The sequence below is a fragment of the Pongo pygmaeus genome, chromosome 18 (assembly GCF_028885625.2).
Source record: "Pongo pygmaeus isolate AG05252 chromosome 18, NHGRI_mPonPyg2-v2.0_pri, whole genome shotgun sequence".
In the NCBI taxonomy this organism is placed as follows: domain Eukaryota; kingdom Metazoa; phylum Chordata; class Mammalia; order Primates; family Hominidae; genus Pongo; species Pongo pygmaeus.
In genome coordinates this window covers 6,692,484-6,762,375 of record NC_072391.2, presented here as the reverse complement: position 1 = coordinate 6,762,375, position 69,892 = coordinate 6,692,484, and the positions used below count along the sequence as shown (strand labels likewise).

At 58.9% G+C, this 69,892-nt stretch overlaps 2 protein-coding genes and 2 pseudogenes across 2 annotated transcripts; 2 read left to right on the top strand and 2 right to left on the bottom strand.

Annotated features, from left to right (window-relative positions):
* Window positions 1-15,007: 15,007 nt before the first annotated feature.
* LOC134738603 (putative uncharacterized protein FLJ45355) lies at window positions 15,008-17,575 on the bottom strand (the record flags this gene model as incomplete). Its single annotated transcript, XM_063655131.1, has 4 exons — window positions 15,008-15,070; window positions 15,334-15,425; window positions 16,454-16,484; window positions 17,522-17,575. Coding segments are annotated over 4 exons (240 nt in total), but the record flags the coding sequence as incomplete, so codon positions are not given.
* A 2,961-nt stretch (window positions 17,576-20,536) lies between these two features.
* Window positions 20,537-24,085, bottom strand: LOC134738602 (putative uncharacterized protein FLJ45355; the record flags this gene model as incomplete). Its single annotated transcript, XM_063655130.1, has 4 exons — window positions 20,537-20,653; window positions 23,259-23,344; window positions 23,832-23,915; window positions 23,998-24,085. Coding segments are annotated over 4 exons (375 nt in total), but the record flags the coding sequence as incomplete, so codon positions are not given.
* A 9,720-nt stretch (window positions 24,086-33,805) lies between these two features.
* LOC129016073 (olfactory receptor 7E24-like) lies at window positions 33,806-37,627 on the top strand (annotated as a pseudogene).
* A 9,076-nt stretch (window positions 37,628-46,703) lies between these two features.
* On the top strand, window positions 46,704-47,570 carry LOC129016072 (olfactory receptor 7E24-like; annotated as a pseudogene).
* Window positions 47,571-69,892: the final 22,322 nt, after the last annotated feature.

Here is a 69,892-nt window from a genome sequence, read left to right as displayed (position 1 = left end):
CCCCCACCAGGGAGGACCCCTGGAAATCAGCACCGCCTTGTCACCGAGATGTGGATTCAGATGTGTTCCCACGGTCTCCAATCTCCAGTTCCATGACAGAAGGTTTCTGTCACACCCCTAAGTGCTGTCAGACCAGCGCTTGGTACGCTTTGTGCTTTCTTCTGGACAACCCTCGGGCCCTGACTGCTGCCTTGATCCTCTCAACAGCAATAGGGCCCCGACAGGGGGAACCCTCTCCATGGCCTCTGGGTGTCTTATCTGGACATGAACGAGCTGCAGTGTGTGTTTGCCCCAAGTCAGGATCTAAGAGTGGAAAGGAGCCTTAAAGCCCATAGGACCCCCTTCGGAGGCTCCCAAGGGCAGACAACAGCTGATCAAATTAAAGTCATTCACTCCAGCTGGGAATGAACCAAGGCTAAATTTAGAACAATGCCGGCATTAACACAGTGTGAAGATTCTGTTCAATCACAAGGAAAACTTTGTTTTTCCAGAATACAGAATAGGAAAAGGAGACCCAAAAGTATAAAGTAGTCCAAGAGATTCTAGAGAACAGTTGACATTCCCTTAGTGTAAAGCCTGGGACCACGGAGAGAGCCCTGGCCTGAGCTTGGTGTCCCAGCCAAGTGGCGGCTTTGCACAAGTGACTTGACTACAACAAGAGGGGTTGGACCAGCTCATCACTAAGATTCCAGCTGACCAACATCTGGTGAGTTTGCAACTTCAAACTAGTTGATTCAGATGACTAGGAAGCCTCGTTCCCAGGGACTTGCCAAGCATTACCCATGTTATCCATCTCTGGTGGCTGCATCTCAGCAGAGTTGATGCAGACTTGCCCTAAAGAGTGCTCACTTAGCAGGAGGCAGGCCTAGGCCAAGAAGCACCTGGAGTCTTATGAGAGAGAAGCTCTCCTGGCAGGAGAACTCAGACACCCACCTCCCAGGAGAAGAGGAGAGAGAAAAAATGGGAACTGATTTTATGGAGCCCCATCCCCAGGGCGCCAAGCCGAGTGCTTAAATCCACGATTCCCTCCCTTTATGCACTCAGCAAATATTTTCATAATGCCCACTCTGTGCCAGAGACGGCACTGGGGATTTGTCAAAGAACAAGACGGTTCCAGCTCCTGCCCTCAGGGAGCTTGCATTCTAGGTGGAGAGAAAGGATGGCACCCACTCAGCGAGTGAGTTAGGATTGTAACTTGGGCTGTGAAGAAGACAATCAAGATACTCTGAGACTAAATGACAGGGGACCTGGCTAGGCTAAGGCAGGGGGACGTATGTAGTAGTGCTGGATAAAGAAGGAGGAAAGAATTTTCCAGGCTAACAGAAGAGCACATGCAGAAACACCAGGGTGCGCAGGCATCTGATGCAACACGAGTGAGGAATGGGAGGCCGGAGCGGGAAGCAGAGAAGAAACGGAAGGTCTCGGGAGTTGAACTTGGGGAGGGTGAAAAGGGCCAAGTCATAGCCAGCCTTCTAGGCTGTGGTCAGGACTTGACTTTTATTAGGTTGGTGCAAAAGTAATTGTGATTTACGCCATTACTTTTTTTTTTTTTGTCAGAGTCTGCCTCGGTCACCCAGGTTGGAGTGCAGTGGTGTGATCTTGGATCACTGCAACCTCCACCTCCCAGGTTCAAGCCATTTTCCTATCTCATCCTCCCAAGTAGCTGGGACTACAGGCGCACGCCACCACCCCCAGCTAATTTTAATTTTTGTATTTTCAGAAGAGATGGGGTTTCACCATGTTGCCCAGGCTGATCTCAAACTGCTGACCTGAAGTGATCCACCCGCCTCGGTCTCCCAAACTTCTGGAATTACAGGTGTGAGCCAACATGCCCAGCCAATTTCCGCCATTACTTTTAATGGTGGAAACAGCAATTACTTTTATGCCAACCTAATAGCTTCGGAGACGGAAGAGGTCATCTATACGTTTTAAGTCAGGCAGTGATGTGACCCAACGTGTATTTCTAAAAGGTTATAGAGGCCATGCAGGAAAGATGGTTTACATATGGTCTGTGGTTCCTTTTGCACTACAAAAGCAGAGTTGTTATTTTGACAACAGAGACCATATGGCCCATAAAACCTGCAATAGTTCCTGTCTGGCCATTCACTAGAAAAGGGGGGCAAGAGAGGAGGATGGGGACCAAGTGCCTGCAGGGAAGATGCAGCAGAACAGTGCTTCATCCCTGTTTTTCAGATAATTTCACGAGGTCGAAAGACATCCTAATGAAAGTGAAAGTACAAGGTACTTACCAGGAGATATTCACACCAGACGCCATGTCTCACACCTGCAATCCCAGCTTCACACCAGATGCAATGGCTCACACCTGTAATCCCAGCACTTCGGGAGGCCAAGGCAGTAGGAAGACTTTCAGACAGGAGTTTAAGACCAGCCCGGGCAACAAAGTCAGACCTCATCTCTACAAAAAAATATAATAAAAAGTTAGCCGGACATGGTAGTACATGCCTGTAGTCCCAGATACTCAGGAGGCTGAGGTGAGAGGATTGTTTGAGCCCAGAAATTCAAGGCCACAGCACGCTATGATTGTGCCACTGCACTCCAGCCTGGGTGACAAAGGGAGACTCTCTCTCTTTCTCTCTCTCTCTCACACGCTCTCTCTCTCTCTCTCTCTCTATATATATATATATATACGTGTATATATATACACGTATATATATATATACGTATATATATATATTCACAAAATATTTGCTGTCAAAGGATTATCATCAAAAGTCTATAGAAAATATACACGTCCTTGGGCTGGGCACAGTGGCTCACGCCTGTAATCCTACCACTTTGGGAAGTTGAGGCGGGTGGATCACCTGAGGTCAGGAGTTCAAGACCAGCTTGGCCAACATGGCAAACCCCATCTCTACTAAAAACACCAAAATTAGCAGGTATGGGGGCATGCACCTGTAATCTCAGCTGCTCAGGAGGCTGAGGCACAAGAATCGCTCGAACCCGGGAGGCGGAGTTTGCAGTGAGCCCAGATTGTGCCACTGCACTCCAGCCTGTGAGACAGAGTGAGACTCCATGGAAACGCAAAACAAAACAAAATAAAACCAAACCAAAAAAAAAAAAACCAAAAACAAACAGGCACTTCTGGCGCAGGCTGCAACATGGATGAACCCTGAGGACATTATCATCAGTGAAATAAATAAATCCAAAAACATAAACACGCCCAGGAGCAGAGGCTCGCACCTCTACCCCAGCAATTTGGGAGGCTGAGGCAGGTGGATCGCTTAAGCTCAGGAGTTCGAGACCAGCCTGGCCAATATAGTGAAAGCTCATCTCTATTAAAAATACAAAAATTAGCTGGGCGTAGTGGCGCACGCCTGTAATCCCAGCTACTCGGGAGACTGAGACACAAGAATCGCTCGAACCCACGATGTACAGGTTGCAGTGAGCCGAGATCACACCACCGCACTCCAGCCTGAACGACAGAGAAAGACTCTGTCTCCAACCCAAAAAAATTAAACACGGTATGATTCCACTTATCTATCAAGTGTCTAGAGTAGTTAAACTCATAGAGTTGCAAACTAGAAAGGTGGCCCCCAGGGGTGGGCGAGAGAGAGGAGTGGAGAGCTTGCTAAATGGGTGCAATTTCCATTTTGAAAGATAAAACTGTTCCGGAGACGGTGGCGGTGATGGCTGCTGAACAATGTGAACGTACTTAATGTCATTAAACTGTAAACTGAAAAAGAGTGGAAATTGTAAATGTTTATACTGGCCATTCTATATGAACTAATATATATTCACAATTTTTAATATTTATACGTGGTATATTTGCCCATAATTAAAGATGAAAATTAAAGCAGTTGGATCTTTCAAAAGAAAAGAAAGAAGCGAAGAATACACACCAGCTTTCTCCTGATGAGAGGAAGAGCCCCAAAGCGTCTATGGACACTCACTGTTCTCCTATCCTTCTTGAATTATTATGAGGAAATCCTTAGAGGCTGGGGAACTTGGGTGACTCTGGCTAATGTGGAGCTCTGTGCCTTGAGCTCCCCAGACCACAGAATAGTAAATAGTCTGTGCCTCCAGCCCTGCAGTGTGAGGTTCCAGTCCTGTGGGTTCTACACCTGTCACCTGTATCAGGAGGCTCATGTCTCACACTGTCTTCTTGCCAGCCTCGAGGACGGAGTATGAGCCTCCACCGTGCTACACACAGGGAGGACACTGGACCTGTTCTCCGCGGTCATGGCCCAGCAGAGGGGAAGGGCAGTTCAGTGAGTGTAGGCAAAAGAAAGAGAGATCAGACTGTTCCTGTGTCTATGTAGAAAGGAAAGACATAAGAGACTTCATTTTGAAAAAGACCTGTATTTTCAACAATTGCTTTCCTGAGATGTTTTTAATGTGTAGCTTTGCCCCAGCCACTTTGACCCAACCTGAAGCTCACAAAAACATGTGTTGTATGAAATCAAGGTTTAAGGGATCTAGGGCTGTGCAGGACGTGCCTTGTTAACAAGATGTTTCCATGAAGTATACTTGGTAGAAATCATCGCCATTCTCTAGTCTCAATAAACCAGGGGCACAATACACTGTGGAAGGCCGCAGGGAGCCCTGCCCTTGAAAGCGGCGTGTTGTCCAAGGATTCTCCCCATGTGATAGTCTGAAATGTGGCCTTGTGGGATGAGAAAGACCTGACCGTCCCCGAGCCCTACACCCGTAAAGGGTCTGTGCTGAGGTGGATTAGTCAAAGAGGAAAGCCTCTTGCAGTTGAGAGAGAGGAAGGCCACTGTCTCCTGCCTGCCCCTGGGAACTGAATGTCTCGGTATAAAACCCGATTGTACATTTGTTCAATTCTGAGATGGGGGAAAAACCGCCCTATGGTGGGAGACGAGACATGTATGCAGCAATGCTGCCTTGTTATTCTTTACTCCACTGAGATGTTTGGGTGGAGAGAAACATAAATCTGGCTTGCGTGCATCTCCAGTCACAGTAGCTTCCCTGGAACTTCCTTATGACATAGATTCTATTGCTCACATGTTCGTTGCTGACCTTCTCCTTCTTATCACCCTGCCCTCCTACTACATTTTTTTTTTTGCTAAAATAATAAAACTAATAATAAAAACTGAGGGAACTCAGAGGCCGGTGCCTCTGCAGATCCTTGGTATGCTGAGCGCCGCTCCCCTGGGCTCACTGTTGTTTCTCTCTACTTTGTCCCTGTGTCTTATTTCTTTCCCCAGTCTCTCATCCCACACGACTAGAAATACCCACAGGTGTGGAGGGGCAGGCCACCCCTTCATGTGAGTGCTGAGGGACGGTCCGGAGCCTTTGTTTCCTTCCTCCTCCTCAGCACAAACAGAAGAGTGCGGTGGGCAGATGGGAGGAGACCAATATGCAAACTGTCCGCTCAGCAGACTGTGGAGTTTCTGTTCTTGGTTGTGATGGGGGTCTCAGACATCTTATTAAAAATTTTGCTTTCCTCCCCCACTGGTTGTCCTTTTCATAGACATCTCACCCATGATAGCAGGGAATCAGTCCCTCTAAGCTATTCCCTAAGAACAACAAAAAGATTATGAAGGTGATGATGAGGATAAAGAGGATGACGACAGACACCATGGCATCATGAACCGTTATTGAGGGCTTCCTGAAGGCCAGGCTCTGAGCTCTATGCTCTATGCAGTTTGTTTCATCTCATCTGCGTAGTCTCCACTTTATTAGTGCACATTTCATGATGATTTTACAGACTAGAAAAGGATCAACGCCTTTTCATAGAACTCGTACTAGATCATGAAGTCAAAAAGGGTGAAGTCCAATTTGAACCGGGCAGTCTAAGTCCAGACACATGGCATTTGGCCAGTCCTCTCCCTGCAACCAACCTGCCCTCTCAAATCCTTGTCACTCAGGTGGGTGCCCCTGCTCACTGTGCCATTCCCTTTGGGGGCTCCTTGTAAGACCACAGCTAGACCAGTGGGTGCCACAATCACTGTGTCAAGTATAGAAAGGGCAGCTGAGATCACATCAAGGATTCCAGAAAGAATGGGCACAGGATCATTCGGGACGCATCTCTCCCTTTCCCCTGTTCCTGGCTTTCCTTACAGCTCTCGACTTCCTCAAAGGAGTCATCAATTCGGAGTTTGGCTTCCATTCCTATTGAGGAAGCTGGAAAGCGTTTCAAAAATGCTCCTCCGATGTGCCTGTGGTTAAGAACTCTGAGCTCTGCTGAAAACTTTTGGAAGCTGGGTGCGGTGGCTCACGCCTGTAATCCCAACCCTTTGGGAGGCTGAGGCAGGTGAATCACAAGGTCAGGAGTTCAAGACCAGCCTGGCCAACATGGTGAAACCCCGTCTCTATTCAAAATAGAAAAAAATTAGCCGGGTGTAGTGGCGGGCGCCTGTCATCTCAGCTACTCGGCAGGTTGAGACAGGAGAATAGCTTGAACCCGGGATGCAGAGGTTGCAGTGAGCCGAGATCCCTCCACCGCACTCCAGCCTGGGCAACAGAATGAGACTCTGTCTCAAAACAACCAAAACAAAACCAAAACCCAAAAAACCCACAATTTTTGGGAGTTAGAAGACCAGAAAGTATAGTACCCGGGACTTAGAGTCTGGCCATGAATTTTGAATACCGCCCTTTCTACTTCTCTGTGTGGCAAGGGGTGAGATGTCCGTCCTCTGAGACTCAGCACTCTCATCTGACTTGATTTCCAGTTGATCCAATGGAAGTGAGCGATGATTAAGCCGATCGTGGGTGCCCGCTGCGTGATCTCTAGCTGACGGATGCATAAAGTAAAGGCAAAGTGGATTTTAGATACATTCCTTAAGATTTTCAGCTTCAACTCCACACAATTCAACGTAAATATCCCCTGACCTGAAGTTCTGGTCTCCCTGCATTCCAGACAGGACATTTTGTTTCGTCCTTCTCTCAGTAAGTACTGAGTACTGTGAGAGGAACAAGTGAGTCTCTTTGGTTTCTGATTCCCCAGAGCCGATATCTTGCTTGGCACATAGGAGGCAGCAAAAGCAAACATCTATGTTGATGATTGAACTGACACTTCCTTGCTTCACCAAAATTGGCTGTCATCAGCGTGACTTTGACTTACTTCTTTTTGTTTTTTGTTTTTTGAGACGGAGTTTTGCTCTCATTGCCCAGGCTGGCGTGCAGGGGTGTGATCTCGGCTCACTGTAGTCTCTGCCTCCCAGGTTCAAGCCATTCTCCTGCCTCAGCCTCCCGAGTAGCTGGGACTACAGGCGCGTGCCGCCATACCGGGAGAAGTTTTTGTACTTTTAGCAGAGGCGGGGTTTCACCATGTTGGCCAGGATGGTCTTGATCTCCTGACCCCGTGATCCGCCCTCCTCGGCCTCCCAAAGTGCTGGGATTACAGGCGTGAGCCACCGCATCCAGCCAAACTTTCTGATGAATACTCTAAGTCCACCTAAGCTAAGGACAGGAGTTAGAGCTTCCATGAATTTTAAAACAAGACCCACCGATTTGAGGAAGCAATTACTCTCTTGAAGGAGAAAAGTCAGAAAACACAATGATGAAATCACTAGGACCTAACTGGCCTGTGGAACTATTTCCTGCTTATGAACTCTCAACTATCATTTCATTTCCAGATGGCATGGTCTCAGCTGTTATACAGTGTTTACGAATGGTCTACATCAAGGGAATTTATATCAATCTAGAAGAATAAACAAAATATTTGTGTCCCTAATTTCCTTTAATTAGGATAACCTTTTCCTTAAAGTGAAGACAATGGTTTTATTACATCTCTTTCTTCGGAAAACATAGGCTGTATTTTCTAGCAATAACGAATTTGTTATATATGATGATCTGGTTCCTGGAATGTTCTTGAAGCTAGTGTCTCTAAGGCAGGTGTGTACAGCAAGACGTGAATAACACAGCAATCGATGTTGAAAGCATTATATGGCAATTGAGTTTGTCAGAACTACCAAATGTTGCTGAGTGTGGATTGCTCTGAAATCTGCAAACATTACTTCTGAATTCCTTGTATCCAAAATGCAGACGCAATGCCGGCTGTTGGTTTACTTGTTTCCGATTTTTCAACCCTCTTTTCTAGGCAAAAGATGTCCAAACGATACAGACCCACAGAATCTAACAGATGTCTCTATATTCCTCCTCCTCGAACTCTCAGAGGATCCAGAACTGCAGCCGGTCGTCGCTGGGCTGTTCCTGTCCGTGTGCCTGGTCATGGTGCTGGGGAACCGGCTCATCATCCTGGCCGTCAGCCCTGACTCCCACCTCCACAACCCCATGTACTTCTTCCTCTCCAACCTGTCCTTGCCTGACATCGGTTTCACCTCCACCACGGTCCCCAAGATGATTGTGGACATCCAATCTCACAGCAGAGTCATCTCCTATGCAGGCTGCCTGACTCAGATGTGTCTCCTGGCCATTTTTGGAGGCATGGAAGAGAGACATGCTCCTGAGTGTGATGGCCTATGAGCGGTTTGTAGCCCTCTGTCACCCTCTATATTGTTCAGCCATTTTGAACCCGTGTTTCTGTGGCTTCCTAGATTTGTGGTCTTTCTTTTCTTTTTCCTCAGTCTTTTAGACTCCCAGCTGCACAACTTGATTGCCTTACGCATGACCTGCTTCAAGGATGTGGAAATTCCTAATTTCTACTGGGAACCTTCTCAACTCCCCCATCTTACATTTTGTGACACCTTCACCAGTAACATCCACATGTATTTCCCTGCTGCCGTATTTGGTTTTCTTCCCATCTCGGGGGCCCTTTTCTCTTACTGTAAAATTGTTTCCTCCATTCTGAGGGTTTCATCATCAGGTGGGAAGTATCAACCTTCTCCACCTGTGGGTCTCACCTGTCAGTTGTTTGCTGATTTTACGGAACAGGCGTTGGAGGGTAGCTGGGTTCAGATGTGTCATCCTCCCCGAGAAAGGGTGCAGTGGCCTCAGTGATGTACACGGTGGTCACCCCCATGCTGAACCCCTTCATCTACAGCCTGAGAAACAGGGATATGAAAGGTGTCCTGCGGCGGCCGCACGGCAGCACAGTCTAATCTCAATATCTTCTTATCTGTTCCATTCCTTTTGTAGGGTGGGTTAAAAAAGACAGCAAGGTCAAATAAGAATGATATCACAGGGTGCACACCCACTGTCACATTACGAGTAATACCTCCCTAGGATAGAAAAAATACTGTCACAGAGTACACACACATGGGGTACACCCGTGGTGATATTAGAAGCAGTATCTCCCTGAAATATGATGAAAAATAGCACAGGGTGTGCACACTGTGTGATACGAGGAGTCATATTTACCCTGAATATTATGACTCATATCACGGGTGTACACACACAGGCTACACGCACTGTGATATCGGGAGTTGCATCTCCCTAGGATATTACAAATAATATCACAGGGTATACACTATGTGTGAACATCCACTGTGATGTTTGATATCATATCTCTCTACGAGATTACAAATAATATGAAAGTGTGTGCACCCATGTGACATATTAGGAGTAACATCCTTCTAGGGTATTACAGATAACATCACAAGGTGTACAACTTCTGTGACCTTTTGCACACAATTTGTGCCATTCAAGGAAACATCCCCCTAGGATATTACGAATAATAACACAGGCGGTTGACACCCATGGTGTACATCTCCTGTGCCATCAGGAGTAATATTCCCCTAGGATATTACGAATACTATCACAGCAGGTGTACACATATGGTGTTCACCCCATGTGATATTAGGAGGAACATGCCCCTAGGATATTAGGAATAGTATCACAGGCGTTGTATACGCATGATATACACCCCCGATGACATGAAAAGTAACATCCCCCTAAGATATTATGAATAATATCGCAGGGAGTACACCCCGTGTGACATTGGGAGTAACATCCCCCGAGGATATAACGAATAATATCAGGGGGCGTACATGCATTGTGACCCTAGCGGTAATATCTCTTTAGGATATTACAAATAATATCACAGGGTGTACACTGACCATGATATTAGGAGTCCCATTTTCCTAGGATATTATGGACAATATCACAGGAGGTGTTCACACACAACGTGTACACCATGTGTGTACACCCAATGTGATATTTGAAGTCATACGTCCCTAGGATCTTACGAATATTATCAAAGGGTGTACACCCCATGTGACATTAAAAGTGACATCCCTTTTAGATATTCCGAATGCTATCACCTCTTCCTAGGATAACCCATGTGATATTAGGAGTAACCCCTTCCTAGGATATTACGAATAACATCACAGGGTTTACACCCCTGTGACATTAAAAGTAACAACCCCTCCTAGGGATATTATGAAAAACATCACAGGGTGTACACCCCTGTGACTTTAAAAGTAACACCCCCCTAGAATATTACAATAATATAACAGGGTGTACACCCCCTGTGACTTTAGGAGAAACACCTCCCTAGGATATTTCAAATGATGTCACTGGGGGCACACCCTCTGTGATATTAGCAGCAACATCTTTCTAGGAGATTACGAATGATATCACAGGGTGTACACTCACTGTGATATTAGAAGGAATACCTCCCTAGGACATAAGCTATCACATCACAGAGTGTACACACATGGTGTACACCCACTGTGTTATTAGAAGCAATATCTCCCTATGATATTAGGAAAAATATCACAGGGTGTACCCTCTGTGGGATACTAGAAGTAATGTTTACCATGGATGTTACAAATAATATCACAGGGTGTACACACATGGGGTACACCCACTGTGACATTAGGAGTTATATCTCCCTAAGATATTGCAAAGAATATCCCAGTGGGTGTACCCCATGTGTGTACACCCACTGTCATCATTAAAGTAGTATCTCTCTATAAGATTACAAATAATATCGGAGGCTATACACCCCCTGTGACATCAGGAGTAACATCCCCTTACAATATTGGGAGCAATATTGCACGAGGTACACCCCTGTAACTTTAGGGGTAACATTCCCTCAGAATATTACTAATAATATCACAAGGTGTACACGCATTGTGACATTAGGAGTAATATTCAGGTAGCATATTTTCCATACTATCACAGAAGGAACACACCTGTGACATTAAGAGTGACATCCCCCTAGAATAGTAAGAATACTGTCACACGGTGTACACCTCCTGTGATATTAGGAGAATCATCTCACCAGAATATTACGAATAATGCCACAAGGTGTTATCTTCTGTGACATGAGGGGTATAGACCCCCGGGAAATTATGACTACTATCAAAGGGCGTACACCCCTGTGACATTAGGAGTAACATCCTTCTAGAATATCATGAATAATATCACAATGTGTACACCCCTTGTGTCATTAAGAGTAAAATTGCCCTAGGATATTAGGAAATAGAACACAGGGAGTACACGCCGTGTGATATTAGAAGTAACATCCCCCAAGGATATAACGAACAATATCAGAGAATGTACATGCCCTGGGACATGACTAGTAACATCTCTTTAGGATAATACGAACAATATCAAACGGTGTACATGCAATGTGAAATTAGGAGTGAACTCCCGCTGGGATATTACGAATTTTATGACAGGGTCTACACGCCCTGTGACAATAGTAGTCACGTTGTCCTAAAATATGACGAAGAATATTAAAGTGTGTACAGGACCTGTGATTTACGAGTAACATTTCTAGAGAAGATTACACGTAATATCACTGTGTGTACACCCCGTGTGAGGATAGGAGTCCCATCCAACAAAACTATAATGAATAATTTCACAAGGTTTGCAACATCTGTGACATTGAAAGTAACATTTCCCTAGAATATGACGATAATATCACACAGTGTACACCCTCGGTGATATGAGGAGTGACGTCTTATAAGGGTAATACGAGTAATTTGACAAGGTGTACAAACCCTGTGACATAAGGAGTGACATCCCTCCAGGATATTCCGAATCATAGAAAAGGGAAAATACCCCGTGTGACAATAAAATCAACGTCCCCTTAGGAGATTAAGAATAATAGCACCAGCTGTACACACATTGTGACATTATTATTAACGTCTCGCTATGGTATTGCGAATAATATCAGAGTGTGTAGAGACTTGTGACATCAGGATTCACATTTCGCTACAATATCACGAATAATATCACAGGGTGTATACCCCCTGGGACTTAAGCAGTGGCATCCTCCTACAATATGGAAAATAATGTCCCAGGGTGTTAACAAAGTGCGGCAGCAGAGAAAACACCCGAGGAGAAAGGGAGAAATATCATGCCGTCTTCCCGCCTGGATATTGCGAGCCACATCGCAGGGAGGTGAGGGCGCCCCCAGCGATGCGGGGAGTAATATCACCACAGACTCCCCCACGGGCTATTACGAGCCACATCGCAAGGGCACGGACGAACCCCCTCGAAGAGAAGAGTAATGTCACCCGCTATTCCCACCCTGGATACGACGACCCACAGGGCAGGGGGGCGGGGGACCCACGCAGGCGGGGAGTAATACCACCCCTCACTCCCCAGCTGCATATGACGATCCAGATCGCAGGGGGGAGAAGCAGGCACACGCCGCGAGGGGGGGAATGAGAGCCAGCCCCTCTTGCCCCCCTGGGCTCTTAGGTCCCCCCTCGCAGGGGGGTGCGGCACCCCCCGCGAGGCGGGGGCTGAGAGCCAGCCCCTCTTGCCCCCCTGGGCTCTTAGGACCCCCCTCGCAGGGGGGTGCGGCACCCCCCGCGAGGCGGGGGCTGAGAGCCAGCCCCTCTTGCCCCCCTGGGCTCTTAGGACCCCCCTCGCAGGGGGGTGCGGCACCCCCCGCGAGGCGGGGGCTGAGAGCCAGCCCCTCTTGCCCCCCTGGGCTCTTAGGACCCCCCTCGCAGGGGGTGCGGCACCCCCCGCGAGGCGGGGGCTGAGAGCCAGCCCCTCTTGCCCCCCTGGGCTCTTAGGACCCCCCTCGCAGGGGGGTGCGGCACCCCCCGCGAGGCGGGGGCTGAGAGCCAGCCCCTCTTGCCCCCCTGGGCTCTTAGGACCCCCCTCGCAGGGGGGTGCGGCACCCCCCGCGAGGCGGGGGCTGAGAGCCAGCCCCTCTTGCCCCCCTGGGCTCTTAGGACCCCCCTCGCAGGGGGGTGCGGCACCCCCCGCGAGGCGGGGGCTGAGAGCCAGCCCCTCTTGCCCCCCTGGGCTCTTAGGACCCCCCTCGCAGGGGGGTGCGGCACCCCCCGCGAGGCGGGGGCTGAGAGCCAGCCCCTCTTGCCCCCCTGGGCTCTTAGGACCCCCCTCGCAGGGGGGTGCGGCACCCCCCGCGAGGCGGGGGCTGAGAGCCAGCCCCTCTTGCCCCCCTGGGCTCTTAGGACCCCCCTCGCAGGGGGGTGCGGCACCCCCCGCGAGGCGGGGGCTGAGAGCCAGCCCCTCTTGCCCCCCTGGGCTCTTAGGACCCCCCTCGCAGGGGGGTGCGGCACCCCCCGCGAGGCGGGGGCTGAGAGCCAGCCCCTCTTGCCCCCCTGGGCTCTTAGGACCCCCCTCGCAGGGGGGTGCGGCACCCCCCGCGAGGCGGGGGCTGAGAGCCAGCCCCTCTTGCCCCCCTGGGCTCTTAGGACCCCCCTCGCAGGGGGGTGCGGCACCCCCCGCGAGGCGGGGGCTGAGAGCCAGCCCCTCTTGCCCCCCTGGGCTCTTAGGACCCCCCTCGCAGGGGGGTGCGGCACCCCCCGCGAGGCGGGGGCTGAGAGCCAGCCCCTCTTGCCCCCCTGGGCTCTTAGGACCCCCTCGCAGGGGGGTGCGGCACCCCCCGCGAGGCGGGGGCTGAGAGCCAGCCCCTCTTGCCCCCCTGGGCTCTTAGGACCCCCCTCGCAGGGGGGTGCGGCACCCCCCGCGAGGCGGGGGCTGAGAGCCAGCCCCTCTTGCCCCCCTGGGCTCTTAGGACCCCCCTCGCAGGGGGGTGCGGCACCCCCGCGAGGCGGGGGCTGAGAGCCAGCCCCTCTTGCCCCCCTGGGCTCTTAGGACCCCCCTCGCAGGGGGGTGCGGCACCCCCCGCGAGGCGGGGGCTGAGAGCCAGCCCCTCTTGCCCCCCTGGGCTCTTAGGACCCCCCTCGCAGGGGGTGCGGCACCCCCCGCGAGGCGGGGGCTGAGAGCCAGCCCCTCTTGCCCCCCTGGGCTCTTAGGACCCCCCTCGCAGGGGGGTGCGGCACCCCCCGCGAGGCGGGGGCTGAGAGCCAGCCCCTCTTGCCCCCCTGGGCTCTTAGGACCCCCCTCGCAGGGGGGTGCGGCACCCCCCGCGAGGCGGGGGCTGAGAGCCAGCCCCTCTTGCCCCCCTGGGCTCTTAGGACCCCCCTCGCAGGGGGGTGCGGCACCCCCCGCGAGGCGGGGGCTGAGAGCCAGCCCCTCTTGCCCCCCTGGGCTCTTAGGACCCCCCTCGCAGGGGGGTGCGGCACCCCCCGCGAGGCGGGGGCTGAGAGCCAGCCCCTCTTGCCCCCCTGGGCTCTTAGGACCCCCTCGCAGGGGGGTGCGGCACCCCCCGCGAGGCGGGGGCTGAGAGCCAGCCCCTCTTGCCCCCCTGGGCTCTTAGGACCCCCCTCGCAGGGGGGTGCGGCACCCCCCGCGAGGCGGGGGCTGAGAGCCAGCCCCTCTTGCCCCCCTGGGCTCTTAGGACCCCCTCGCAGGGGGGTGCGGCACCCCCGCGAGGCGGGGGCTGAGAGCCAGCCCCTCTTGCCCCCGGGCTCTTAGGACCCCCTCGCAGGGGGGTGCGGCACCCCCCGCGAGGCGGGGGCTGAGAGCCAGCCCCTCTTGCCCCCCTGGGCTCTTAGGACCCCCCTCGCAGGGGGTGCGGCACCCCCGCGAGGCGGGGGCTGAGAGCCAGCCCCTCTTGCCCCCCTGGGCTCTTAGGACCCCCTCGCAGGGGTGCGGCACCCCCGCGAGGCGGGGGCTGAGAGCCAGCCCCTCTTGCCCCCCTGGGCTCTTAGGACCCCCCTCGCAGGGGGTGCGGCACCCCCCGCGAGGCGGGGGCTGAGAGCCAGCCCCTCTTGCCCCCTGGGCTCTTAGGACCCCCCTCGCAGGGGGGTGCGGCACCCCCGCGAGGCGGGGGCTGAGAGCCAGCCCCTCTTGCCCCCTGGGCTCTTAGGACCCCCCTCGCAGGGGGGTGCGGCACCCCCCGCGAGGCGGGGGCTGAGAGCCAGCCCCTCTTGCCCCCCTGGGCTCTTAGGACCCCCTCGCAGGGGGTGCGGCACCCCCCGCGAGGCGGGGGCTGAGAGCCAGCCCCTCTTGCCCCCCTGGGCTCTTAGGACCCCCCTCGCAGGGGGTGCGGCACCCCCGCGAGGCGGGGGCTGAGAGCCAGCCCCTCTTGCCCCCTGGGCTCTTAGGACCCCCCTCGCAGGGGGGTGCGGCACCCCCGCGAGGCGGGGGCTGAGAGCCAGCCCCTCTTGCCCCCTGGGCTCTTAGGACCCCCCTCGCAGGGGGGTGCGGCACCCCCCGCGAGGCGGGGGCTGAGAGCCAGCCCCTCTTGCCCCCCTGGGCTCTTAGGACCCCCCTCGCAGGGGGGTGCGGCACCCCCGCGAGGCGGGGGCTGAGAGCCAGCCCCTCTTGCCCCCTGGGCTCTTAGGACCCCCTCGCAGGGGGTGCGGCACCCCCGCGAGGCGGGGGCTGAGAGCCAGCCCCTCTTGCCCCCCCTGGGCTCTTAGGACCCCCCTCGCAGGGGGGTGCGGCACCCCCCGCGAGGCGGGGGCTGAGAGCCAGCCCCTCTTGCCCCCCTGGGCTCTTAGGACCCCCCTCGCAGGGGGGTGCGGCACCCCCCGCGAGGCGGGGGCTGAGAGCCAGCCCCTCTTGCCCCCCTGGGCTCTTAGGACCCCCCTCGCAGGGGGGTGCGGCACCCCCGCGAGGCGGGGGCTGAGAGCCAGCCCCTCTTGCCCCCCTGGGCTCTTGGGACCCCCCTCGCAGGGGGTGCGGCACCCCCCGCGAGGCGGGGGCTGAGAGCCAGCCCCTCTTGCCCCCTGGGCTCTTAGGACCCCCTCGCAGGGGGTGCGGCACCCCCGCGAGGCGGGGGCTGAGAGCCAGCCCCTCTTGCCCCCTGGGCTCTTAGGACCCCCTCGCAGGGGGTGCGGCACCCCCGCGAGGCGGGGGCTGAGAGCCAGCCCCTCTTGCCCCCCTGGGCTCTTAGGGACCCCCCTCGCAGGGGGGTGCGGCACCCCGCGAGGCGGGGGCTGAGAGCCAGCCCCTCTTGCCCCCTGGGCTCTGGGACCCCCTCGCAGGGGGGTGCGGCACCCCCCGCGAGGCGGGGGCTGAGAGCCAGCCCCTCTTGCCCCCCTGGGCTCTTAGGACCCCCCTCGCAGGGGGGTGCGGCACCCCCGCGAGGCGGGGGCTGAGAGCCAGCCCTCTTGCCCCCTGGGCTCTTAGGACCCCCCTCGCAGGGGGTGCGGCACCCCCGCGAGGCGGGGGCTGAGAGCCAGCCCCTCTTGCCCCCCTGGGCTCTTAGGACCCCCTCGCAGGGGGGTGCGGCACCCCCGCGAGGCGGGGGCTGAGAGCCAGCCCCTCTTGCCCCCTGGGCTCTTAGGACCCCCCTCGCAGGGGGGTGCGGCACCCCCCCGCGAGGCGGGGGCTGAGAGCCAGCCCCTCTTGCCCCCTGGGCTCTTAGGACCCCCCTCGCAGGGGGGTGCGGCACCCCCGCGAGGCGGGGGCTGAGAGCCAGCCCCTCTTGCCCCCCTGGGCTCTTAGGACCCCCCTCGCAGGGGGGTGCGGCACCCCCGCGAGGCGGGGCTGAGAGCCAGCCCCTCTTGCCCCCTGGGCTCTTAGGACCCCCCTCGCAGGGGGGTGCGGCACCCCCGCGAGGCGGGGGCTGAGAGCCAGCCCTCTTGCCCCCCTGGGCTCTTAGGACCCCCCCTCGCAGGGGGGTGCGGCACACCCCCGCGAGGCGGGGGCTGAGAGCCAGCCCTCTTGCCCCCTGGGCTCTTAGGACCCCCTCGCAGGGGGGTGCGGCACCCCCCGCGAGGCGGGGGCTGAGAGCCAGCCCCTCTTGCCCCCTGGGCTCTTAGGACCCCCCTCGCAGGGGGGTGCGGCACCCCCGCGAGGCGGGGGCTGAGAGCCAGCCCCTCTTGCCCCCCTGGGCTCTTAGGACCCCCCTCGCAGGGGGGTGCGGCACCCCCCGCGAGGCGGGGGCTGAGAGCCAGCCCCTCTTGCCCCCCTGGGCTCTTAGGACCCCCCCTCGCAGGGGGTGCGGCACCCCCGCGAGGCGGGGGCTGAGAGCCAGCCCCTCTTGCCCCCCTGGGCTCTTAGGACCCCCCTCGCAGGGGGGTGCGGCACCCCCCGCGAGGCGGGGGCTGAGAGCCAGCCCCTCTTGCCCCCCTGGGCTCTTAGGACCCCCTCGCAGGGGGTGCGGCACCCCCCGCGAGGCGGGGGCTGAGAGCCAGCCCCTCTTGCCCCCTGGGCTCTTAGGACCCCCTCGCAGGGGGGTGCGGCACCCCCGCGAGGCGGGGGCTGAGAGCCAGCCCCTCTTGCCCCCCTGGGCTCTTAGGACCCCCCTCGCAGGGGGTGCGGCACCCCCGCGAGGCGGGGGCTGAGAGCCAGCCCCTCTTGCCCCCTGGGCTCTTAGGACCCCCCTCGCAGGGGGGTGCGGCACCCCCCGCGAGGCGGGGGCTGAGAGCCAGCCCCTCTTGCCCCCCTGGGCTCTTAGGACCCCCCTCGCAGGGGGTGCGGCACCCCCGCGAGGCGGGGGCTGAGAGCCAGCCCCTCTTGCCCCCCTGGGCTCTTAGGACCCCCCTCGCAGGGGGTGCGGCACCCCCCGCGAGGCGGGGGCTGAGAGCCAGCCCCTCTTGCCCCCTGGGCTCTTAGGACCCCCCTCGCAGGGGGTGCGGCACCCCCCGCGAGGCGGGGGCTGAGAGCCAGCCCCTCTTGCCCCCCTGGGCTCTTAGGACCCCCCTCGCAGGGGGGTGCGGCACCCCCCGCGAGGCGGGGGCTGAGAGCCAGCCCCTCTTGCCCCCCTGGGCTCTTAGGACCCCCCTCGCAGGGGGTGAGGCACCCCCGCGAGGCGGGGGCTGAGAGCCAGCCCCTCTTGCCCCCTGGGCTCTAGGGACCCCCCTCGCAGGGGGGTGCGGCACCCCCCGCGAGGCGGGGGCTGAGAGCCAGCCCCTCTTGCCCCCCTGGGCTCTTAGGACCCCCTCGCAGGGGGTGCGGCACCCCCCGCGAGGCGGGGGCTGAGAGCCAGCCCCTCTTGCCCCCTGGGCTCTTAGGACCCCCCTCGCAGGGGGGTGAGGCACCCCGCGAGGCGGGGGCTGAGAGCCAGCCCCTCTTGCCCCCCTGGGCTCTTAGGACCCCCCTCGCAGGGGGGTGAGGCACCCCCCGCGAGGCGGGGGCTGAGAGCCAGCCCCTCTTGCCCCCCTGGGCTCTTAGGACCCCCCTCGCAGGGGGGTGAGGCACCCCCCGCGAGGCGGGGGCTGAGAGCCAGCCCCTCTTGCCCCCCTGGGCTCTTAGGACCCCCCTCGCAGGGGGGTGAGGCACCCCCCGCGAGGCGGGGGCTGAGAGCCAGCCCCTCTTGCCCCCTGGGCTCTTAGGACCCCCTCGCAGGGGGGTGAGGCACCCCCCGCGAGGCGGGGCTGAGAGCCAGCCCCTCTTGCCCCCCTGGGCTCTTAGGACCCCCCTCGCAGGGGGGTGAGGCACCCCCCGCGAGGCGGGGGCTGAGAGCCAGCCCCTCTTGCCCCCCTGGGCTCTTAGGACCCCCTCGCAGGGGGGTGAGGCACCCCCCGCGAGGCGGGGGCTGAGAGCCAGCCCCTCTTGCCCCCCTGGGCTCTTAGGACCCCCCTCGCAGGGGGGTGAGGCACCCCCCGCGAGGCGGGGGCTGAGAGCCAGCCCCTCTTGCCCCCCTGGGCTCTTAGGACCCCCCTCGCAGGGGGGTGAGGCACCCCCGCGAGGCGGGGGCTGAGAGCCAGCCCCTCTTGCCCCCCTGGGCTCTTAGGACCCCCCTCGCAGGGGGGTGAGGCACCCCCCGCGAGGCGGGGGCTGAGAGCCAGCCCCTCTTGCCCCCCTGGGCTCTTAGGACCCCCTCGCAGGGGGGTGAGGCACCCCCCGCGAGGCGGGGGCTGAGAGCCAGCCCCTCTTGCCCCCCTGGGCTCTTAGGACCCCCCTCGCAGGGGGGTGAGGCACCCCCCGCGAGGCGGGGGCTGAGAGCCAGCCCCTCTTGCCCCCCTGGGCTCTTAGGACCCCCCTCGCAGGGGGGTGAGGCACCCCCCGCGAGGCGGGGGCTGAGAGCCAGCCCCTCTTGCCCCCCTGGGCTCTTAGGACCCCCCTCGCAGGGGGGTGAGGCACCCCCCGCGAGGCGGGGGCTGAGAGCCAGCCCCTCTTGCCCCCCTGGGCTCTTAGGACCCCCCTCGCAGGGGGGTGAGGCACCCCCCGCGAGGCGGGGCTGAGAGCCAGCCCCTCTTGCCCCCCTGGGCTCTTAGGACCCCCCTCGCAGGGGGGTGAGGCACCCCCCGCGAGGCGGGGGCTGAGAGCCAGCCCCTCTTGCCCCCCTGGGCTCTTAGGACCCCCCTCGCAGGGGGGTGAGGCACCCCCCGCGAGGCGGGGGCTGAGAGCCAGCCCCTCTTGCCCCCCTGGGCTCTTAGGACCCCCCTCGCAGGGGGGTGAGGCACCCCCCGCGAGGCGGGGGCTGAGAGCCAGCCCCTCTTGCCCCCCTGGGCTCTTAGGACCCCCCTCGCAGGGGGGTGAGGCACCCCCCGCGAGGCGGGGGCTGAGAGCCAGCCCCTCTTGCCCCCCTGGGCTCTTAGGACCCCCCTCGCAGGGGGGTGAGGCACCCCCCGCGAGGCGGGGGCTGAGAGCCAGCCCCTCTTGCCCCCTGGGCTCTTAGGACCCCCCTCGCAGGGGGTGAGGCACCCCCCGCGAGGCGGGGGCTGAGAGCCAGCCCCTCTTGCCCCCCTGGGCTCTTAGGACCCCCCTCGCAGGGGGTGAGGCACCCCCCGCGAGGCGGGGGCTGAGAGCCAGCCCCTCTTGCCCCTGGGCCCCCCTCGCAGGGGTGAGGCACCCCCCGCGAGGCGGGGCTGAGAGCCAGCCCCTCTTGCCCCCTGGGCTCTTAGGACCCCCTCGCAGGGGGGTGAGGCACCCCCCGCAGGCGGGGGCTGAGAGCCAGCCCCTCTTGCCCCCCTGGGCTCTTAGGACCCCCCTCGCAGGGGGGTGAGGCACCCCCCCGCGAGGCGGGGGCTGAGAGCCAGCCCCTCTTGCCCCCCTGGGCTCTTAGGACCCCCCTCGCAGGGGGGTGAGGCACCCCCCGCGAGGCGGGGGCTGAGAGCCAGCCCCTCTTGCCCCCCTGGGCTCTTAGGACCCCCCTCGCAGGGGGGTGAGGCACCCCCCGCGAGGCGGGGGCTGAGAGCCAGCCCCTCTTGCCCCCCTGGGCTCTTAGGACCCCCCTCGCAGGGGGGTGAGGCCCCGCGAGGCGGGGGCTGAGAGCCAGCCCCTCTTGCCCCCTGGGCTCTTAGGACCCCCTCGCAGGGGGTGAGGCACCCCCCGCGAGGCGGGGCTGAGAGCCAGCCCCTCTTGCCCCCTGGGCTCTTAGGACCCCCCTCGCAGGGGGTGAGGCACCCCCGCGAGGCGGGGGCTGAGAGCCAGCCCCTCTTGCCCCCCTGGGCTCTTAGGACCCCCCTCGCAGGGGGGTGAGGCACCCCCCGCGAGGCGGGGGCTGAGAGCCAGCCCCTCTTGCCCCCTGGGCTCTTAGGACCCCCCTCGCAGGGGGGGTGAGGCACCCCCCGCGAGGCGGGGGCTGAGAGCCAGCCCCTCTTGCCCCCCTGGGCTCTTAGGGACCCCCCTCGCAGGGGGGTGAGGCACCCCCCGGCGAGGCGGGGGCTGAGAGCCAGCCCCTCTTGCCCCCTGGGCTCTTAGGACCCCCCTCGCAGGGGGGTGAGGCACCCCCCGCGAGGCGGGGGCTGAGAGCCAGCCCCTCTTGCCCCCCTGGGCTCTTAGGACCCCCCTCGCAGGGGGGTGAGGCACCCCCCGCGAGGCGGGGGCTGAGAGCCAGCCCCTCTTGCCCCCCTGGGCTCTTAGGACCCCCCTCGCAGGGGGTGAGGCACCCCCCGCGAGGCGGGGGCTGAGAGCCAGCCCCTCTTGCCCCCCTGGGCTCTTAGGACCCCCCTCGCAGGGGGGTGAGGCACCCCCCGCGAGGCGGGGGCTGAGAGCCAGCCCCTCTTGCCCCCCTGGGCTCTTAGGACCCCCCTCGCAGGGGGGTGAGGCACCCCCCGCGAGGCGGGGGCTGAGAGCCAGCCCCTCTTGCCCCCCTGGGCTCTTAGGACCCCCCTCGCAGGGGGGTGAGGCACCCCCCGCGAGGCGGGGGCTGAGAGCCAGCCCCTCTTGCCCCCCTGGGCTCTTAGGACCCCCCTCGCAGGGGGGTGAGGCACCCCCCGCGAGGCGGGGGCTGAGAGCCAGCCCCTCTTGCCCCCCTGGGCTCTTAGGACCCCCCTCGCAGGGGGGTGAGGCACCCCCCGCGAGGCGGGGGCTGAGAGCCAGCCCCTCTTGCCCCCCTGGGCTCTTAGGACCCCCCTCGCAGGGGGGTGAGGCACCCCCCGCGAGGCGGGGGCTGAGAGCCAGCCCCTCTTGCCCCCCTGGGCTCTTAGGACCCCCCTCGCAGGGGGGTGAGGCACCCCCCGCGAGGCGGGGGCTGAGAGCCAGCCCCTCTTGCCCCCCTGGGCTCTTAGGACCCCCCTCGCAGGGGGGTGAGGCACCCCCCGCGAGGCGGGGGCTGAGAGCCAGCCCCTCTTGCCCCCCTGGGCTCTTAGGACCCCCCTCGCAGGGGGGTGAGGCACCCCCCGCGAGGCGGGGGCTGAGAGCCAGCCCCTCTTGCCCCCCTGGGCTCTTAGGACCCCCCTCGCAGGGGGGTGAGGCACCCCCCGCGAGGCGGGGGCTGAGAGCCAGCCCCTCTTGCCCCCCTGGGCTCTTAGGACCCCCCTCGCAGGGGGGTGAGGCACCCCCCGCGAGGCGGGGGCTGAGAGCCAGCCCCTCTTGCCCCCCTGGGCTCTTAGGACCCCCCTCGCAGGGGGGTGAGGCACCCCCCGCGAGGCGGGGGCTGAGAGCCAGCCCCTCTTGCCCCCCTGGGCTCTTAGGACCCCCCTCGCAGGGGGGTGAGGCACCCCCCGCGAGGCGGGGGCTGAGAGCCAGCCCCTCTTGCCCCCCTGGGCTCTTAGGACCCCCCTCGCAGGGGGGTGAGGCACCCCCCGCGAGGCGGGGGCTGAGAGCCAGCCCCTCTTGCCCCCCTGGGCTCTTAGGACCCCCCTCGCAGGGGGGTGAGGCACCCCCCGCGAGGCGGGGGCTGAGAGCCAGCCCCTCTTGCCCCCCTGGGCTCTTAGGACCCCCCTCGCAGGGGGGTGAGGCACCCCCCGCGAGGCGGGGGCTGAGAGCCAGCCCCTCTTGCCCCCCTGGGCTCTTAGGACCCCCCTCGCAGGGGGGTGAGGCACCCCCCGCGAGGCGGGGGCTGAGAGCCAGCCCCTCTTGCCCCCCTGGGCTCTTAGGACCCCCCTCGCAGGGGGGTGAGGCACCCCCCGCGAGGCGGGGGCTGAGAGCCAGCCCCTCTTGCCCCCCTGGGCTCTTAGGACCCCCCTCGCAGGGGGGTGAGGCACCCCCCGCGAGGCGGGGGCTGAGAGCCAGCCCCTCTTGCCCCCCTGGGCTCTTAGGACCCCCCTCGCAGGGGGGTGAGGCACCCCCCGCGAGGCGGGGGCTGAGAGCCAGCCCCTCTTGCCCCCCTGGGCTCTTAGGACCCCCCTCGCAGGGGGGTGAGGCACCCCCCGCGAGGCGGGGGCTGAGAGCCAGCCCCTCTTGCCCCCCTGGGCTCTTAGGACCCCCCTCGCAGGGGGGTGAGGCACCCCCCGCGAGGCGGGGGCTGAGAGCCAGCCCCTCTTGCCCCCCTGGGCTCTTAGGACCCCCCTCGCAGGGGGGTGAGGCACCCCCCGCGAGGCGGGGGCTGAGAGCCAGCCCCTCTTGCCCCCCTGGGCTCTTAGGACCCCCCTCGCAGGGGGGTGAGGCACCCCCCGCGAGGCGGGGGCTGAGAGCCAGCCCCTCTTGCCCCCCTGGGCTCTTAGGACCCCCCTCGCAGGGGGGTGAGGCACCCCCCGCGAGGCGGGGGCTGAGAGCCAGCCCCTCTTGCCCCCCTGGGCTCTTAGGACCCCCCTCGCAGGGGGGTGAGGCACCCCCGGCGAGGCGGGGGCTGAGAGCCAGCCCCTCTTGCCCCCCTGGGCTCTTAGGACCCCCCTCGCAGGGGGGTGAGGCACCCCCCGCGAGGCGGGGGCTGAGAGCCAGCCCCTCTTGCCCCCCTGGGCTCTTAGGACCCCCCTCGCAGGGGGGTGAGGCACCCCCCGCGAGGCGGGGGCTGAGAGCCAGCCCCTCTTGCCCCCCTGGGCTCTTAGGACCCCCCTCGCAGGGGGTGAGGCACCCCCCGCGAGGCGGGGGCTGAGAGCCAGCCCCTCTTGCCCCCCTGGGCTCTTAGGACCCCCCTCGCAGGGGGGTGAGGCACCCCCCGCGAGGCGGGGGCTGAGAGCCAGCCCCTCTTGCCCCCCTGGGCTCTTAGGACCCCCCTCGCAGGGGGGTGAGGCACCCCCCGCGAGGCGGGGGCTGAGAGCCAGCCCCTCTTGCCCCCCTGGGCTCTTAGGACCCCCTCGCAGGGGGGTGAGGCACCCCCCGCGAGGCGGGGGCTGAGAGCCAGCCCCTCTTGCCCCCCTGGGCTCTTAGGACCCCCCTCGCAGGGGGGTGAGGCACCCCCCGCGAGGCGGGGGCTGAGAGCCAGCCCCTCTTGCCCCCCTGGGCTCTTAGGACCCCCCTCGCAGGGGGGTGAGGCACCCCCCGCGAGGCGGGGGCTGAGAGCCAGCCCCTCTTGCCCCCCTGGGCTCTTAGGACCCCCCTCGCAGGGGGGTGAGGCACCCCCCGCGAGGCGGGGGCTGAGAGCCAGCCCCTCTTGCCCCCCTGGGCTCTTAGGACCCCCCTCGCAGGGGGGTGAGGCACCCCCCGCGAGGCGGGGGCTGAGAGCCAGCCCCTCTTGCCCCCCTGGGCTCTTAGGACCCCCCTCGCAGGGGGGTGAGGCACCCCCCGCGAGGCGGGGGCTGAGAGCCAGCCCCTCTTGCCCCCCTGGGCTCTTAGGACCCCCCTCGCAGGGGGGTGAGGCACCCCCCGCGAGGCGGGGGCTGAGAGCCAGCCCCTCTTGCCCCCCTGGGCTCTTAGGGACCCCCCTCGCAGGGGGGTGAGGCACCCCCCGCGAGGCGGGGGCTGAGAGCCAGCCCCTCTTGCCCCCCTGGGCTCTTACCCCCCTCGCAGGGGGGGAGGGCACCCCGGGGGGGGGGGGAGCCCCCTCCCCCCTGCCCCCCTGGGCTCTCCCCCCCCCCTCGCAGGGGGGTGGGCACCCCCGCGGGGGGGGAGCCAGCCCCTCTTTTTGTGGGGGCTCTTGGGACCCCCTGCAGGGGGGTGAGGCACCCCCCGCGAGGCGGGGGCTGAGAGCCCGCCCCTTGCCCCCCCGGCTCTTAGGACCCCCTCGCAGGGGGGTGAGGCACCCCCGCGGCGGGGGCTGAGAGCCAGCCCCCCGCCCCCCTGGCCCCCCCCGCCTCGCCCCGGGGCTGAGGCCTCCCCGCGCCGCCGGGGCTGAGCTGCCTGCTGCTCTTTGCCCCCTCTGCCCCCTGGCTGGGGGCACCCGCCGGCCGCCGCGCCGCCGCTCTTGCCCCCTGCTGCTCTGCCCCCTCGCCCTCGCTGGCTGCTGGGCCCCCCGCGAGGCGGCGGGGCTGCCCCAGCCCTCTTGCCCCCCTCGCCAGCCCGCTGCCGCCGCTGGGGCCCCGCCCCCCCGCGCTGCTGGCTGCTCTTGCCTGCCGCTCTTGCCCCCCCGCTCGCTGGGGCTGAGAGCCGCCGGGCTGGGCCGCCGCTGGGCCCCCCCCCCCTTGCCCCCCCTGGGCCTTCCCGCCGCGGGGGTGGGCTGAGCCGCCCCGCGAGCCGGGGCTGAGTTGCCCTGCCCCCCTGCCCGGGCCCCCCTCGCAGGGGCTGAGCCCGCGAGGCCCCTCTGAGAGCCAGCCCCTCTCTCTCTTCCCCTCCCTCGCAGGGGGGTGAGGCACCCCCCGCGAGGCGGGGGCTGAGAGCCAGCCCCTCTTGCCCCCTGGGCTCTTAGGACCCCCCTCGCAGGGGGTGAGGCACCCCCCGCGAGGCGGGGGCTGAGAGCCAGCCCCTCTTGCCCCCCTGGGCTCTTAGGACCCCCCTCGCAGGGGGGTGAGGCACCCCCCGCGAGGCGGGGGCTGAGAGCCAGCCCCTCTTGCCCCCCTGGGCTCTTAGGACCCCCTCGCAGGGGGGTGAGGCACCCCCCGCGAGGCGGGGGCTGAGAGCCAGCCCCTCTTGCCCCCCTGGGCTCTTAGGACCCCCCTCGCAGGGGGGTGAGGCACCCCCCGCGAGGCGGGGGCTGAGAGCCAGCCCCTCTTGCCCCCCTGGGCTCTTAGGACCCCCCTCGCAGGGGGGTGAGGCACCCCCCGCGAGGCGGGGGCTGAGAGCCAGCCCCTCTTGCCCCCCTGGGCTCTTAGGACCCCCCTCGCAGGGGGGTGAGGCACCCCCCGCGAGGCGGGGGCTGAGAGCCAGCCCCTCTTGCCCCCCTGGGCTCTTAGGACCCCCCTCGCAGGGGGGTGAGGCACCCCCCGCGAGGCGGGGGCTGAGAGCCAGCCCCTCTTGCCCCCCTGGGCTCTTAGGACCCCCCTCGCAGGGGGGTGAGGCACCCCCGCGAGGCGGGGGCTGAGAGCCAGCCCCTCTTGCCCCCTGGGCTTCCCCCTCGCAGGGGGGTGAGGCACCCCGCGAGGCGGGGGCTGAGAGCCAGCCCCTCTGGGCTTTAGGGACCCCCTCGCAGGGGGTGAGGCACCCCCCGCGAGGCGGGGGCTGAGAGCCAGCCCCTCTTGCCCCCTGGGCTCTTAGGACCCCCCTCGCAGGGGGGTGAGGCACCCCCCGCGAGGCGGGGGCTGAGAGCCAGCCCCTCTTGCCCCCCTGGGCTCTTAGGACCCCCCTCGCAGGGGGGTGAGGCACCCCCCGCGAGGCGGGGGCTGAGAGCCAGCCCCTCTTGCCCCCCTGGGCTCTTAGGACCCCCCTCGCAGGGGGGTGAGGCACCCCCCGCGAGGCGGGGGCTGAGAGCCAGCCCCTCTTGCCCCCCTGGGCTCTTAGGACCCCCCTCGCAGGGGGGTGAGGCACCCCCCGCGAGGCGGGGGCTGAGAGCCAGCCCCTCTTGCCCCCCTGGGCTCTTAGGACCCCCCTCGCAGGGGGGTGAGGCACCCCCCGCGAGGCGGGGGCTGAGAGCCAGCCCCTCTTGCCCCCCTGGGCTCTTAGGACCCCCCTCGCAGGGGGGTGAGGCACCCCCCGCGAGGCGGGGGCTGAGAGCCAGCCCCTCTTGCCCCCCTGGGCTCTTAGGACCCCCCTCGCAGGGGGGTGAGGCACCCCCCGCGAGGCGGGGGCTGAGAGCCAGCCCCTCTTGCCCCCCTGGGCTCTTAGGACCCCCCTCGCAGGGGGGTGAGGCACCCCCCGCGAGGCGGGGGCTGAGAGCCAGCCCCTCTTGCCCCCCTGGGCTCTTAGGACCCCCCTCGCAGGGGGGTGAGGCACCCCCCGCGAGGCGGGGGCTGAGAGCCAGCCCCTCTTGCCCCCCTGGGCTCTTAGGACCCCCCTCGCAGGGGGGTGAGGCACCCCCCGCGAGGCGGGGGCTGAGAGCCAGCCCCTCTTGCCCCCCTGGGCTCTTAGGACCCCCCTCGCAGGGGGGTGAGGCACCCCCCGCGAGGCGGGGGCTGAGAGCCAGCCCCTCTTGCCCCCCTGGGCTCTTAGGACCCCCCTCGCAGGGGGGTGAGGCACCCCCCGCGAGGCGGGGGCTGAGAGCCAGCCCCTCTTGCCCCCCTGGGCTCTTAGGACCCCCCTCGCAGGGGGGTGAGGCACCCCCCGCGAGGCGGGGGCTGAGAGCCAGCCCCTCTTGCCCCCCTGGGCTCTTAGGACCCCCCTCGCAGGGGGGTGAGGCACCCCCCGCGAGGCGGGGGCTGAGAGCCAGCCCCTCTTGCCCCCCTGGGCTCTTAGGACCCCCCTCGCAGGGGGGTGAGGCACCCCCCGCGAGGCGGGGCTGAGAGCCAGCCCCTCTTGCCCCCTGGGCTCTTAGGACCCCCTCGCAGGGGGTGAGGCACCCCCCGCGAGGCGGGGCTGAGAGCCAGCCCCTCTTGCCCCCTGGGCTCTTAGGACCCCCTCGCAGGGGGGTGAGGCACCCCCCGCGAGGCGGGGGCTGAGAGCCAGCCCCTCTTGCCCCCCTGGGCTCTTAGGACCCCCCTCGCAGGGGGGTGAGGCACCCCCCGCGAGGCGGGGGCTGAGAGCCAGCCCCTCTTGCCCCCCTGGGCTCTTAGGACCCCCCTCGCAGGGGGGTGAGGCACCCCCCGCGAGGCGGGGGCTGAGAGCCAGCCCCTCTTGCCCCCCTGGGCTCTTAGGACCCCCCTCGCAGGGGGGTGAGGCACCCCCCGCGAGGCGGGGGCTGAGAGCCAGCCCCTCTTGCCCCCCTGGGCTCTTAGGATCCGCGGTGGCCTCACAGCCTGTTTACCATATTGTCAGTAATATCATCTCCCCCTCGAGAGATTATGAGCTGTTTCACAGACGTGTGCACTCCCACGATGTACAGAGGGTGTGCATCCGTCTCTATTGGGAGTAATATCATCCTCTTCCTCCTTGAATGTTAAGAACGGTATCACACGAGTGTTTCTACTCCCTGAGATATCGCGTGTCATATCCTCCTCCCCCACGTTGCCATTGGAAACAATATCAGTGGGGGCGTGTCCACCTTCTGTGACATTTAAAGTAATATCATCCTCTTCCCTCCAGGATCATGGGAACAATGTCCCTGCGGGGTGTCCACTTTCTGCCATATGTGTAGTCATATCACCTCCTCCGCCTTGGAGTATTGTTACGGACCATCTCACACGGGCGTGTACACTTCCTGCGATTCTGGGAGTAATGGCATTCCCTTCTTCCGTGAATATTAGGAGCAAAATCACCAGGTGGATGCACAGCCAGTGCTATATTGGGAGTAACGTCATACTCCACCCCCTGGAGATTATATTCGGGTCAATATCACCGTCTGGGTGTACACCTAGTGCGATATTGAACGTAACATCATGCTTTCTCCCTCCCTGGACATTAGGAGCAATATCAGCGGTGGGTGTACACCCACTGAGGTATTAGGCGTAATAGTAGTAGGAATTATTCCTCATTGATTATTAACATAAATATGAATAACCGATATTGATATTAATATTAAAAAATAATGGCTAATAATTTTCAGATTATTAATATTAATATTAATTATTAGGAGCTAGTATTACTGTTTTCTAACGAATAAGATCAATATCAGCTATTAATATCAGGCGTCATTAACCATTAATATTAATCATTTATTGTTATCGTTAGTATAACTATTGAATATTCATTATCCTTGTTATCGGTATTGATTTAAAAATTATATTATCAATCATTAATATTGATAATTATTAGTGTCAATTAATAATTGAGATGATTAATTGCGGTAAGTCACATTGCGCCCTTCCACCCCTTCCTCGGCAGCTCGTGTACGACCCAAAACGGGGGTGCAAATGCCCCTGAGAGAGCAGCGGTATACTGGGATAGATGAGGATGGTCACGTGGCGGGGAGGCGTGTTTTTGGATACCAGCCCTTCACCTCCGTCGACCTTCTCAACTGGAAAAACAATACACCGCCCTATAGCGAAAAGCCGCCAGCCCTAATTGATTTGCTCCAAACTGTTATCCAGACCCACAACCACACCTGGGCTGATTGGCACCAGTTGCTCATGTTCCTCTTTAACAGCGAAGAAAGGCGGAGAGTCCTCCAAGCAGCAACTAAGTGGCTAGAGGAGCATGCACCTGCTGATTATCAAAACCCCAAAGAGTATGGAAGGACCCAGTTGCCAGGAACCGACCCCCAGTTGGACCCACATGAAAGAGAGAATATGCAAAGGCTAAACCGAGACGGGGAAGCTCTCTTGGAAGGATTAATGAGGGGAGCTCAGAAGGCCACAAACGTTAACAAGGTCTCTGAGGTCATTCAGGGAAAAGAAGAAAGTCCGGCACAATTCTACCAGAGACTGTGTGAGGCCTATGCTATGTATACTCCCTTTCATCCCGATAGCCCTGAAAATCAGCGCATGATTCACATGGCTTTAGTCCGTCAAAGCGCAGAAGACATGAGAAGAAAACTGCAGAAACACGCTGGACTTGCAGGGATGAACACATCACAATTACTAGAAATAGCTAGCCAGGTGTTTGTAATCAGGGATGCAGTAAGCCGTCAGGAAAACGGCGAAGACAATGGAGGTCAGGCCCGGCGAAACACCGACCTGTTTGCTAGCTGCAGCAATCACAGGGGCCCCCACAAAGAGGCAAGGGAAGGGGGGCCCTGGGAAAGGAACTCAGCTTGGCTGTCAGAGTTTGCAGCGTAACCAGTGTGCTGATGGTAAAGAAATAGGACGGTGGAAGAACAAATGCCCTCAACTCAAAAGAAAACAAGATGACTCAGAGCAGGAGGCCCCGGACAAGGAGGAAGGGGCCCTGCTCAACCCGGCAGGAGGGTTCTTGGACTGAGGGAGACCGGGCTCAAGTGTCCCCAAAGAGCCACTGGTCAGAATGACAGTCGGGGGTGGAGACATTGACTTTCTTGGAGATAGCGGTGCTGAACATTCGCTAGTAACCGCCCCGGTCGCCCCCTTATCCAAAAAGACTATTGACGTCATCGGAGCCACGGGGGTTTCAGCAAAGCAAGCTGTAGGCTTGCCTCGGACTTGTACTGTAGGAGGACATAAAGTCATTCATCAGTTATGGTACATGCCTGACTGTCCCTTGACCTTTTGGGGAAGGGACTTGCTCAGCAAGCTGAGAGCCACGATCTCTCTGACAGAGCACGGCTCTTTGCTGCTAAAGTTACCCGGAACGGGAGTCATTGTGACCCTTATGGTCCCCCGAGAGGAGGAATGGAGACTTTTCTGAACTGAGCCGGGCCAAGAGAGAAGGCCAGCTCTGGCTAAGCGGTGGCCAAGAGTACGGGCAGAAGACAACCCTCCGGGATTGGCCAGTTAAGACTGGGGCCCAGCGGGTTAGGCAAAAACAGGACCCGGTCTCCAGAGAAGCTCTTCAAGGTATCCAGGTCCGTCTCAAGCACCTAAGAACTGTTGCAATTCTTGTTCCTTGTCAGTCTCCATGGAACACTCCCCTCCTGCCTGTTCCCAAGCCACGGACCAAGGACTACCGGCCGGTACAGGATTTGCGCTTGCTTCATCAAGCTACACTGACTTGACATCCAACAGTACCTAACCCGTCCACATTGTTGGGGTTGCTGCCAGCTGAGGACAGCTGCTTCACCTGCTTGGACCTGAAAGATGCTTTCTTTCCTATCAGATTAGCCCCTGAGAGGCAGAGGCTGTTTGCCTTTCAGTGGGAAGATCCGGAGTCAGGTGTCACTACTCAGTACACTTGGACCGGGCTTCCCCAAGGGTTCAAGAACTCCCCCACCACCTTCGGGGAGGCGTTGGCTCGAGACCTCCAGAAGTTTCCCACCAGAGACCTAGGCTGTGTGTTGCTCCAGTAGGTTGATGACCTTCTGCTGGGACACCCCACGGCAGTCGGGTGTGCCAAGGGAACAGATGCCCTACACCGGCACCTGGAGGACTGTGGGTATAAGATGTCCAAGAAGAAAGCTCAGATCTGCCGACAGCAGGTACGTGACTTGGGATTTACTATCTGACAGGGCTCGGAACGCAGCCCGGGATCAGAAAGAAAGCAGGTCATTTGCAATCTAGTGGAGCCCAAGAGCAGAAAGCAGGTGAGACAATTCTTAGGAGCTGTGGGGTTTTGTAGACTGTGGATCCCAAACTTTGCAGTATTAGCCAAGCCTTTGTATGAGGTCCCAAAGGGGGCGGGGACCGGGAACCTTTGGAATGCAGATCCCAACAACAGCAAGTCTTTCATGAGTTAAAGGAAAAACTTCTGGCAGCCCTAGCCCTGGGGCTACTCGATCTGACAAAGCCTTTTCCATTCTATGCATCAGAGAGAGAAAAGATGGCAGCTGGACTTTGAACCCAAACGGTTGGGCTCCGGCCAAGGCCGGCGGCCTACCTCTCTAAACAACTAGACGGGTCTACTAAAGGATGGCCCCCTGTTTGAGGGCCTTGGCAGCAACTGCCCTGCTAGAACAAGAAGCAAATAAGCTGACTCTTGGGCAAAACCTGAACATAAAGGGCCCCCATGCTGTGGTGACTTTCATGAACGCTAAAGAACATCGTCGGCTACCGAATGCCAGACTCACCAAGTACCAAACTTGGCTCTGTGAAAATCCTCGTATAACCATTGAAGTTTGTAACACCCTACACCCGCCACCTTGCTCCCGGTATCAGAGAGCCCTGTCGAGCCTGATTGTGTGGAAGTCTTGGACTCAGTCGACTCTGGCAGACCTGACCTCCGGGACCGGACTTGGGCATCAGTAGACTGGGAACTATACGTGGATGGGAGCAGCTTCTTCAACCCCCAAGGAGAGAGAGGTGCAGGGTATGCAGTGGTAACCCTGGACACTCTTGTTGAAGCCAGATCGTTGCCCCAGGCCACTTCAGCCCAGAAAGCTGAACTCATTGCTTTAATTCGGGCCTTAGGACTCAGTGAGGGTGAGACTGTAAACATTTACACTGATTCTCGGTGTCTTTTTAACCCTTCGAGTGCATGGAGCGTGATAGAAAGAAAAGGGCCTATTGAACTCTGAGGGAAAAGACAGAAAATATCAACAAGAAACCTTGCAATGATTAGAAGCAGTATGGAAACCCCACAAGGTGGCAGTTAGGCATTGCAGAGGACACCAGCGAGCTTCCACCTCGGTGGGTTTGGGGAATTCCCGCGCTGACTCAGAGGCTCGAAAAGCAGCATCTGCCCCCTTCTGGGCATCAGTGCTCCCTCAAGTACCTGATCTTGGACCTACTTCTTCTAAAAAAGAAAAGGACATTCTCCAGGTAGAGGGAAGGACAAGTGATGGAGGAAGGATGGATTCGGTTACCAGATGGGAGCGTAGCTGTGCCACAGCTGCTAGGAGTTGCAGTTGTACTGGCTGTGCAAGAAACCACCCATCGAGGTCAGGAGTCACTGGAAGAGTTGTTAGGCCGGTATTTCTACATCTCGCCTTTGTCAGCCCTTGCCAAAACGGTGAGGCAGCGGTGTGTTACCTGCCGACAGCATGATGCGAGGCAAGGTCCAGCCGTTCCGCCCGGCATACGAGCTTATGGAGCAGCCCCCTTTGAAGATCTCCAGGTAGACTTCACAGAGATGCCAAAGTGTGGAGGTAACAAGTATTTACTAGTTCTTGGGCGTGCGTACCTACTCTGGGTGGGTGGCGGCCTATCCAACACCAACTGAGAAAGCTCGTGAAGTAACCCGTGTGCTTCTTCGAGATCTGATACCTAGATTTCGACTGCCCTTACGGATCGGCTCAGATAAACGGGCCTGCGTTTTAGGCTCCCTTGGTACAGAAGACGGCAAAGGTATTGGGGATCCCACGGAAACTGCATGGCGCCTCCCGGCCTCAGAGCCCCAGAAAGGTGGAGCAGATGAATCGGACTATCAAAAATAATACTATTGTCTTCCCCGCGAGATATTTAAAACAACACCACAAGGGGCGTCAAACCACCTGCTAAATTTGAGGGAATATTATCCTCTCCCCCACTCCCGCGGCCCCGGATATTAGAGACAATAACACAGGGGTAACGTACACCCACTACTTGATTGGGAATAATATCATCCTCTCCCTTCTCGGATATTAGGAACAATATCACACTGTGCGTGTAGTACTGTCGTGAAATTCAATGGAATGTCATCCTTCGCCTCCCTGGATATGATGAACAATATCACAGGGGATGTACAGCTTCTGAGATATTGGGAGTGATATCATCCTCTCCCCTCTGGAAGTTAGGGACAATATCACAGGGGTAGTGTACACCCTCTGGCATGTTGGCACTAATATCATCCTCCCGCCCACTGGATATTAAAAACCATATCACAAGGGGCGTGTACAGACACTTCGATATTGGTATTAATACCATCCTCTCCCTCTTTGGATATTCGGTGCCGTATTTCAGGTGGGGTATACGCCACCTGCAATATTGGAAGTAATATGATTTTCTCCCCCCGTGGATATCAGAAACGATATCACAGGGGGTGGCGAACAACCCCTGCGATACTTGGAGTGATATCATCGTCTCCCCTCACGATGATTAAGAACAATATCGTAGGGGTGGGGGGTGTACACCCCCTTTCATATTTGATACCATCCTCTTCCCCCCTGGATATTAGGAACAATATCAGGAAGGGACGTAGAGACCCTGCGACCTTTGCTGTCATACAATTGTCTCTCCCCTAGATATTAGGAAAAATGTCACTGGGGATGTGAACAGCCCTGCGATATTGAGAATAGTATCATCCTCTCCCCCCTTGCATATTGGGAACAACATCACAGGTGGGGCGTACTGCCTCTGCGATATTGGGGGTAAAATTTTCCTCTCTTCCCCTGGACATCAGGAAGGGTATCAGAGGGGGAGGGTGTGCATTCCCTGCCATATTCAACGTAACTTCATCCTCTCCCTCCCAGGGTATTCAGAACAATAGGACAGGAGGGGTGTACGCCAACTGCGATATTGAGAGTCGTATCATCCTCTTTCGCTCTGGATCTTAGGAACAATATCACAGGGTTGTGTACACCCCCTGCGATATTGGGAGTACTATCATCCTCTCTCCCTGTGGATATTAGGAAGAGTATCACAGGGCTGTGTAAACCCCCTGCGGTACTGGGAGTAATATCATCCTCTCTCCCTCTGAATAGAGGAAGATTTTCACAGGGGTGTGTACACCCCCTGCGATATTGGGAGTAATGTCATCCTCCCCAAACCTGGATGTTAGCAACGAGATCACAGAGGGGGTGTACACACCCTGCGACATTGGAAGGAATATGATCGTCTCCCCACCTGGATACTGGGAAAGAAAGATATCACAGCGCGGGTATACGTTCCCTACGCTGTTGGCAGTAATCTCATTCTTTTCCTGTCTGGATATGAGGAAGCATATCACAGGGGAGCTGTACAATTACTTCGATATTGGGAGTAATATCATCCTCTATTTTCCTGGATATTGGGCACAAAAACACAAAAGGGTGTACAACCCCTGTGATCTTGGGAGTAATAGCATACTCTCCTTCCCTGGATGTTAGAAAACAGTATCATCAGGGCTCAACACCCCCCGCGATAATGGGAGTCATATTTACTCTTTCACAGGCCATTTGGAACAATACAACAGGGGGTGTTTACAAACAGGGGTGGTGTACACCCCTGTGATATTGGGAGTAACATCATTCTCCCCACCTCCGGATATTAAGAACAATATCCCGGCGGGAGGTGGTACACCCCCAGTGATATTGCGAATAATGTCATCCTCTCCTTCCCTGGATATTAGGAACAATATCACAGGGGGGTGTACACCTTCTGTGATACTGGAAGCAATATCATCCTCTCCCCCGCTGGATATTAGAAAAAAATATCACTCACGGTGTACACCCGCTGTGATATTAGGAAGAATATTACAGGGTGTACACCCACTCTGACTTTAAGAGAAATAGCTCCCTCAAATGTCCCAAACAATATCACAGGGTATACAATGATATTTCCCTAGGATATTACAAATACTATCACAGGGTGTACACCCACTGTGATAACACGAGTAATAATACATCCCAAGGATACTACCAAGAATATCACAAGGCTGTACACCCACTATGACATCGGGAGTGATATCTCCCTAGGATACTACGAACACCATCACAGAATGTACACACATGGTGCGCACGCACGGTGATATTAGGAGTACTATCAACGCAGGACATAGTCAATAAGACCACAGGGAGTACATACCTGATGTACACCCACGGCGATGTTATGAGAACTACCTCCCTAGGATAATACGAATAACATCACAGAGTGGACACACATGGTATACACCCACCGTGGCACTAGGACTAATAACTTTCTGAGATATTACCAGTAGCATCACACAACAGAAACACATGGTGTACACCCACTGTAACCTTAGGTGTAATTTCTCCCTACGATATTACGAGTAACATCTCAGTGCATACACACATGGTGAACACCCACTGTGACATTAAGGGTAATATCCCCCTAGGATATTACCAATAACATCACCGGGTGTCCACCCATGGTGTACATGCTCTGTGATGTTAGGGATAATAACTCCCTAGGATATTATGAATAATACCGCAGGGTGTACAGAAACTCTGATATTAGAGGTAATATCTCTCTAGGATATTATGAATAATATCACAGGGTGTACCCCCACTGTGATACTGGGAGCAATATCTCTCTAGGATACTACGAATCATATCAGAATGTACACCCACTGTGATCATAGGAGAAATATCTCTCTGTGATATTACGAATTAGATCACAGAGTGTACACACATGGTGTACATCCACTTTGATATTAGGAGTAATCTCTTCCTAGGACATTACAAATAACATCACAGAGTGTACACCCACTGTAATATTAGGAATCGTATCTCCCTAGGTGATTACAAGTAATATCACAGGGTGTACACCCACTGTGATATTAGGAGTAATATCTTCCTAGGGTATTATGAATAATTTCACAGTCTCTACACACATAATGTACACTCACTGTGATATTAGGAGTAACATCTACCTAGTAGATAACAAATAACATCGCAGGGTGTACCCCCACTTTGATATTAGCTGTAATATTCCTCTAAGTTGTTACAAATAAGATCACAGGGTGTAGAAACATGGTGTACACTCACTGTGATACCAGGAGTCGTATCTCTGTAATATATTATGAATAATATCACAGGTTGTACACCCACTGTATTATTAGGAGTCATATCTCTGTAGGACATTACAATTAATATCACACGGTGTACAGCCACCCTGATATTAGGAGCAATATCTTTCTAGGATATTACAGATAATATCACAGGGTGTACGCCCACTCTGCTGTCAGGAGCAATATCTCCCTAGGATATCAAAAATCCTATCACGGGGTGTCCAATCTCTGCCTTCCAGGTTCGAAGGGATTCTCCTGCTTCAGCCTCCCGAGTAGCTAGGTTTACGCGCCACCACACCCGGCTAATTTTTTTTTATTTTCACTGGAGACGGGGTTTCACCACGTGGGCCAGGCTGTTCTGGAAGTCCTGACCTCAGGTGATCCATCAGCCTCGGCCGCCCAAAGTGCTGGGATTACAGGTGTGAGGCATGGTGCTGAGCCAAGAGTTATATATTCAATTCATTTGGAAACACAGCTCCCATATTTGAGTGTGCGTGTACTTTTATGAAGAAATGATGTCAGAAAACCTAAGGATGATAATAACTATGAAAAGTAACAGGCACGTGAAAAGGTCCTCCGATTGAGAACTATAAGCTTCGATTTCGGTTTTAGATAATGGGGTCCTAGCTCTTGTGTCGTCCTTTTACATATTCTACATCACAGGAACTTGCAGCACGGTGTCAGAATAAAATAGAGTGTATTTCACGGCTTCTTAATTTCTTTCAATTAGATGAGATCTTTTTCTTAAAGAGAGAAGGACATTTTCATTGCATTGTATTTTTTCTGAAAAGAGTAGGCCGTATTTTACTGAGATCACGGATTTGTTATATATGACGTTTTGGTCTTCTAATATTCTTCAGTGGATTTTCTCTAAAGTGGTATGTACAGAAAGACTTGTATAGCAAAAAAGTAAACCACGTAATAATTCTGAGATTTTTGGAATTGTCACAGCTGAGAAACATTGCTGGCGGTGTATGGTCCCCAAGTGTGAAAGTGTTCCTTGTGAATTGCTTGCATCCAGCATTAAGGGCTGGTTTTTCTCTTTTATTTTTCCAATCCTCTTTCCTTCTCAAGGTGTCCAAGACACACAGAGCCACGGAATCTCACAGGTGTCTGAGAATTCCTCCTCCTGGGACTCTCAGAGGATCCAGAACTGCAGCCCGTCCTCGCTTTGCTCTCCCTGTCCCTGTCCACGTATCTGGTCACGGTGCTGAGGAACCTGCTCAGCATCCTGGCTGTCAGCTCTGACTCCCCCCTCCACACCCCCATGTACTTCTTCCTCTCCAACCTGTGCTGGGCTGACATGGGTTTCACCTCGGCCACGGTTCCCAAGATGATTGTGGACATGCAGTCACATAGCAGAGTCATCTCTCATGCGGGCTGCCTGACACAGATGTCTTTCTTGGTCCTTTTTGCATGTATAGAAGACATGCTTCTGCCTGTGATGGCCTATGACTGCTTTGTAGCCATCTGTCGCCCTCTGCACTACCCAGTCATCGTGAATCCTCACCTCTGTGTCTTCTTCGTTTTGGTGTCCTTTTTCCTTAGCCTGTTGGATTGCCAGCTGCCCAGTTGGATTGTGTTACAATTCACCATCATCAAGAATGTGGAAATCTCTCATTTTGTCTGTGACCCCTCTCAACTTCTCAAACTTGCCTGTTCTGACAGCGTCATCGATAGCATATTCATAGATTTCGGTAGTACTATGTTGGGTTTTCTTGTCGTTTCAGGGATCCTTTTGTCTTACTATAAAATTGTCCCCTCCATTCTAAGGATTTCATCGTCAGATGGGAAGTAGGAAGCCTTCTCCACCTGCGGCTCTCACCTAGCAGTTGTTTGCTGATTTGACGGAACAGGCATTGGCATGTACCTGACTTCAGCTGTGTCACCACCCCCCAGGAATGGTGTGGTGGCATCAGTGATGTACGCTGTGCTCACCCCCATGCTGAACCTTTTCATCTACAGCCTGAGAAACAGGGACATACAAAGTGCCCTGCGGAGGCTGCGCAGCAGAACAGTCGAATCTCATGATCTGTTCCATCCTTTTTCTTGTGTGGGTGAGAAAGGGCAACCACATTCAATCTCTACATCTGCAAATCCTGCCCCTTAGTCACATTATTTTTGTGGCTTGATGGCTTTTATTCCTTTCCGCATTTCCTTTGTGAATATTGCTTTCTTCGTTATGCCTTTAACTGGAATGGGTGAGTATTCTGGGATCCTTTGTTTAGCAGAAACCTCATGACAGAATCCTCTATACCTAGGCGGCCCCTTTTAGTTTCTGAGCAATAACCCGGTCATCCAGGTGGAATCACCACCATCTTTTTATATACACGAAGTCCTCACTTCATTTTGGAATTCCCTGAAAACTGACTTTATGGAAACAATGTACAGGAGGTCCTCCAACACCATTGGTTATTCAAAGTTGTGTAGTTATACTGTTGATGAAAAATAAGTGGTTTCACTATACATAATTTTGCTTCGAGGTGAAGTTTCCAAGAGACTTTCAAAGATGTTAAGTGAGGACATACTGTACATCAAATTCATATCCTCTTCCACAGTTTATGTGGAATTTCTTCATAAACTGCTTCTAGAGAATCTATTTAGGCAGGTTATGTGTAGAGATAAATGTCGCCATTCCTCAATCTTGGCTTTGAGTCAAATCACCTGGGGAGCTAACACATGATGAGGCCTGGGTCTCAACACCTAAGATTCGGATTTCCTTGCACCTGTGTGAGTACGCGGATTTTTGTTTTTTTTTCTTTTAAAGCACCAGAGGTGGTTCCAATGACGAAGTTTTTAGAGGCATCAAGCTCCAATGAGTAAGAACAGAAATTAATTATAATTTCTTCAAATATTATCTTCAAATGCATTGTCCATCAACACCACACAAATGTTTATTATGCTGTTTTTTCTTACCATTTCGCATTTTCGCATTTTCTATTTCTTTCTTTTCGTTTTTTTTTTTTTTTTTTTTTTTTTTTTTGAGTCAGAGTTTCACCCTTGTTGCCCAGGCTGGAGTTCAATGGCACGGTCTGGCTCACTGCAACCTCTGCCTCCCGTATTCAAGCAATTCTCCTGCCTCAGCCTTCCAAGTAGCTGGGATTACAGGCATGCGCTACCATGCCTGGCTAATTTTTTTTTTTTTTTTTTTGTATTGTTAGTAGAGACAGTGTTTCTCCATTTTGGTCAGGCTGGTCTTGAACTCCCCACCACAGGTGATCCACCCGCTTCCGCCTCCCAAAGTGCTGGGATTACAGGCATGAGCGACTGCGCCCAGCCACCGCTTAGCATTTACATTTCACATTTGTTGAAGTTATAGATGTATACACACATTGATTGCTGCTTTGTTATACACTTGCGTATACATAAGATGGGAAATAGAAAAGAATAAAATGGGCACAGTATCCCTGAAGTTTCACATTCCTGCTATTTTAAAAATATTTGCTCTTAGAAATTTGTTTCAATTAAGAAACTGTGGCATACACACCCAATGAAGTATTATTCCGCCTAAAAAGGAAGAAAATCCTCTCCGCTGCGGACAAAATGGGTGAGATTGCAGGTCTGTATATTAAATGAAATAAGCCAGGCAGAGGATGACAAATATTTCGTGTCCTCACTTCTATGTAGGAAGAAAAAAGGAAACCTTGGCCAGATGTGGTGGCTCAAGCCTGTAATCCCAGCGCTGTGGGAGGCCGAGTCGCACGGATCACTTCAGTCCAGGAATTTGAGACCAGCCTGGCCAACATGGTGAAACCCCGTCTCTATAGAAAACAGAAACAATTTGCCAGGCGTGGTGATGGGTGTCTGTAGTCTCAGCTACTCGGAGGGCTGAGGCCCAAGAAGCGCTTGAACTCGGGAGGCGGAGGTTGCAGTGAGCCCGGACTGTGCCTGTGTACTCCAACCTGGGCAACAGAAAGAGACTCCATCCCACACACACCTACACACAAAAGGAATCTCAGGAAGGTGGAAAGTATAAAGGTGGTTAGCAGATGCTAGGAAGAAAAGCGGTGGGATGGGGAATGAAGACAAGTGGATAATTGGGTCCCAAAATACAGAAAGATGGAATGAGTGAGTTCTAGTGTTTGATAGTACAGTATGAACATTTTAGTTCACAAGAATTGCTTGCATATTTCCAGATGCTTTGGTAAGAAGCTTCCTAACTTTCTCATTATGCTGGTTTTTAAGCTCTTCTCTTTCTGCTCTTGATATCATGCTGGTTTTTTGTTTTTTGTTTTTTGTTTTGAGATGGAATTTCGCTCTTGTTGCCCAGGCTGGAGTGTCATGGTGCAATCTTGGCTCACCGCAACCTCTGCCTCCTGCGTTCAAGCGATTCTCCTGCCTCCAACTCCCGAGTAGCTGGGATTACAGGCATGCGCCAGCTGCCCAGCTAATGTTGTATTTCTGGTAGAGATGGGGGTTTCTCGCTGTCGCTCAGGCTGGTCTTCAACTCCTGACCTCCGGTGATCCGCCCGCCTCGGCCTCCCAAACTGCTGGGATTACAGGCGTGAGCGACCGCGCCCAGCCCATGCTGTATCCTTATCTGTTGTCGGTTGTTGTTCGTTTGTTTTTGAGCCCAGAAATAACTTCTCACCTATAGGTTCAAATGATTTTTAACATGAGTACTAAGAAAGCTCATTGCTGGAAAAGCAGCCTTTTCAAGAAATGGTGTCGGAGAAACTTGATTTCCACATGCAGAAGAATGAAGGTGGACCCCGTGTCACACCAGGTGCAAAAATTAACACAAACTGGATCAAAGACCTAACCCCAAGGGCTAAAAGTATCATATGCCTAAAAGAAATCATTGGCCACACTTTCATGACATCAGATTGGGCAATGCTCTCTGGGATATGACACCAAAAGCATAGGCAACAAAAGAAAATTAGATTCCTTGGATTACATCTAAATGACAGACACTTTTGTGCAGCGAAAAACACTGTGAACTGAGTGAAAAGATAACCCGTGGATTAGGAAAAATATTTGCAAATCATATATCTCAAAAGAGGCTGATATCCATCATATATAAAGAACAGCTAGAACTAAACAACAAGAAACCCAAAGCATTCCATCAACAATGGTCAGAAGACTCGAGTAGACGTGTCCCTAAAGAAGATATAGCAATGGCCAATAAGCATCTAAAATGATGTTCAAAATCACTAACCATAGGGAAGCGCAAATCAAACAAAGAATGAGATACCACACATTAGGATGGATACGATCAACAAACAAGCATTGGTGAGACTAGAAGGAAATAGGAATGCTCCAATACGATCGGAGGGAATGTAAAACCGTGAAGGAACGGGGAAAGTAGTATGGCGTGCACTGGAAAAATTAGAAACAGTATGCTCAGATGTTCCCGCAGTTGCATTTGTGGGTACCTACCAAAAAGAACTAGAAGCCAGGAGTGGAAGACAGATTTGTACACACACGCTCATAGCAGCATTATTCGCAACAGCCAAAATGTGGAAGCAACCCAAGGGTTCGTGGACAGATGAATGAAAAAGCGCACTGCAGTTCCTTCATACAATGGAAGACTCTCCAGCCTTAAAAAGGCAGGCACTTTTGGCCGGTGCGGCGGCTCACGCCTGTAATCGCAACATCTTGGAAGAACGAGGTGGGCGGATCACCTGAGGTCAGGAATTCAAGACAAGCCTGGCCATCTTGGTGAAACCCTGTCTCTAGTGAAAATGCAAAAAATGAGACGAGCGTGGTGGCGTGTGCCTATAGTCCCAGCTACTCGGGAGGCTGAGGCACAAGAATCGCTGGAACCCGGGAGGCGGAGGTTGCACTGAGCCCAGATTGTGCCGCAGCACTCCAGCCTGGGCGACAGAGTGAGACTGCATGGAAACGCAAAACAAAACAAAGTCAAACAAACAAACAAAAAAAAGGACAGGCACTTCTGACTCAGACCGCAGCATGGATGAACCTCGAAGACATTATCGTCAGTGAAATAAATAAATCCCAAAAGGATAAACACGCCCAGGCTCAGTGGCTCGCACCTGTGACCCCAGCACTTTGGGAGGCTGAGCCAGGTGGATCACTTAAGGTCAGGAGTTCGAGACCAGCCTGGTCAATATGGTGAAAGCTCGTCTCTATTAAAAATACAAAAATTAGCTGGGCGTGGTGGCGGACGCCTGTAATCCCAGCTACTCGTGAGACTGAGACACAAGAATCGCTTGAACCCACGATGTGGAGGTTGCAGTGAGCCGAGATCACACCACCGCACTCCAGCCTGAACGACAGAGAAAGTCTCTGTCTCCAACCCAAAAAAATTAAACACGGTATGATTCCACTTTTCTATCAAGTGTCTGGAGTCGTTAAACTCATAGAGTTGCAAACTAGAAAGGTGGCCCCCAGGGGTGGGCGAGAGAGAGGAGTGGAGAGCTTGCTAAATGGGTGCAATTTCCATTTTGAAAGATAAAACTGTTCCGGAGACGGTGGCGGTGATGGCTGCTGAACAATGTGAACGTCATTAATGTCATTAAACTGTAAACTGAAAAAGAGTGGAAATTGTAAATGTTTATACTGGCCATTCTATATGAACTAATATATATTCACAATTTTTAATATTTATACGTGGTATATTTGCCCATAATTAAAGATGAAAATTAAAGCAGTTGGATCTTTCAAAAGAAAAGAAAGAAGCGAAGAATACACACCAGCTTTCTCCTGATGAGAGGAAGAGCCCCAAAGCGTCTATGGACACTCACTGTTCTCCTATCCTTCTTGAATTATTGTGAGGAAATCCTTAGAGGCTGGGGAACTTGGGCGACTCTGGCTAATGAGGAGCTCTGTGCCTTGAGCTCCCCAGACCACAGAATAGTAAATAGTCTGTGCTTCCAGCCCTGCAGTGTGAGATTCCAGTCCTGTGGGTTCCACACCTGTCACCTGTATCAGGAGGCTCATGTCTCACCCTGTCTTCTTGCCAGCCTCGAGGACGGAGTCTGAGCCTCCACCGTGCTACACACAGGGAGGACACTGGACCTGTTCTCCGCGGTCATGGCCCAGCAGAGGGGAAGGGCAGTTCAGTGAGTGTAGGCAAAAGAAAGAGAGATCAGACTGTTCCTGTGTCTATGTAGAAAGGAAAGACATAAGAGACTTCATTTTGAAAAAGACCTGTATTTTCAACAATTGCTTTCCTGAGATGTTTTTAATGTGTAGCTTTGCCCCAGCCACTTTGACCCAACCTGAAGCTCACAAAAACATGTGTTGTATGAAATCAAGGTTTAAGGGATCTAGGGCTGTGCAGGACGTGCCTTGTTAACAAGATGTTTCCATGAAGTATACTTGGTAGAAATCATCGCCATTCTCTAGTCTCAATAAACCAGGGGCACAATACACTGTGGAAAGCCGCAGGGACCTCTGCCCTTGAAAGCGGCGTGTTGTCCAAGGATTCTCCCCATGTGATAGTCTGAAATGTGGCCTCGTGGGATGAGAAAGACCTGACCGTCCCCGAGCCCTACACCAGTAAAGGGTCTGTGCTGAGGTGGATTAGTCAAAGAGGAAAGCCTCTTGCAGTTGAGAGAGAGGAAGGCCACTGTCTCCTGCCTGCCCCTGGGAACTGAATGTCTCGGTATAAAACCCGATCGTACATTTGTTCAATTCTGAGATGGGGGAAAAACCGCCCTATGGTGGGAGGCGAGACACGTTTGCAGCAATGCTGCCTTGTTATTCTTTACTCCACTGAGATGTTTGGGTGGAGAGAAACATAAATCTGGCTTACGTGCATCTCCAGTCACGGTAGCTTCCCTGGAACTTCCTTATGACATAGATTCTGTTGCTCACCTGTTCGTTGCTGACCTTCTCCTTCTTATCACCCTGCCCTCCTACTACATTTTTTTTTTGCTAAAATAATAAAACTAATAATCAATAAAAACTGAGGGAACTCAGAGGCCGGTGCCTCTGCAGATCCTTGGTATGCTGAGCGCCGCTCCCCTGGGCTCACTGTTGTTTCTCTCTACTTTGTCCCTGTGTCTTATTTCTTTCCTCAGTCTCTCATCCCACCCGACTAGAAATACCCACAGGTGTGGAGGGGCAGGCAACCCCTTCAAGTGAGTGCTGAGGGACGGTCCGGAGCCTTGGTTTCCTTCCTCCTCCTCAGCACAAACAGGAGAGTGCGGTGGGCAGATGGGAGGAGACCAATATGCAAACTGTGCGCTCAGCAGACTGTGGAGTTTCTGTTCTTGGTTGTGATGGGGGTCTCAGACATCTTATTCAAAATTTTGCTTTCCTCCCCCACTGGTTGTCCTTTTCATAGACATCTCACCCATGATAGCAGGGAATCAGTCCCTCTAAACTATTCCCTAAGAACGACAAAAAGATTATGAAGGTGATGATGAGGATAAAGAGGATGACGACAGACACCATGGCATCATGAACCGTTATTGAGGGCTTCCTGAAGGCCAGGCTCTGAGCTCTATGCTCTATGCAGTTTGTTTCATCTCATCTGCGTAGTCTCCACTTTATTAGTGCACATTTCATGATGATTTTACAGACTAGAAAAGGATCAACGCCTTTTCATAGAACTCGTACTAGATCATGAAGTCAAAAAGGGCGAGGTCCAATTTGAACCGGGCAGTCTAAGTCCAGACACATGGCATTTGGCCAGTCCTCTCCCTGCAACCAACCTGCCCTCTCAAATCCTTGTCACTCAGGTGGGTGCCCCTGCTCACTGTGCCCTTCCCTTTGGGGGCTCCTTGTAAGACCACAGCTAGACCAGTGGGTGCCACAATCACTGTGTCAAGTATAGAAAGGGCAGCTGAGATCACATCAAGGATTCCAGAAAGAATGGGCACAGGATCATTCGGGATGCATCTCTCCATTTCCCCTGTTCCTGGCTTTCCTTACAGCTCTCGACTTCCTCAAAGGAGTCATCAATTCGGAGTTTGGCTTCCATTCCTATTGAGGAAGCTGGAAAGCGTTTCAAAAATGCTCCTCCGATGTGCCTGTGGTTAAGAACTCTGAGCTCTGCTGAAAACTTTTGGAAGCGGGGTGCGGTGGCTCACGCCTGTAATCCCAGCCCTTTGGGAGGCTGAGGCAGGTGAATCACAAGGTCAGGGGTTCAAGACCAGCCTGGCCAACATGGTGAAACCCCGTCTCTATTCAAAATAGAAAAAAATTAGCCGGGTGTAGTGGCGGGCGCCTGTCATCTCAGCTACTCGGCAGGTTGAGACAGGAGAATAGCTTGAACCCGGGATGCAGAGGTTGCAGTGAGCCGAGATCACTCCACCGCACTCCAGCCTGGGCAACAGAATGAGACTCTGTCTCAAAACAACGAAAACAAAACCAAAACCCAAAAAACCCACAATTTTTGGGAGTTAGAAGACCAGGAAGTATAGTACCCGGGACTTAGAGTCTGGCCATGAATTTTGAATACCGCCCTTTCTACTTCTCTGTGTGGCAAGGGGTGAGATGTCCGTCCTCTGAGACTCAGCACTCTCATCTGACTTGATTTCCAGTTGATCCAATGGAAGTGAGCGATGATTAAGCCGATCGTGGGTGCCCGCTGCGTGATCTCTAGCTGACGGATGCATAAAGTAAAGGCAAAGTGGATTTTAGATACATTCCTTAAGATTTTCAGCTTCAACTCCACACAATTCAACGTAAATATCCCCTGACCTGAAGTTCTGGTTTCCCTGCATTCCAGACAGGACATTTTGTTTCGTCCTTCTCTCAGTAAGTACTGAGTACTGTGAGAGGAACAAGTGAGTCTCTTTGGTTTCTGATTCCCCAGAGCCGATATCTTGCTTGGCACATAGGAGGCAGCAAAAGCAAACATCTATGTTGATGATTGAACTGACACTTCCTTGCTTCACCAAAATTGGCTGTCATCAGCGTGACTTTGACTTACTTCTTTTTGTTTTTTGTTTTTTGAGACGGAGTTTTGCTCTCGTTGCCCAGGCTGGCGGGCAGGGGTGTGATCTCGGCTCACTGTAGTCTCTGCCTCCCAGGTTCAAGCCATTCTCCTGCCTCAGCCTCCCGAGTAGCTGGGACTACAGGCGCGTGCCGCCATACCGGGAGAAGTTTTTGTACTTTTAGCAGAGGCGGGGTTTCACCATGTTGGCCAGGATGGTCTTGATCTCCTGACCCCGTGATCCGCCCTCCTCGGCCTCCCAAAGTGCTGGGATTACAGGCGTGAGCCACCGCATCCAGCCAAACTTTCTGATGAATACTCTAAGTCCACCTAAGCTAAGGACAGGAGTTAGAGCTTCCATGAATTTTAAAACAAGACCCACCGATTTGAGGAAGCAATTACTCTCTTGAAGGAGAAAAGTCAGAAAACACAATGATGAAATCACTAGGACCTAACTGGCCTGTGGAACTATTTCCTGCTTATGAACTCTCAACTATCATTTCATTTCCAGATGGCATGGTCTCAGCTGTTATACAGTGTTTACGAATGGTCTACATCAAGGGAATTTATATCAATCTAGAAGAATAAACAAAATATTTGAGTTCCTAATTTCCTTTAATTAGGATAACCTTTTCCTTAAAGTGAAGACAATGGTTTTATTACATCTCTTTCTTCGGAAAACATAGGCTGTATTTTCTAGCAATAACGAATTTGTTATATACGATGATCTGGTTCCTGGAATGTTCTTGAAGCTAGTGTCTCTAAGGCAGGTGTGTACAGCAAGACGTGAATAACACAGCAATCGATGTTGAAAGCATTATATGGCAATTGAGTTTGTCAGAACTACCAAATGTTGCTGAGTGTGGATTGCTCTGAAATCTGCAAACATTACTTCTGAATTCCTTGTATCCAAAATGCAGACGCAATGCCGGCTGTTGGTTTACTTGTTTCCGATTTTTCAACCCTCTTTTCTAGGCAAAAGATGTCCAAACGATACAGACCCACAGAATCTAACAGATGTCTCTATATTCCTCCTCCTCGAACTCTCAGACGATCCAGAACTGCAGCCGGTCGTCGCTGGGCTGTTCCTGTCCATGTGCCTGGTCATGGTGCTGGGGAACCGGCTCATCATCCTGGCCGTCAGCCCTGACTCCCACCTCCACACCCCCATGTACTTCTTCCTCTCCAACCTGTCCTTGCCTGACATCGGTTTCACCTCCACCACGGTCCCCAAGATGATTGTGGACATCCAATCTCACAGCAGAGTCATCTCCTATGCAGGCTGCCTGACTCAGATGTGTCTCCTGGCCATTTTTGGAGGCATGGAAGAGAGACATGCTCCTGAGTGTGATGGCCTATGAGCGGTTTGTAGCCCTCTGTCACCCTCTATATTGTTCAGCCATCTTGAACCCGTGTTTCTGTGGCTTCCTAGATTTGTGGTCTTTGTTTTCTTTTTCCTCAGTCTTTTAGACTCCCAGCTGCACAACTTGATTGCCTTACGCATGACCTGCTTCAAGGATGTGGAAATTCCTAATTTCTTCTGGGAACCTTCTCAACTCCCCCATCTTACATTTTGTGACACCTTCACCAGTAACATCCACATGTATTTCCCTGCTGCCGTATTTGGTTTTCTTCCCATCTCGGGGGCCCTTTTCTCTTACGGTAAAATTGTTTCCTCCATTCTGAGGGTTTCGTCATCAGGTGGGAAGTATCAACCTTCTCCACCTGTGGGTCTCACCTGTCAGTTGTTTGCTGATTTTACGGAACAGGCGTTGGAGGGTAGCTGGGTTCAGATGTGTCATCCTCCCCGAGAAAGGGTGCAGTGGCCTCAGTGATGTACACGGTGGTCACCCCCATGCTGAACCCCTTCATCTACAGCCTGAGAAACAGGGATATGAAAGGTGTCCTGCGGCGGCCGCACGGCAGCACAGTCTAATCTCAATATCTTCTTATCTGTTCCATTCCTTTTGTAGGGTGGGTTAAAAAAGACAGCAAGGTCAAATAAGAATGATATCACAGGGTGCACACCCACTGTCACATTACGAGTAATACCTCCCTAGGATAGAAAAAATACTGTCACAGAGTACACACACATGGGGTACACCCGTGGTGATATTAGAAGCAGTATCTCCCTGAAATATGATGAAAAATAGCACAGGGTGTGCACACTGTGTGATACGAGGAGTCATATTTACCCTGAATATTATGACTCATATCACGGGTGTACACACACAGGCTACACGCACTGTGATATCGGGAGTTGCATCTCCCTAGGATATTACAAATAATATCACAGGGTATACACTATGTGTGAACATCCACTGTGATGTTTGATATCATATCTCTCTACGAGATTACAAATAATATGAAAGTGTGTGCACCCATGTGACATATTAGGAGTAACATCCTTCTAGGGTATTACAGATAACATCACAAGGTGTACACCTTCTGTGGCCTTTTGCACACAGTTTGTGCCATTCAAGGAAACATCCCCCTAGGATATTACGAATAATAACACAGGCGGTTGACACCCATGGTGTACATCTCCTGTGCCATCAGGAGTAATATTCCCCTAGGATATTACGAATACTATCACAGCAGGTGTACACATATGGTGTTCACCCCATGTGATATTAGGAGGAACATGCCCCTAGGATATTAGGAATAGTATCACAGGCGTTGAATACGCATGATATACACCCCCGATGACATGAAAAGTAACATCCCCCTAAGATAGTATGAATAATATCACAGGGAGTACACCCCGTGTGACATTGGGAGTAACATCCCCCGAGGATATAACGAATAATATCAGGGGGCGTACATGCATTGTGACCCTAGCGGTAACATCTCTTTAGGATATTACAAATAATATCACAGGGTGTACACTGACCATGATATTAGGAGTCCCATTTTCCTAGGATATTATGGATAATATCACAGGAGGTGTTCACACACAACGTGTACACCATGTGTGTACACCCAATGTGATATTTGAAGTCATACGTCCCTAGGATCTTACGAATATTATCAAAGGGTGTACACCCCATGTGACATTAAAAGTGACATCCCTTTTAGATATTCCGAATGCTATCACCTCTTCCTAGGATAACCCATGTGATATTAGGAGTAACCCCTTCCTAGGATATTACGAATAACATCACAGGGTTTACACCCCTGTGACATTAAAAGTAACAACCCCTCCTAGGGATATTATGAATAACATCACAGGGTGTACACCCCTGTGACTTTAAAAGTAACACCCCCCTAGAATATTACAATAATATAACAGGGTGTACACCCCCTGTGACTTTAGGAGTAACACCTCCCTAGGATATTTCAAATGATGTCACTGGGGGCACACCCTCTGTGATATTAGCAGCAACATCTTTCTAGGAGATTACGAATGATATCACAGGGTGTACACTCACTGTGATATTAGAAGGAATACCTCCCTAGGACATAAGCTATCACATCACAGAGTGTACACACATGGTGTACACCCACTGTGTTATTAGAAGCAATATCTCCCTATGATATTAGGAAAAATATCACAGGGTGTACCCTCTGTGGGATACTAGAAGTAATGTTTACCATGGATGTTACAAATAATATCACAGGGTGTACACACATGGGGTACACCCACTGTGACATTAGGAGTTATATCTCCCTAAGATATTGCAAAGAATATCCCAGTGGGTGTACCCCATGTGTGTACACCCACTGTCATCATTAAAGTAGTATCTCTCTATAAGATTACAAATAATATCGGAGGCTATACACCCCCTGTGACATCAGGAGTAACATCCCCTTACAATATTGGGAGCAATATTGCACGAGGTACACCCCTGTAACTTTAGGGGTAACATTCCCTCAGAATATTACTAATAATATCACAAGGTGTACACGCATTGTGACATTAGGAGTAATATTCAGGTAGCATATTTTCCATACTATCACAGAAGGAACACACCTGTGACATTAAGAGTGACATCCCCCTAGAATAGTAAGAATACTGTCACACGGTGTACACCTCCTGTGATATTAGGAGAATCATCTCACCAGAATATTACGAATAATGCCACAAGGTGTTATCTTCTGTGACATGAGGGGTATAGACCCCCGGGAAATTATGACTACTATCAAAGGGCGTACACCCCTGTGACATTAGGAGTAACATCCTTCTAGAATATCATGAATAATATCACAATGTGTACACCCCTTGTGTCATTAAGAGTAAAATTGCCCTAGGATATTAGGAAATAGAACACAGGGAGTACACGCCGTGTGATATTAGAAGTAACATCCCCCAAGGATATAACGAACAATATCAGAGAATGTACATGCCCTGGGACATGACTAGTAACATCTCTTTAGGATAATACGAACAATATCAAACGGTGTACATGCAATGTGAAATTAGGAGTGAACTCCCGCTGGGATATTACGAATTTTATGACAGGGTCTACACGCCCTGTGACAATAGTAGTCACGTTGTCCTAAAATATGACGAAGAATATTAAAGTGTGTACAGGACCTGTGATTTACGAGTAACATTTCTAGAGAAGATTACACGTAATATCACTGTGTGTACACCCCGTGTGAGGATAGGAGTCCCATCCAACAAAACTATAATGAATAATTTCACAAGGTTTGCAACATCTGTGACATTGAAAGTAACATTTCCCTAGAATATGACGATAATATCACACAGTGTACACCCTCGGTGATATGAGGAGTGACGTCTTATAAGGGTAATACGAGTAATTTGACAAGGTGTACAAACCCTGTGACATAAGGAGTGACATCCCTCCAGGATATTCCGAATCATAGAAAAGGGAAAATACCCCGTGTGACAATAAAATCAACGTCCCCTTAGGAGATTAAGAATAATAGCACCAGCTGTACACACATTGTGACATTATTATTAACGTCTCGCTATGGTATTGCGAATAATATCAGAGTGTGTAGAGACTTGTGACATCAGGATTCACATTTCGCTACAATATCACGAATAATATCACAGGGTGTATACCCCCTGGGACTTAAGCAGTGGCATCCTCCTACAATATGGAAAATAATGTCCCAGGGTGTTAACAAAGTGCGGCAGCAGAGAAAACACCCGAGGAGAAAGGGAGAAATATCATGCCGTCTTCCCGCCTGGATATTGCGAGCCACATCGCAGGGAGGTGAGGGCGCCCCCAGCGATGCGGGGAGTAATATCACCACAGACTCCCCCACGGGCTATTACGAGCCACATCGCAAGGGCACGGACGAACCCCCTCGAAGAGAAGACTAATGTCACCCGCTATTCCCACCCTGGATACGACGACCCACAGGGCAGGGGGGCGGGGGACCCACGCAGGCGGGGAGTAATACCACCCCTCACTCCCCAGCTGCATATGACGATCCAGATCGCAGGGGGGAGAAGCAGGCACACGCCGCGAGGGGGGGAATGAGAGCCAGCCCCTCTTGCCCCCCTGGGCTCTTAGGACCCCCCTCGCAGGGGGGTGAGGCACCCCCCGCGAGGCGGGGGCTGAGAGCCAGCCCCTCTTGCCCCCCTGGGCTCTTAGGACCCCCCTCGCAGGGGGGTGAGGCACCCCCCGCGAGGCGGGGGCTGAGAGCCAGCCCCTCTTGCCCCCCTGGGCTCTTAGGACCCCCCTCGCAGGGGGGTGAGGCACCCCCCGCGAGGCGGGGGCTGAGAGCCAGCCCCTCTTGCCCCCCTGGGCTCTTAGGACCCCCCTCGCAGGGGGGTGAGGCACCCCCCGCGAGGCGGGGGCTGAGAGCCAGCCCCTCTTGCCCCCCTGGGCTCTTAGGACCCCCCTCGCAGGGGGGTGAGGCACCCCCCGCGAGGCGGGGGCTGAGAGCCAGCCCCTCTTGCCCCCCTGGGCTCTTAGGACCCCCCTCGCAGGGGGGTGAGGCACCCCCCGCGAGGCGGGGGCTGAGAGCCAGCCCCTCTTGCCCCCCTGGGCTCTTAGGACCCCCCTCGCAGGGGGGTGAGGCACCCCCCGCGAGGCGGGGGCTGAGAGCCAGCCCCTCTTGCCCCCCTGGGCTCTTAGGACCCCCCTCGCAGGGGGGTGAGGCACCCCCCGCGAGGCGGGGGCTGAGAGCCAGCCCCTCTTGCCCCCCTGGGCTCTTAGGACCCCCCTCGCAGGGGGGTGAGGCACCCCCCGCGAGGCGGGGGCTGAGAGCCAGCCCCTCTTGCCCCCCTGGGCTCTTAGGACCCCCCTCGCAGGGGGGTGAGGCACCCCCCGCGAGGCGGGGGCTGAGAGCCAGCCCCTCTTGCCCCCCTGGGCTCTTAGGACCCCCCTCGCAGGGGGGTGAGGCACCCCCCGCGAGGCGGGGGCTGAGAGCCAGCCCCTCTTGCCCCCCTGGGCTCTTAGGACCCCCCTCGCAGGGGGGTGAGGCACCCCCCGCGAGGCGGGGGCTGAGAGCCAGCCCCTCTTGCCCCCCTGGGCTCTTAGGACCCCCCTCGCAGGGGGGTGAGGCACCCCCCGCGAGGCGGGGGCTGAGAGCCAGCCCCTCTTGCCCCCCTGGGCTCTTAGGACCCCCCTCGCAGGGGGGTGAGGCACCCCCCGCGAGGCGGGGGCTGAGAGCCAGCCCCTCTTGCCCCCCTGGGCTCTTAGGACCCCCCTCGCAGGGGGGTGAGGCACCCCCCGCGAGGCGGGGGCTGAGAGCCAGCCCCTCTTGCCCCCCTGGGCTCTTAGGACCCCCCTCGCAGGGGGGTGAGGCACCCCCCGCGAGGCGGGGGCTGAGAGCCAGCCCCTCTTGCCCCCCTGGGCTCTTAGGACCCCCCTCGCAGGGGGGTGAGGCACCCCCCGCGAGGCGGGGGCTGAGAGCCAGCCCCTCTTGCCCCCCTGGGCTCTTAGGACCCCCCTCGCAGGGGGGTGAGGCACCCCCCGCGAGGCGGGGGCTGAGAGCCAGCCCCTCTTGCCCCCCTGGGCTCTTAGGACCCCCCTCGCAGGGGGGTGAGGCACCCCCCGCGAGGCGGGGGCTGAGAGCCAGCCCCTCTTGCCCCCCTGGGCTCTTAGGACCCCCCTCGCAGGGGGGTGAGGCACCCCCCGCGAGGCGGGGGCTGAGAGCCAGCCCCTCTTGCCCCCCTGGGCTCTTAGGACCCCCCTCGCAGGGGGGTGAGGCACCCCCCGCGAGGCGGGGGCTGAGAGCCAGCCCCTCTTGCCCCCCTGGGCTCTTAGGACCCCCCTCGCAGGGGGGTGAGGCACCCCCCGCGAGGCGGGGGCTGAGAGCCAGCCCCTCTTGCCCCCCTGGGCTCTTAGGACCCCCCTCGCAGGGGGGTGAGGCACCCCCCGCGAGGCGGGGGCTGAGAGCCAGCCCCTCTTGCCCCCCTGGGCTCTTAGGACCCCCCTCGCAGGGGGGTGAGGCACCCCCCGCGAGGCGGGGGCTGAGAGCCAGCCCCTCTTGCCCCCCTGGGCTCTTAGGACCCCCCTCGCAGGGGGGTGAGGCACCCCCCGCGAGGCGGGGGCTGAGAGCCAGCCCCTCTTGCCCCCCTGGGCTCTTAGGACCCCCCTCGCAGGGGGGTGAGGCACCCCCCGCGAGGCGGGGGCTGAGAGCCAGCCCCTCTTGCCCCCCTGGGCTCTTAGGACCCCCCTCGCAGGGGGGTGAGGCACCCCCCGCGAGGCGGGGGCTGAGAGCCAGCCCCTCTTGCCCCCCTGGGCTCTTAGGACCCCCCTCGCAGGGGGGTGAGGCACCCCCCGCGAGGCGGGGGCTGAGAGCCAGCCCCTCTTGCCCCCCTGGGCTCTTAGGACCCCCCTCGCAGGGGGGTGAGGCACCCCCCGCGAGGCGGGGGCTGAGAGCCAGCCCCTCTTGCCCCCCTGGGCTCTTAGGACCCCCCTCGCAGGGGGGTGAGGCACCCCCCGCGAGGCGGGGGCTGAGAGCCAGCCCCTCTTGCCCCCCTGGGCTCTTAGGACCCCCCTCGCAGGGGGGTGAGGCACCCCCCGCGAGGCGGGGGCTGAGAGCCAGCCCCTCTTGCCCCCCTGGGCTCTTAGGACCCCCCTCGCAGGGGGGTGAGGCACCCCCCGCGAGGCGGGGGCTGAGAGCCAGCCCCTCTTGCCCCCCTGGGCTCTTAGGACCCCCCTCGCAGGGGGGTGAGGCACCCCCCGCGAGGCGGGGGCTGAGAGCCAGCCCCTCTTGCCCCCCTGGGCTCTTAGGACCCCCCTCGCAGGGGGGTGAGGCACCCCCCGCGAGGCGGGGGCTGAGAGCCAGCCCCTCTTGCCCCCCTGGGCTCTTAGGACCCCCCTCGCAGGGGGGTGAGGCACCCCCCGCGAGGCGGGGGCTGAGAGCCAGCCCCTCTTGCCCCCCTGGGCTCTTAGGACCCCCCTCGCAGGGGGGTGAGGCACCCCCCGCGAGGCGGGGGCTGAGAGCCAGCCCCTCTTGCCCCCCTGGGCTCTTAGGACCCCCCTCGCAGGGGGGTGAGGCACCCCCCGCGAGGCGGGGGCTGAGAGCCAGCCCCTCTTGCCCCCCTGGGCTCTTAGGACCCCCCTCGCAGGGGGGTGAGGCACCCCCCGCGAGGCGGGGGCTGAGAGCCAGCCCCTCTTGCCCCCCTGGGCTCTTAGGACCCCCCTCGCAGGGGGGTGAGGCACCCCCCGCGAGGCGGGGGCTGAGAGCCAGCCCCTCTTGCCCCCCTGGGCTCTTAGGACCCCCCTCGCAGGGGGGTGAGGCACCCCCCGCGAGGCGGGGGCTGAGAGCCAGCCCCTCTTGCCCCCCTGGGCTCTTAGGACCCCCCTCGCAGGGGGGTGAGGCACCCCCCGCGAGGCGGGGGCTGAGAGCCAGCCCCTCTTGCCCCCCTGGGCTCTTAGGACCCCCCTCGCAGGGGGGTGAGGCACCCCCCGCGAGGCGGGGGCTGAGAGCCAGCCCCTCTTGCCCCCCTGGGCTCTTAGGACCCCCCTCGCAGGGGGGTGAGGCACCCCCCGCGAGGCGGGGGCTGAGAGCCAGCCCCTCTTGCCCCCCTGGGCTCTTAGGACCCCCCTCGCAGGGGGGTGAGGCACCCCCCGCGAGGCGGGGGCTGAGAGCCAGCCCCTCTTGCCCCCCTGGGCTCTTAGGACCCCCCTCGCAGGGGGGTGAGGCACCCCCCGCGAGGCGGGGGCTGAGAGCCAGCCCCTCTTGCCCCCCTGGGCTCTTAGGACCCCCCTCGCAGGGGGGTGAGGCACCCCCCGCGAGGCGGGGGCTGAGAGCCAGCCCCTCTTGCCCCCCTGGGCTCTTAGGACCCCCCTCGCAGGGGGGTGAGGCACCCCCCGCGAGGCGGGGGCTGAGAGCCAGCCCCTCTTGCCCCCCTGGGCTCTTAGGACCCCCCTCGCAGGGGGGTGAGGCACCCCCCGCGAGGCGGGGGCTGAGAGCCAGCCCCTCTTGCCCCCCTGGGCTCTTAGGACCCCCCTCGCAGGGGGGTGAGGCACCCCCCGCGAGGCGGGGGCTGAGAGCCAGCCCCTCTTGCCCCCCTGGGCTCTTAGGACCCCCCTCGCAGGGGGGTGAGGCACCCCCCGCGAGGCGGGGGCTGAGAGCCAGCCCCTCTTGCCCCCCTGGGCTCTTAGGACCCCCCTCGCAGGGGGGTGAGGCACCCCCCGCGAGGCGGGGGCTGAGAGCCAGCCCCTCTTGCCCCCCTGGGCTCTTAGGACCCCCCTCGCAGGGGGGTGAGGCACCCCCCGCGAGGCGGGGGCTGAGAGCCAGCCCCTCTTGCCCCCCTGGGCTCTTAGGACCCCCCTCGCAGGGGGGTGAGGCACCCCCCGCGAGGCGGGGGCTGAGAGCCAGCCCCTCTTGCCCCCCTGGGCTCTTAGGACCCCCCTCGCAGGGGGGTGAGGCACCCCCCGCGAGGCGGGGGCTGAGAGCCAGCCCCTCTTGCCCCCCTGGGCTCTTAGGACCCCCCTCGCAGGGGGGTGAGGCACCCCCCGCGAGGCGGGGGCTGAGAGCCAGCCCCTCTTGCCCCCCTGGGCTCTTAGGACCCCCCTCGCAGGGGGGTGAGGCACCCCCCGCGAGGCGGGGGCTGAGAGCCAGCCCCTCTTGCCCCCCTGGGCTCTTAGGACCCCCCTCGCAGGGGGGTGAGGCACCCCCCGCGAGGCGGGGGCTGAGAGCCAGCCCCTCTTGCCCCCCTGGGCTCTTAGGACCCCCCTCGCAGGGGGGTGAGGCACCCCCCGCGAGGCGGGGGCTGAGAGCCAGCCCCTCTTGCCCCCCTGGGCTCTTAGGACCCCCCTCGCAGGGGGGTGAGGCACCCCCCGCGAGGCGGGGGCTGAGAGCCAGCCCCTCTTGCCCCCCTGGGCTCTTAGGACCCCCCTCGCAGGGGGGTGAGGCACCCCCCGCGAGGCGGGGGCTGAGAGCCAGCCCCTCTTGCCCCCCTGGGCTCTTAGGACCCCCCTCGCAGGGGGGTGAGGCACCCCCCGCGAGGCGGGGGCTGAGAGCCAGCCCCTCTTGCCCCCCTGGGCTCTTAGGACCCCCCTCGCAGGGGGGTGAGGCACCCCCCGCGAGGCGGGGGCTGAGAGCCAGCCCCTCTTGCCCCCCTGGGCTCTTAGGACCCCCCTCGCAGGGGGGTGAGGCACCCCCCGCGAGGCGGGGGCTGAGAGCCAGCCCCTCTTGCCCCCCTGGGCTCTTAGGACCCCCCTCGCAGGGGGGTGAGGCACCCCCCGCGAGGCGGGGGCTGAGAGCCAGCCCCTCTTGCCCCCCTGGGCTCTTAGGACCCCCCTCGCAGGGGGGTGAGGCACCCCCCGCGAGGCGGGGGCTGAGAGCCAGCCCCTCTTGCCCCCCTGGGCTCTTAGGACCCCCCTCGCAGGGGGGTGAGGCACCCCCCGCGAGGCGGGGGCTGAGAGCCAGCCCCTCTTGCCCCCCTGGGCTCTTAGGACCCCCCTCGCAGGGGGGTGAGGCACCCCCCGCGAGGCGGGGGCTGAGAGCCAGCCCCTCTTGCCCCCCTGGGCTCTTAGGACCCCCCTCGCAGGGGGGTGAGGCACCCCCCGCGAGGCGGGGGCTGAGAGCCAGCCCCTCTTGCCCCCCTGGGCTCTTAGGACCCCCCTCGCAGGGGGGTGAGGCACCCCCCGCGAGGCGGGGGCTGAGAGCCAGCCCCTCTTGCCCCCCTGGGCTCTTAGGACCCCCCTCGCAGGGGGGTGAGGCACCCCCCGCGAGGCGGGGGCTGAGAGCCAGCCCCTCTTGCCCCCCTGGGCTCTTAGGACCCCCCTCGCAGGGGGGTGAGGCACCCCCCGCGAGGCGGGGGCTGAGAGCCAGCCCCTCTTGCCCCCCTGGGCTCTTAGGACCCCCCTCGCAGGGGGGTGAGGCACCCCCCGCGAGGCGGGGGCTGAGAGCCAGCCCCTCTTGCCCCCCTGGGCTCTTAGGACCCCCCTCGCAGGGGGGTGAGGCACCCCCCGCGAGGCGGGGGCTGAGAGCCAGCCCCTCTTGCCCCCCTGGGCTCTTAGGACCCCCCTCGCAGGGGGGTGAGGCACCCCCCGCGAGGCGGGGGCTGAGAGCCAGCCCCTCTTGCCCCCCTGGGCTCTTAGGACCCCCCTCGCAGGGGGGTGAGGCACCCCCCGCGAGGCGGGGGCTGAGAGCCAGCCCCTCTTGCCCCCCTGGGCTCTTAGGACCCCCCTCGCAGGGGGGTGAGGCACCCCCCGCGAGGCGGGGGCTGAGAGCCAGCCCCTCTTGCCCCCCTGGGCTCTTAGGACCCCCCTCGCAGGGGGGTGAGGCACCCCCCGCGAGGCGGGGGCTGAGAGCCAGCCCCTCTTGCCCCCCTGGGCTCTTAGGACCCCCCTCGCAGGGGGGTGAGGCACCCCCCGCGAGGCGGGGGCTGAGAGCCAGCCCCTCTTGCCCCCCTGGGCTCTTAGGACCCCCCTCGCAGGGGGGTGAGGCACCCCCCGCGAGGCGGGGGCTGAGAGCCAGCCCCTCTTGCCCCCCTGGGCTCTTAGGACCCCCCTCGCAGGGGGGTGAGGCACCCCCCGCGAGGCGGGGGCTGAGAGCCAGCCCCTCTTGCCCCCCTGGGCTCTTAGGACCCCCCTCGCAGGGGGGTGAGGCACCCCCCGCGAGGCGGGGGCTGAGAGCCAGCCCCTCTTGCCCCCCTGGGCTCTTAGGACCCCCCTCGCAGGGGGGTGAGGCACCCCCCGCGAGGCGGGGGCTGAGAGCCAGCCCCTCTTGCCCCCCTGGGCTCTTAGGACCCCCCTCGCAGGGGGGTGAGGCACCCCCCGCGAGGCGGGGGCTGAGAGCCAGCCCCTCTTGCCCCCCTGGGCTCTTAGGACCCCCCTCGCAGGGGGGTGAGGCACCCCCCGCGAGGCGGGGGCTGAGAGCCAGCCCCTCTTGCCCCCCTGGGCTCTTAGGACCCCCCTCGCAGGGGGGTGAGGCACCCCCCGCGAGGCGGGGGCTGAGAGCCAGCCCCTCTTGCCCCCCTGGGCTCTTAGGACCCCCCTCGCAGGGGGGTGAGGCACCCCCCGCGAGGCGGGGGCTGAGAGCCAGCCCCTCTTGCCCCCCTGGGCTCTTAGGACCCCCCTCGCAGGGGGGTGAGGCACCCCCCGCGAGGCGGGGGCTGAGAGCCAGCCCCTCTTGCCCCCCTGGGCTCTTAGGACCCCCCTCGCAGGGGGGTGAGGCACCCCCCGCGAGGCGGGGGCTGAGAGCCAGCCCCTCTTGCCCCCCTGGGCTCTTAGGACCCCCCTCGCAGGGGGGTGAGGCACCCCCCGCGAGGCGGGGGCTGAGAGCCAGCCCCTCTTGCCCCCCTGGGCTCTTAGGACCCCCCTCGCAGGGGGGTGAGGCACCCCCCGCGAGGCGGGGGCTGAGAGCCAGCCCCTCTTGCCCCCCTGGGCTCTTAGGACCCCCCTCGCAGGGGGGTGAGGCACCCCCCGCGAGGCGGGGGCTGAGAGCCAGCCCCTCTTGCCCCCCTGGGCTCTTAGGACCCCCCTCGCAGGGGGGTGAGGCACCCCCCGCGAGGCGGGGGCTGAGAGCCAGCCCCTCTTGCCCCCCTGGGCTCTTAGGACCCCCCTCGCAGGGGGGTGAGGCACCCCCCGCGAGGCGGGGGCTGAGAGCCAGCCCCTCTTGCCCCCCTGGGCTCTTAGGACCCCCCTCGCAGGGGGGTGAGGCACCCCCCGCGAGGCGGGGGCTGAGAGCCAGCCCCTCTTGCCCCCCTGGGCTCTTAGGACCCCCCTCGCAGGGGGGTGAGGCACCCCCCGCGAGGCGGGGGCTGAGAGCCAGCCCCTCTTGCCCCCCTGGGCTCTTAGGACCCCCCTCGCAGGGGGGTGAGGCACCCCCCGCGAGGCGGGGGCTGAGAGCCAGCCCCTCTTGCCCCCCTGGGCTCTTAGGACCCCCCTCGCAGGGGGGTGAGGCACCCCCCGCGAGGCGGGGGCTGAGAGCCAGCCCCTCTTGCCCCCCTGGGCTCTTAGGACCCCCCTCGCAGGGGGGTGAGGCACCCCCCGCGAGGCGGGGGCTGAGAGCCAGCCCCTCTTGCCCCCCTGGGCTCTTAGGACCCCCCTCGCAGGGGGGTGAGGCACCCCCCGCGAGGCGGGGGCTGAGAGCCAGCCCCTCTTGCCCCCCTGGGCTCTTAGGACCCCCCTCGCAGGGGGGTGAGGCACCCCCCGCGAGGCGGGGGCTGAGAGCCAGCCCCTCTTGCCCCCCTGGGCTCTTAGGACCCCCCTCGCAGGGGGGTGAGGCACCCCCCGCGAGGCGGGGGCTGAGAGCCAGCCCCTCTTGCCCCCCTGGGCTCTTAGGACCCCCCTCGCAGGGGGTGAGGCACCCCCCGCGAGGCGGGGGCTGAGAGCCAGCCCCTCTTGCCCCCCTGGGCTCTTAGGACCCCCCTCGCAGGGGGGTGAGGCACCCCCCGCGAGGCGGGGGCTGAGAGCCAGCCCCTCTTGCCCCCCTGGGCTCTTAGGACCCCCCTCGCAGGGGGGTGAGGCACCCCCCGCGAGGCGGGGGCTGAGAGCCAGCCCCTCTTGCCCCCCTGGGCTCTTAGGACCCCCCTCGCAGGGGGGTGAGGCACCCCCCGCGAGGCGGGGGCTGAGAGCCAGCCCCTCTTGCCCCCCTGGGCTCTTAGGACCCCCCTCGCAGGGGGGTGAGGCACCCCCCGCGAGGCGGGGGCTGAGAGCCAGCCCCTCTTGCCCCCCTGGGCTCTTAGGACCCCCCTCGCAGGGGGTGAGGCACCCCCCGCGAGGCGGGGGCTGAGAGCCAGCCCCTCTTGCCCCCCTGGGCTCTTAGGACCCCCCTCGCAGGGGGGTGAGGCACCCCCCGCGAGGCGGGGGCTGAGAGCCAGCCCCTCTTGCCCCCCTGGGCTCTTAGGACCCCCCTCGCAGGGGGGTGAGGCACCCCCCGCGAGGCGGGGGCTGAGAGCCAGCCCCTCTTGCCCCCCTGGGCTCTTAGGACCCCCCTCGCAGGGGGGTGAGGCACCCCCCGCGAGGCGGGGGCTGAGAGCCAGCCCCTCTTGCCCCCCTGGGCTCTTAGGACCCCCCTCGCAGGGGGGTGAGGCACCCCCCGCGAGGCGGGGGCTGAGAGCCAGCCCCTCTTGCCCCCCTGGGCTCTTAGGACCCCCCTCGCAGGGGGGTGAGGCACCCCCCGCGAGGCGGGGGCTGAGAGCCAGCCCCTCTTGCCCCCCTGGGCTCTTAGGACCCCCCTCGCAGGGGGGTGAGGCACCCCCCGCGAGGCGGGGGCTGAGAGCCAGCCCCTCTTGCCCCCCTGGGCTCTTAGGACCCCCCTCGCAGGGGGGTGAGGCACCCCCCGCGAGGCGGGGGCTGAGAGCCAGCCCCTCTTGCCCCCCTGGGCTCTTAGGACCCCCCTCGCAGGGGGGTGAGGCACCCCCCGCGAGGCGGGGGCTGAGAGCCAGCCCCTCTTGCCCCCCTGGGCTCTTAGGACCCCCCTCGCAGGGGGGTGAGGCACCCCCCGCGAGGCGGGGGCTGAGAGCCAGCCCCTCTTGCCCCCCTGGGCTCTTAGGACCCCCCTCGCAGGGGGGTGAGGCACCCCCCGCGAGGCGGGGGCTGAGAGCCAGCCCCTCTTGCCCCCCTGGGCTCTTAGGACCCCCCTCGCAGGGGGGTGAGGCACCCCCCGCGAGGCGGGGGCTGAGAGCCAGCCCCTCTTGCCCCCCTGGGCTCTTAGGACCCCCCTCGCAGGGGGGTGAGGCACCCCCCGCGAGGCGGGGGCTGAGAGCCAGCCCCTCTTGCCCCCCTGGGCTCTTAGGACCCCCCTCGCAGGGGGGTGAGGCACCCCCCGCGAGGCGGGGGCTGAGAGCCAGCCCCTCTTGCCCCCCTGGGCTCTTAGGACCCCCCTCGCAGGGGGGTGAGGCACCCCCCGCGAGGCGGGGGCTGAGAGCCAGCCCCTCTTGCCCCCCTGGGCTCTTAGGACCCCCCTCGCAGGGGGGTGAGGCACCCCCCGCGAGGCGGGGGCTGAGAGCCAGCCCCTCTTGCCCCCCTGGGCTCTTAGGACCCCCCTCGCAGGGGGGTGAGGCACCCCCCGCGAGGCGGGGGCTGAGAGCCAGCCCCTCTTGCCCCCCTGGGCTCTTAGGACCCCCCTCGCAGGGGGGTGAGGCACCCCCCGCGAGGCGGGGGCTGAGAGCCAGCCCCTCTTGCCCCCCTGGGCTCTTAGGACCCCCCTCGCAGGGGGGTGAGGCACCCCCCGCGAGGCGGGGGCTGAGAGCCAGCCCCTCTTGCCCCCCTGGGCTCTTAGGACCCCCCTCGCAGGGGGGTGAGGCACCCCCCGCGAGGCGGGGGCTGAGAGCCAGCCCCTCTTGCCCCCCTGGGCTCTTAGGACCCCCCTCGCAGGGGGGTGAGGCACCCCCCGCGAGGCGGGGGCTGAGAGCCAGCCCCTCTTGCCCCCCTGGGCTCTTAGGACCCCCCTCGCAGGGGGGTGAGGCACCCCCCGCGAGGCGGGGGCTGAGAGCCAGCCCCTCTTGCCCCCCTGGGCTCTTAGGACCCCCCTCGCAGGGGGGTGAGGCACCCCCCGCGAGGCGGGGGCTGAGAGCCAGCCCCTCTTGCCCCCCTGGGCTCTTAGGACCCCCCTCGCAGGGGGGTGAGGCACCCCCCGCGAGGCGGGGGCTGAGAGCCAGCCCCTCTTGCCCCCCTGGGCTCTTAGGACCCCCCTCGCAGGGGGGTGAGGCACCCCCCGCGAGGCGGGGGCTGAGAGCCAGCCCCTCTTGCCCCCCTGGGCTCTTAGGACCCCCCTCGCAGGGGGGTGAGGCACCCCCCGCGAGGCGGGGGCTGAGAGCCAGCCCCTCTTGCCCCCCTGGGCTCTTAGGACCCCCCTCGCAGGGGGGTGAGGCACCCCCCGCGAGGCGGGGGCTGAGAGCCAGCCCCTCTTGCCCCCCTGGGCTCTTAGGACCCCCCTCGCAGGGGGGTGAGGCACCCCCCGCGAGGCGGGGGCTGAGAGCCAGCCCCTCTTGCCCCCCTGGGCTCTTAGGACCCCCCTCGCAGGGGGGTGAGGCACCCCCCGCGAGGCGGGGGCTGAGAGCCAGCCCCTCTTGCCCCCCTGGGCTCTTAGGACCCCCCTCGCAGGGGGGTGAGGCACCCCCCGCGAGGCGGGGGCTGAGAGCCAGCCCCTCTTGCCCCCCTGGGCTCTTAGGACCCCCCTCGCAGGGGGGTGAGGCACCCCCCGCGAGGCGGGGGCTGAGAGCCAGCCCCTCTTGCCCCCCTGGGCTCTTAGGACCCCCCTCGCAGGGGGGTGAGGCACCCCCCGCGAGGCGGGGGCTGAGAGCCAGCCCCTCTTGCCCCCCTGGGCTCTTAGGACCCCCCTCGCAGGGGGGTGAGGCACCCCCCGCGAGGCGGGGGCTGAGAGCCAGCCCCTCTTGCCCCCCTGGGCTCTTAGGACCCCCCTCGCAGGGGGGTGAGGCACCCCCCGCGAGGCGGGGGCTGAGAGCCAGCCCCTCTTGCCCCCCTGGGCTCTTAGGACCCCCCTCGCAGGGGGGTGAGGCACCCCCCGCGAGGCGGGGGCTGAGAGCCAGCCCCTCTTGCCCCCCTGGGCTCTTAGGACCCCCCTCGCAGGGGGGTGAGGCACCCCCCGCGAGGCGGGGGCTGAGAGCCAGCCCCTCTTGCCCCCCTGGGCTCTTAGGACCCCCCTCGCAGGGGGGTGAGGCACCCCCCGCGAGGCGGGGGCTGAGAGCCAGCCCCTCTTGCCCCCCTGGGCTCTTAGGACCCCCCTCGCAGGGGGGTGAGGCACCCCCCGCGAGGCGGGGGCTGAGAGCCAGCCCCTCTTGCCCCCCTGGGCTCTTAGGACCCCCCTCGCAGGGGGGTGAGGCACCCCCCGCGAGGCGGGGGCTGAGAGCCAGCCCCTCTTGCCCCCCTGGGCTCTTAGGACCCCCCTCGCAGGGGGGTGAGGCACCCCCCGCGAGGCGGGGGCTGAGAGCCAGCCCCTCTTGCCCCCCTGGGCTCTTAGGACCCCCCTCGCAGGGGGGTGAGGCACCCCCCGCGAGGCGGGGGCTGAGAGCCAGCCCCTCTTGCCCCCCTGGGCTCTTAGGACCCCCCTCGCAGGGGGGTGAGGCACCCCCCGCGAGGCGGGGGCTGAGAGCCAGCCCCTCTTGCCCCCCTGGGCTCTTAGGACCCCCCTCGCAGGGGGGTGAGGCACCCCCCGCGAGGCGGGGGCTGAGAGCCAGCCCCTCTTGCCCCCCTGGGCTCTTAGGACCCCCCTCGCAGGGGGGTGAGGCACCCCCCGCGAGGCGGGGGCTGAGAGCCAGCCCCTCTTGCCCCCCTGGGCTCTTAGGACCCCCCTCGCAGGGGGGTGAGGCACCCCCCGCGAGGCGGGGGCTGAGAGCCAGCCCCTCTTGCCCCCCTGGGCTCTTAGGACCCCCCTCGCAGGGGGGTGAGGCACCCCCCGCGAGGCGGGGGCTGAGAGCCAGCCCCTCTTGCCCCCCTGGGCTCTTAGGACCCCCCTCGCAGGGGGGTGAGGCACCCCCCGCGAGGCGGGGGCTGAGAGCCAGCCCCTCTTGCCCCCCTGGGCTCTTAGGACCCCCCTCGCAGGGGGGTGAGGCACCCCCCGCGAGGCGGGGGCTGAGAGCCAGCCCCTCTTGCCCCCCTGGGCTCTTAGGACCCCCCTCGCAGGGGGGTGAGGCACCCCCCGCGAGGCGGGGGCTGAGAGCCAGCCCCTCTTGCCCCCCTGGGCTCTTAGGACCCCCCTCGCAGGGGGGTGAGGCACCCCCCGCGAGGCGGGGGCTGAGAGCCAGCCCCTCTTGCCCCCCTGGGCTCTTAGGACCCCCCTCGCAGGGGGGTGAGGCACCCCCCGCGAGGCGGGGGCTGAGAGCCAGCCCCTCTTGCCCCCCTGGGCTCTTAGGACCCCCCTCGCAGGGGGGTGAGGCACCCCCCGCGAGGCGGGGGCTGAGAGCCAGCCCCTCTTGCCCCCCTGGGCTCTTAGGACCCCCCTCGCAGGGGGGTGAGGCACCCCCCGCGAGGCGGGGGCTGAGAGCCAGCCCCTCTTGCCCCCCTGGGCTCTTAGGACCCCCCTCGCAGGGGGGTGAGGCACCCCCCGCGAGGCGGGGGCTGAGAGCCAGCCCCTCTTGCCCCCCTGGGCTCTTAGGACCCCCCTCGCAGGGGGGTGAGGCACCCCCCGCGAGGCGGGGGCTGAGAGCCAGCCCCTCTTGCCCCCCTGGGCTCTTAGGACCCCCCTCGCAGGGGGGTGAGGCACCCCCCGCGAGGCGGGGGCTGAGAGCCAGCCCCTCTTGCCCCCCTGGGCTCTTAGGACCCCCCTCGCAGGGGGGTGAGGCACCCCCCGCGAGGCGGGGGCTGAGAGCCAGCCCCTCTTGCCCCCCTGGGCTCTTAGGACCCCCCTCGCAGGGGGGTGAGGCACCCCCCGCGAGGCGGGGGCTGAGAGCCAGCCCCTCTTGCCCCCCTGGGCTCTTAGGACCCCCCTCGCAGGGGGGTGAGGCACCCCCCGCGAGGCGGGGGCTGAGAGCCAGCCCCTCTTGCCCCCCTGGGCTCTTAGGATCCGCGGTGGCCTCACAGCCTGTTTACCATATTGTCAGTAATATCATCTCCCCCTCGAGAGATTATGAGCTGTTTCACAGACGTGTGCACTCCCACGATGTACAGAGGGTGTGCATCCGTCTCTATTGGGAGTAATATCATCCTCTTCCTCCTTGAATGTTAAGAACGGTATCACACGAGTGTTTCTACTCCCTGAGATATCGCGTGTCATATCCTCCTCCCCCACGTTGCCATTGGAAACAATATCAGTGGGGGCGTGTCCACCTTCTGTGACATTTAAAGTAATATCATCCTCTTCCCTCCAGGATCATGGGAACAATGTCCCTGCGGGGTGTCCACTTTCTGCCATATGTGTAGTCATATCACCTCCTCCGCCTTGGAGTATTGTTACGGACCATCTCACACGGGCGTGTACACTTCCTGCGATTCTGGGAGTAATGGCATTCCCTTCTTCCGTGAATATTAGGAGCAAAATCACCAGGTGGATGCACAGCCAGTGCTATATTGGGAGTAACGTCATACTCCACCCCCTGGAGATTATATTCGGGTCAATATCACCGTCTGGGTGTACACCTAGTGCGATATTGAACGTAACATCATGCTTTCTCCCTCCCTGGACATTAGGAGCAATATCAGCGGTGGGTGTACACCCACTGAGGTATTAGGCGTAATAGTAGTAGGAATTATTCCTCATTGATTATTAACATAAATATGAATAACCGATATTGATATTAATATTAAAAAATAATGGCTAATAATTTTCAGATTATTAATATTAATATTAATTATTAGGAGCTAGTATTACTGTTTTCTAACGAATAAGATCAATATCAGCTATTAATATCAGGCGTCATTAACCATTAATATTAATCATTTATTGTTATCGTTAGTATAACTATTGAATATTCATTATCCTTGTTATCGGTATTGATTTAAAAATTATATTATCAATCATTAATATTGATAATTATTAGTGTCAATTAATAATTGAGATGATTAATTGCGGTAAGTCACATTGCGCCCTTCCACCCCTTCCTCGGCAGCTCGTGTACGACCCAAAACGGGGGTGCAAATGCCCCTGAGAGAGCAGCGGTATACTGGGATAGATGAGGATGGTCACGTGGCGGGGAGGCGTGTTTTTGGATACCAGCCCTTCACCTCCGTCGACCTTCTCAACTGGAAAAACAATACACCGCCCTATAGCGAAAAGCCGCCAGCCCTAATTGATTTGCTCCAAACTGTTATCCAGACCCACAACCACACCTGGGCTGATTGGCACCAGTTGCTCATGTTCCTCTTTAACAGCGAAGAAAGGCGGAGAGTCCTCCAAGCAGCAACTAAGTGGCTAGAGGAGCATGCACCTGCTGATTATCAAAACCCCAAAGAGTATGGAAGGACCCAGTTGCCAGGAACCGACCCCCAGTTGGACCCACATGAAAGAGAGAATATGCAAAGGCTAAACCGAGACGGGGAAGCTCTCTTGGAAGGATTAATGAGGGGAGCTCAGAAGGCCACAAACGTTAACAAGGTCTCTGAGGTCATTCAGGGAAAAGAAGAAAGTCCGGCACAATTCTACCAGAGACTGTGTGAGGCCTATGCTATGTATACTCCCTTTCATCCCGATAGCCCTGAAAATCAGCGCATGATTCACATGGCTTTAGTCCGTCAAAGCGCAGAAGACATGAGAAGAAAACTGCAGAAACACGCTGGACTTGCAGGGATGAACACATCACAATTACTAGAAATAGCTAGCCAGGTGTTTGTAATCAGGGATGCAGTAAGCCGTCAGGAAAACGGCGAAGACAATGGAGGTCAGGCCCGGCGAAACACCGACCTGTTTGCTAGCTGCAGCAATCACAGGGGCCCCCACAAAGAGGCAAGGGAAGGGGGGCCCTGGGAAAGGAACTCAGCTTGGCTGTCAGAGTTTGCAGCGTAACCAGTGTGCTGATGGTAAAGAAATAGGACGGTGGAAGAACAAATGCCCTCAACTCAAAAGAAAACAAGATGACTCAGAGCAGGAGGCCCCGGACAAGGAGGAAGGGGCCCTGCTCAACCCGGCAGGAGGGTTCTTGGACTGAGGGAGACCGGGCTCAAGTGTCCCCAAAGAGCCACTGGTCAGAATGACAGTCGGGGGTGGAGACATTGACTTTCTTGGAGATAGCGGTGCTGAACATTCGCTAGTAACCGCCCCGGTCGCCCCCTTATCCAAAAAGACTATTGACGTCATCGGAGCCACGGGGGTTTCAGCAAAGCAAGCTGTAGGCTTGCCTCGGACTTGTACTGTAGGAGGACATAAAGTCATTCATCAGTTATGGTACATGCCTGACTGTCCCTTGACCTTTTGGGGAAGGGACTTGCTCAGCAAGCTGAGAGCCACGATCTCTCTGACAGAGCACGGCTCTTTGCTGCTAAAGTTACCCGGAACGGGAGTCATTGTGACCCTTATGGTCCCCTGAGAGGAGGAATGGAGACTTTTCTGAACTGAGCCGGGCCAAGAGAGAAGGCCAGCTCTGGCTAAGCGGTGGCCAAGAGTACGGGCAGAAGACAACCCTCCGGGATTGGCCAGTTAAGACTGGGGCCCAGCGGGTTAGGCAAAAACAGGACCCGGTCTCCAGAGAAGCTCTTCAAGGTATCCAGGTCCGTCTCAAGCACCTAAGAACTGTTGCAATTCTTGTTCCTTGTCAGTCTCCATGGAACACTCCCCTCCTGCCTGTTCCCAAGCCACGGACCAAGGACTACCGGCCGGTACAGGATTTGCGCTTGCTTCATCAAGCTACACTGACTTGACATCCAACAGTACCTAACCCGTCCACATTGTTGGGGTTGCTGCCAGCTGAGGACAGCTGCTTCACCTGCTTGGACCTGAAAGATGCTTTCTTTCCTATCAGATTAGCCCCTGAGAGGCAGAGGCTGTTTGCCTTTCAGTGGGAAGATCCGGAGTCAGGTGTCACTACTCAGTACACTTGGACCGGGCTTCCCCAAGGGTTCAAGAACTCCCCCACCACCTTCGGGGAGGCGTTGGCTCGAGACCTCCAGAAGTTTCCCACCAGAGACCTAGGCTGTGTGTTGCTCCAGTAGGTTGATGACCTTCTGCTGGGACACCCCACGGCAGTCGGGTGTGCCAAGGGAACAGATGCCCTACACCGGCACCTGGAGGACTGTGGGTATAAGATGTCCAAGAAGAAAGCTCAGATCTGCCGACAGCAGGTACGTGACTTGGGATTTACTATCTGACAGGGCTCGGAACGCAGCCCGGGATCAGAAAGAAAGCAGGTCATTTGCAATCTAGTGGAGCCCAAGAGCAGAAAGCAGGTGAGACAATTCTTAGGAGCTGTGGGGTTTTGTAGACTGTGGATCCCAAACTTTGCAGTATTAGCCAAGCCTTTGTATGAGGTCCCAAAGGGGGCGGGGACCGGGAACCTTTGGAATGCAGATCCCAACAACAGCAAGTCTTTCATGAGTTAAAGGAAAAACTTCTGGCAGCCCTAGCCCTGGGGCTACTCGATCTGACAAAGCCTTTTCCATTCTATGCATCAGAGAGAGAAAAGATGGCAGCTGGACTTTGAACCCAAACGGTTGGGCTCCGGCCAAGGCCGGCGGCCTACCTCTCTAAACAACTAGACGGGTCTACTAAAGGATGGCCCCCTGTTTGAGGGCCTTGGCAGCAACTGCCCTGCTAGAACAAGAAGCAAATAAGCTGACTCTTGGGCAAAACCTGAACATAAAGGGCCCCCATGCTGTGGTGACTTTCATGAACGCTAAAGGACATCGTCGGCTACCGAATGCCAGACTCACCAAGTACCAAACTTGGCTCTGTGAAAATCCTCGTATAACCATTGAAGTTTGTAACACCCTACACCCGCCACCTTGCTCCCGGTATCAGAGAGCCCTGTCGAGCCTGATTGTGTGGAAGTCTTGGACTCAGTCGACTCTGGCAGACCTGACCTCCGGGACCGGACTTGGGCATCAGTAGACTGGGAACTATACGTGGATGGGAGCAGCTTCTTCAACCCCCAAGGAGAGAGAGGTGCAGGGTATGCAGTGGTAACCCTGGACACTCTTGTTGAAGCCAGATCGTTGCCCCAGGCCACTTCAGCCCAGAAAGCTGAACTCATTGCTTTAATTCGGGCCTTAGGACTCAGTGAGGGTGAGACTGTAAACATTTACACTGATTCTCGGTGTCTTTTTAACCCTTCGAGTGCATGGAGCGTGATAGAAAGAAAAGGGCCTATTGAACTCTGAGGGAAAAGACAGAAAATATCAACAAGAAACCTTGCAATGATTAGAAGCAGTATGGAAACCCCACAAGGTGGCAGTTAGGCATTGCAGAGGACACCAGCGAGCTTCCACCTCGGTGGGTTTGGGGAATTCCCGCGCTGACTCAGAGGCTCGAAAAGCAGCATCTGCCCCCTTCTGGGCATCAGTGCTCCCTCAAGTACCTGATCTTGGACCTACTTCTTCTAAAAAAGAAAAGGACATTCTCCAGGTAGAGGGAAGGACAAGTGATGGAGGAAGGATGGATTCGGTTACCAGATGGGAGCGTAGCTGTGCCACAGCTGCTAGGAGTTGCAGTTGTACTGGCTGTGCAAGAAACCACCCATCGAGGTCAGGAGTCACTGGAAGAGTTGTTAGGCCGGTATTTCTACATCTCGCCTTTGTCAGCCCTTGCCAAAACGGTGAGGCAGCGGTGTGTTACCTGCCGACAGCATGATGCGAGGCAAGGTCCAGCCGTTCCGCCCGGCATACGAGCTTATGGAGCAGCCCCCTTTGAAGATCTCCAGGTAGACTTCACAGAGATGCCAAAGTGTGGAGGTAACAAGTATTTACTAGTTCTTGGGCGTGCGTACCTACTCTGGGTGGGTGGCGGCCTATCCAACACCAACTGAGAAAGCTCGTGAAGTAACCCGTGTGCTTCTTCGAGATCTGATACCTAGATTTCGACTGCCCTTACGGATCGGCTCAGATAAACGGGCCTGCGTTTTAGGCTCCCTTGGTACAGAAGACGGCAAAGGTATTGGGGATCCCACGGAAACTGCATGGCGCCTCCCGGCCTCAGAGCCCCAGAAAGGTGGAGCAGATGAATCGGACTATCAAAAATAATACTATTGTCTTCCCCGCGAGATATTTAAAACAACACCACAAGGGGCGTCAAACCACCTGCTAAATTTGAGGGAATATTATCCTCTCCCCCACTCCCGCGGCCCCGGATATTAGAGACAATAACACAGGGGTAACGTACACCCACTACTTGATTGGGAATAATATCATCCTCTCCCTTCTCGGATATTAGGAACAATATCACACTGTGCGTGTAGTACTGTCGTGAAATTCAATGGAATGTCATCCTTCGCCTCCCTGGATATGATGAACAATATCACAGGGGATGTACAGCTTCTGAGAT